The 72,089-nt window shown below is 38.3% G+C and overlaps 3 protein-coding genes and 1 pseudogene across 3 annotated transcripts; all 4 read right to left on the minus strand.

Annotated features, from left to right (window-relative positions):
- Positions 1-25,381: 25,381 nt before the first annotated feature.
- LOC120612398 (uncharacterized) lies at positions 25,382-25,500 on the minus strand (annotated as a pseudogene).
- A 20,568-nt stretch (positions 25,501-46,068) lies between these two features.
- LOC120612390 (melanoma-associated antigen B5-like) lies at positions 46,069-47,128 on the minus strand. Its single transcript, XM_039874819.1, has one exon. The coding sequence runs from the start codon at positions 47,126-47,128 to the stop codon at positions 46,142-46,144; it is 987 nt and encodes a 328-aa protein (XP_039730753.1). The 3' UTR covers positions 46,069-46,141.
- Positions 47,129-56,005: 8,877 nt separating this feature from the next.
- LOC120612392 (melanoma-associated antigen B3-like) lies at positions 56,006-57,031 on the minus strand. Its single transcript, XM_039874820.1, has one exon. The coding sequence runs from the start codon at positions 57,029-57,031 to the stop codon at positions 56,006-56,008; it is 1,026 nt and encodes a 341-aa protein (XP_039730754.1).
- A 9,681-nt stretch (positions 57,032-66,712) lies between these two features.
- On the minus strand, positions 66,713-67,723 carry LOC120612393 (melanoma-associated antigen B5-like). Its single transcript, XM_039874821.1, has one exon. It carries the CDS (start codon positions 67,721-67,723, stop codon positions 66,713-66,715), a length of 1,011 nt encoding a protein of 336 aa, XP_039730755.1.
- Between the last annotated feature and the right edge of the window lie 4,366 nt (positions 67,724-72,089).

The following is a 72,089-nucleotide window of genomic DNA, read 5'->3' on the forward strand; positions in this document are numbered from 1 at the left end:
TTGGAAAGCTGTGTGGAAATAACCACTCTTATACACTAAGAGCATATGAATTAGTGTGAACCTTTATGTTTCAAAAATAATCCCATGCCCCTTTTACACGGCAATCCCAACTTTAGACAGTAATCCTGCAAGTATATTCCATAGTTTTAGTCCAGATATTTCTTCTATAGACAGCTTGGAAGCTCCCTTTCTACCCCCTGGCCCATCATAGACAAGTGGAAATTGGTTGAGAATAATCGCCAGCTCTTATATATTTTGGAACAATATATTTTAATTATGAATATTCTGGTTTTCTTTATCCTTCACAGAAATATGAAGTATGGTTTAAATTTTTAGCATCTCAGGGTCTGAAGGAATCTCACCTACTGCTGATGTCCTCTCCCCAACATCTCTAGCAAGAGAGCTTGTAGACCATTCTAAAAAAGAAAAAAAAAAACAGTTATGAAATCACTACTTAACTCCTCCGGACAAATTTGCTTCTAAGAGTATTCTCCCTCTGCTGTTTTAACTGTTTTCTTGTGGCTTTAAATCACACATTCCAAATCTCGACTATCTATACAGAGCAAGTGCACTCCTTGAAGAATCTGAAATTCCTTGGAACGCAGTCGTCTTGTGTATCGGACATCCCTGGTTCTTTGAACCACATGTATTTGACGTATACATTTGTTTTAAGTACTAAACAATTGTACACTGCAGTTTTTTAAAATCTGCAACTCATGGAAATGTATAGCGAAATGATTGTGATTTAAAAGGCCAATCACAAGATACTTAATTATAAATACTAAAGAAAATGGAATTCATTGCAATAGCTACTAGGCTGAAAAAGTACAAAAGATTAAAGTGGTTGGCAAAAACACGTCAAAGTAAGCAAGCTACACTGTGGCAGTTCCTTTAAAAAAATCAGAGTTGCTTTATTTTAAGATCAAAATAAAACCCTTGCATCCTGTGAATTTGTGAGCCAAGTTTTATATGGGGAATGATTATTATGTTGAATTATGAATCCCTGAAAATAAAGCTTTACAAAAGAAATGCTGGAACAATCTTAATTGCAGTTCAAAATGTTGACATTTTAATCTGTATACTCTAATTATATCCTCTTTTCTGTGTATGTAAGCTGGTGGAGCTATTTAAAGGCATTGGTATTTATATATTGTAGGTCTGTAGGACCCTTGTCAGAACAAAATCATTCATTTGGGCTGACTAGATGAAAAGCAAGAGCAAATAAATACTGTGATCCAGCTGGTTGTTCCCTCAGCATCATGATTAGATGAGTTTTATAAAGTCCAGTACCAGGGGAAACTAGAAAAGTGCTTTCTAAAACTGCTGGTGTTTGGATAAATTCCCTAGTTCCTCTTCTATGCCTAAAAACACCTTTATCTGCATTTTTTGCTAAAACTTTTACTTAATTCTGTATACATGCATACCACACATTCTCACTGAATTCTGCTTTTATGTCTGCTCTTAATTAAAACAGTAGTTTTGTTTAATCTCTTCCTTCAAAAGGAAATCCAGAGAGTAGAATAACCCAGTGGATTAGCTAGCACTTTGAGCTTTCAGGCATACGTCCATGAAGCCCACTACTAATGTGCTAATGTGTCTTGCTGTCTTGCCTTTGGAGTCAGACATTTGGAAATGTGGGAAAACACACACACACACACACACACACACACACACACACACTTCCAATTTTCCTTGCAATTGAGTGTTGTACAAATAAATTTTCAGGAAACAACAAAAAAATTTTGAGATTATCCAAAAAGTTTACCATCCATAAATTTACAGAATTTAGCTGAAACGGGCATTTCCGATGTTATATGAAGATACTGACTAGCCTGGTAATATTTGAATAATAACCTTAAATAATAATTATGAAAAGCAATACCACAGTATGCACACACTAAACCTTCTAGTTCAGTGTCTGGGGCTTTCTGGGCTTTGTTTCATTGTCTAATGATAATGCTATATATTAGGGTCCCAATTTTTTATAATATCGAGCTCATTTTTTCTTTTACTAAAGGAGTTTCGATCAAAACGTTTTGATTGTGTTTTGGTGTTTTTCAATCTTTTGTATTTTTACATGATTTTACAGTATCTTGAAGCACAGATTACATAGAGTAAAACGCACAAATTGTAAATTTACAGCTCAATGACTTCTTAGTTTTTTAAATCAATGCACTTTATTTTTAGAATAGTTTGAGTTACAGAAAAATTGAGCAGACAGTACAGAGAGTTTTCTCCCCCACACTATCATCTATTATCAAAATTCTGCATTAGCGTGGTATATTTGTTGCAATTAATGAACCAATATTAGTATATTATTAACTAAAGTCTGTAGTTTACATTAAGATTCACTCTTTTGTGCAGTTCTATGGATTCTGACAAAAGCATAATGTCCTGTATCCACTGTTACAGCATCATACAGAATAGTTTCACCATCCTAAAATTCTACTGAGCTTTACCTATTGATCTGTCCTTCCATTTCCCTGAACTCCTGGCAACCACTGATGTTTTTATTGTTTCTTTAGTTTTGCCTTTTTCACAGTGTCATATGGTTGGAATTATATGGTATGTAACCTTTTCTGATTGGCTTCTTTCACTTAAGCAACATGCATATAAGGTTTCTTCAGTTATTCATGGCTTGACAGCTTATTTCTTTTTTAAATCACTAAATAGTATTCCACTGCATGGATGTACCAAAATTTTTTATCCATTCACCTAACGAAAGGATACCTTAGTTGCTTCCAGTGTTTGGCAATTGGGATTAAAGTCACTATAAGCATTCATGTATAGGTTTTTGTGTGGACTTAAGATTTCATCCCAAGTGGGTAAATACCTAAGAGCATTACTGCCGGAGTATGTTATAAGATCATGTTTCATGTCATAGGAAATTACCCAAATGTTTTTTAAAGCAGTTGTACCATTTTGCATTCTCACCAGCACTGAGTGAGATTTCCTATAGCTCAATATCCGTGCCAGCATTTGGTGTTGTCAGTTGTTTAGATCTAAGCCATTTTAATAGATGTAGTGTTTTTGTTTTAATTTGTAGTTCTCTAATGACAAGCGATGTGATGTTAAGCATCTTATGCTTATTTACCATCTAGATATCTTCTTTGGTGAGGTGTCTTGTTAAGATCTTTTACCCATTTTTTAATCGATCTACTCGTTTTCTTATTGTTACGAGTTCTTTGTATATTTTGGGTACAAATTCTCTACCAAATATGAGTTTTACAAATATTTTCTCCCAGCCTCCTGCTTGTATTTTCATTGCCTTAACAGTATCTTTCACAAAGATGTTTTTAACTTCAATAAATTCAATTTTATTTGTTTAATGGGTCATGCTTTCAGTGTTCTATCTAAAGAATTAGAGCCAAATCCAAGGTCACCTAAATTTTCTGCTACATTTTCCTATAGAAGTTTTTTAGCGTGCATTTAACATTTAGGTTTATGATCCACTTTGAGTTAATTTTTGTGAAGAGTGTAAGGTCTATCTATGCATAGATTTTTTTTTTAATATATGGATATCCAGTTTTTCCAGTACCACTTGTTGGGAAGACTATCCTTTGTCCATTGAATTGCTTTTGCTTCTTTAATAAAAATCAATAGAATATTTTTGTGAGTGTATATTTCTGGGTTCTGTATTCTGTTTCATTGCTCTCTTATTGTGTATTATTTTGCCAGTACCACATGATCATAATTATTGTAGCTTTATAATCAGATTTGAGGTCGTGTTGTGTCAATCTTCCAACTGTCGTCTTTTACAATATTGTGTTAGCTATTCTAGGCATTTCGCCTTTCTATATAAATATTGCAATCAGTTTGTTGATATCTACAAAATAACTTGGTGGGATTTTGACGGAGATTGAATTGAATGAATCCATAGATTGAATTGGGAAGAGTTTATGTCTTAACAACATTGAGTCTTCATATCCATAAACATGAAATATCTCTCCATTTACTTAGATCTTCTTTGATTTGTCCATCAGAGTTTGGTAGATTTCCTCAGATAAATCTTCTATATATTTTCATAGATTTATACCTAAACATTTTATTTTTTTTGTTGCAAACATAAATGGCAATTACCGGATTTAAACAGTAGTTCCATGTTTAATTTTATAAGAAAATGCAAACTGTTTTCAAGAGGTTTATTTTCACTTATTTTTTGAGATCTGTCCAGATTTATATGCATAAATCTAACCTTTTTTTTCATAGCTCCTTAATTTTCCATAGTACGGACATACCATAATTGATTTTACCATTCAGATTGTCTAAAAAAAATTTTAACCACTGCCACTCTTGTTGTGACAGACATTCTTTGACAGAGATTCTTACATGTTGGTGGCTTTATTTTCATGGAGTAGATTTCAGATTTGGTCATTGGAATAGATACTGCATATTACCATCCAAAAGTTGTAGCAACTCCCACTCCTACAAGCAGTGTATGAGAGTGGCCATTGCCCCACCTCCTTGGTAGCCTGAAAATTATCAGCTTCTCATATTTTATTTATTACGGTTAGAAATTTAAATTCATTTGGAACTTACTCTGGAAAAAGTAGGAATCTTATTTTTTTTCAGTTCTGTTCCAGTTAGCTAATAATGTATGACAAGCTACCCCAAAACTTAGTGGCCCCAAACACCAATTTATTATTTTTTATCTCACAATTCTGTAGATCAAGAATTCAAACAGGGACAGCAGTGATGATTCATTTCTGCTTTATGATGTCTGGGAATACAGGTAGAATGACTTAAACAGCTGGAGGCTAAAAGAGATGAGAACAGGACAAGCATTTCCCTTTCTCTATTCCCTAGAGCTCTCCACATGCCTAGCATGGACTTCCTCATCATATGGAAGTCCAGATCATTAAAATTCTTATGTGACATCTTTGGGCTTCAAGAGAAAGGAAGTAGATACTGCTGCCCTCTTAAAGGCTCAGCCTGGAAATGGCAGAGCATCATTTCCCCTATGCTCTCTTAGCCACAGCAGTCAAAGTCTCACCTAGATTCAAGGGGAGAGGGCAGAAACTTCGACTCTCAGTAGGAAGTGTATCAACAATTTAGTTTTAATTCAACTTTCTTCTGCTGAGTTTCCACATATCATTTTACAGTACTGCGCTTCAGTTTCTTCATTTGAAAAACTGAAAAGTTCTACCTTGTTTTTCACTAATTAATGAGGTTGTATATCTATATTAGCACAAAATAGAGGCAAGTATGCCAAAATGTTGACAGAAGTTATTTCTGGGTCATAATGAGGGTAATTTATATGTGCTTCTAAATTTTATATATATTTTTATTTTTTCCACCAAATTATGCCTTCTAAGTGATGTCTTCTATATTCTATAAATAAATATAAGTATCCAAATACTTAAGATGTAATAAAATATTGGTGGGATTCCCACAAATTTAGAATATAAATATTTTGGCTAAGAATTATTTAAAACCTACTTTTTATCATATGATAAAAATATTATATTAAAAAATTATCTAACCATATTTTAAGGTAAATGTGTATCTATCTAAAATTAGAATATATTTAAAAATTGAAAGCCCGCCCATGGTTGATTTGAGATCATTTAGTCTTAATAGTAAACTCATTTTTATGTATTAAATGTATTAAGACATTTTCATGGCAGCATTGTTATATCCTTTCCAGTACCATAGCGTTAGTGAAATTTAAAATGGTGATTTATTGCTACATAAACATATCCTTTCCTTACATCAGACTGGATATTTCCTGTCATCCAGAGGACTAAACTTTATTAAGGAGCATTTAAATGTCCTAAGCAAGTGAAAAGATAAAGCAGGCGTCTTCAAAACACCTTAATATTATTTTTCAAAAGGATAGATAAATCCTACTAAGAGCAGTCATAAGTGACTTTCTGCATGTTCGGAGAAATTAGCACTTCAGTTGGAGATACAGACAGCCCAAATAAATTATTAGCTCTTCCTTAAAGTTTTCAAATCTTGTGTCATGTGATCTAGGCTCGTGGATTTCAAATGAAAGTGGCATTCCAGAAAGCTTCTGGGATAGTACCAATTTGCAGCTCTTTTCAGCCTAAGTAAAAGTCATCTCCTATGCCTTGTAGTGACTAATCTAAACTAAACTACCTGACATTTCCACTCAGTCCAAAGAACAAACTGAAAATGCTGAATTGTCAGCAAAGCTTTGATGTAAATCAGTAGTCACAGGAGATGGCAAAGAAGAACATAATGTAACCGTCAGCTTATCAAGCGGAAGCTTTCTTCTTTTAAAGAAAAGAAATTTGACATTCTTCCTTTGAATTAAAGAATCATTTGGCCTCATTATTTTAAGATACAGTTTTCTCCCTAATAAATATCAAGATAATTAACACTGAAAAGCAATTATTATTATTATTTTTTTTTGCAATGATCCAACAGAATTAAAAAATACAAATCAGAAACAAGCTATTTGGCATGCAAGACTGTCTTTTTAAAAAATTTAAAGAATGTTTAAACTCAATTATCTCCCATGGATCAAAGTAAAAGAAAATTAAGAAAGAAAGAAATGAGCACAGTTTTTAAAGCATTTTCTTGGAAAAATAAACAGCTCATGTTTTTACTCTTCTAAATAAAGCTACTTCCAGTCGACTCCATGTCTCCATCTTTTCATCACAAAACATAGACTTCACACTAAGCAACACTGTTGTCACTCTGAAGCTCATTAGAAAACGCAGATTCTCAGGCCTCACCTCTGAGTAACTGAATCGGAATCTGCATTTTGACAAGATTCTCATATGATTTTATATGCATATTAAAGATCGAGACATACTATTCTTCATGATAACAACTCAAAATTTTCAGAAATAACAATCTGTTGTACTCTAGTATTTTGTTCAAATCATTTGAGACCAAAGAATGGGCAACCAGCAATCTGTGAACCAGGTTTACTTTGCATGTGATCTTTCTACTCAATAGAATTATGTTCCAGGTATCTTAGTCTGCAAGAAATATATAGGTTTTTCTAGTTGGAAGGGAAAAGAAATGTAAAGATGGTCCAGTCCAACTCTTCACACGAGGCCAGATACTTTTCTACATTATAGATATCGTGTCAGGTAAGGTACATTCAGTTGCAAATAATGAAGAACTCAATAAGAAGGGCTTACACAAGAGGAAATTTACTATATTAAGGAAACAACATTCTGCATTAGGGAGATCATATTTGGCAAATTCTGTGACTCACTATCATAATTAAGAAGCCAAACTCTTCTGATAAACACGAAACATCGACTTTGTCTTTAAACTAACTCCCTTGACGGTCACAAAATGGCTTCCACAGTCCTAAATAGGACTGAACCATGAGAAAAAGTCACATTGCAGAGCTCTCCATGTTGGCTTCCCCTTATGTCTCATTGACCCAATTAGAGTTACATGTCCATTCCTGAGACAATCAGTGATAAGGTAAAGGAATTGTCATGATTGATCTCAGACTAATCAGGATTTATGCTTGAATCCCATGGGGGAAGAGGAGTGTGGCGGGAAGCTTCTAAGGTGGTTCTCAATAATTCCTACTCCTGGTATTCATACCTTTTTGTGACCCTGACCTCATCCTCCCACTTGAGTGTTAGCTAGACTTAGTCATTTGCTACTAACAAATAGAATGTGGTGAAAGTAATGGGAATTCACTTGCAAGATTGAATTACAAAAAGAAGGCAGTTTCTGTCTTGCTTGTTTTTCTCTTTCTCTTGTTCCCTTGAATGCACTCCATCTGTCCTATTGCTAGTATGCCCACTTGGAGCCTCTAGGAGCTGAGGGTGACCTCCATCCAGCAATCACCACCAAGCCACCATGCTTTAGTCCTTCAACCACAAGGAAATGAGTTCTGCCCCAAATCCGAGTGAACCTGCAAGTGGGTCCTTCCCTAATTAAACCTCCAGATGAGAATGAAGTGTGGCCTACACTTTGCTTACAGCCTATGAGACTGTAAGCAGAGGACCTAGTTAGCCAAACCTAGACTCTTAACCCATAAAAACCATGTGCTGTTTTAAAAACAAACACTGTGTGCGATCATAAATGTGTGCTGTTGTTAGCTCTGTGTTTGTCTTAGTTTGTTACACTGCACTAAAAAGCTAATACAGGTAGGTAAATGAACAGTGTATTCTACAGACACAGATATCTGCATCCAGAGACTGAGAGCCCTCTACCCCTTAATTTCCACCATTTTGTAGTTGTATTGTTTGATTTACTAGAAAATTATTTCAAATGATGAGTTAATTATGCCAACCAAGTAGAAACAAGAAGTCGAACCATATGAAATTGCCATTTTTTACAGATCAAGAATCATTGAAATTGGTGATTTCATATGGCTCAACCTATACATGAAATTATTTTGAGATTTGTATTCAATATTTCTAATTTTCAAACTGAGACTTTGATTTTAAGTGCCCCTTAATAAGATCAGGCATTTCTCCTTTGGTTAGAAACCAAAGTTTTCCTTAAGTAAATGCAGAATTATTTCAATTATCAGATTCTATAAATGACCTCTTAGTCCTCAAATATATTTGCACATTTTTCAAAATGTCATGTAGCAGTTTAATCTTATGTGTCTATTTTATACTTTTGTTAAAATGCATTTTTTTTTTTTGGTAGAAAGATAATCTAAGCAGATATCAGTTTTCTGTATTTCCACGTGAAAGAATTTTTTGGACCTTTCTTGAGCAATTTGATTACTTTCTGGAGGTTCAATAGGAAATGCACTTTCTGTTATAAAACTTAACTTGAACCTTTGTTTACTGATATAATGGCGAATCTCAAAATTTAATGATCTTGCTTAAAATGTTAATGTATGATATATATTTAATACACTCCAATATAACCTCTAAATGTCACTTGCAGGTTATGAAAATAAAAACTTTTAAATTACTCAAGTATGTTCTCTAAGCAGGGCATCCTTGCTGGAAATGATACTACTTACCTTTAAATAAGTGGGACATTCTAATAATTGTTTTAGCATATACACTAAGTATTTTTTAATAGGTTCTTGTTTTTTCCTCATAATAGATAATAAAACCACAACTTCTGTATGAATCTCTTGAGCATTACTGCAATAATGATATTATCCTTATAGTCATTAAAATTTCTGTAGAATTTAGAGGGCTATTTACTTGAAAACAATATTTCCCAACTGGCATCCAGGGACTCATTTGAACCCAGATGTGGAAATAGATCTTAAGGAAATCAACAAAGCCCTACGACCAAGAGAATTGACTTAGTTCTCTGTGGACATACATTTACTCTAGTTTCTTCTCACCAGCACATCCAGTGTAGACTTGATGACTATTAAGTAATATAACAGAGCAAAAGAAATTCCCCAAAGTATTTTTAAGAATTAACATAAGCTTTAAAAGTTTGCACTAATGTAGTAGTTTGTGATTTATAAAGATGTTAAGTGGCAAAACTAACTCTAGGCAACAAGGAAAATGGGGAAGGATTTCCTACAGCACTTTCCACCATGTCATCCTGGGGTTCTTAAATTTAAGAGTAAATTTTCTGTTTTTAACTCCCATCTCTGCCCTGTCTCCCACAAGTTATACAATATGCTCTCATACCCCATAACACAACTTCCTCTAAAAATGACCAATGCGTTTGCTACTTTTGCATTTTTTTTCATAGTCCAAGCATTTAAGTTAAGGAAATGGTATACGAATATTAGATTTTCAAGGATAAGAAAATAGATTGCAAGCTGGAAATGGGTTGATCTTTCCTGGGGCTTGTCTCTAAATCATAATTTGAAAAGGATAATAATTTGACTCTCTTGTTTCTAAATCATAATTGGAAAGGGATAATTTGACCCCTTTATCTTAAATCTAGTTCGTTAGGTAGATCCTAAAGTGTTGGGTATGTCAGCAGTGTTCTAGATCATTATAAAAATGGTCTTCGGCCTCCTTCAGAATGAAACTTATACAGAGGAGCAACATGCCAAGCATAGAAATATGGGACATCTCTGAAGCAGAAATAGGTAGAGTCCCAGGACAAAGTACTTAGCTATTCCATGCCTCCACTCCCTTTCCCCCAAATTAGTCCTAGGAAGCAAGGAATAGTTGCTTTTAATTGATATAAAATTTTAGATAAATTAAATGTACAGTTTTTAAGTAAGCAATTCAATACATTTTGAAAAAAATATTTGTACCACCACAATCAAGATTAGACTATTTTATCACTGGAGAAAATACCCTGATTCTCCCTTCTGGTCAATCCTCTATTCAAAAGGCACATGTGTTCTGATTTCTATGAACATAATTATCTTTGCTTGTTTCTGAACTTAAATACGTGGAATATACTTGCTTATCTCAGCATAATGGTTTTTAAATTGACTTATATTGTGTTGTGGATCAGTAATCTATTTCGCATTATTTCTGAGTAGTAGCTCGATTTATGGCTATACCACAATTGGTTCATCAGTTCATTTGTTCAGGGATATTTGAGTTGTTTCCAGTTTTAGGCTATTGTGAATATTACAAATATTTGTGTGGAAATATGTTTTTCTTTCTCTTGGGTAAATATCTAAAAGTAGAATTGCTGAGTTCTATGATGAGTATGTTTAATCTCCTAAGAACATGTCATTTATATAATATTCTAGAAAATACAAACTAATATATAGTGACAGAAAGCAAATCAGTGGTTACCTGTGGAAGGAGGGAGGTACCATGGGGGGGGGTGTTGTTACCAAGGGGCAAGAAGAACCATTTGAGGATGATGAAGATGTTCATTATCTTAATTATGGTGATGGTTTCACAAGCATATGCATATCAAAACTTACCAAATTGTATACTTTAAATATGTGCAGGTTATTTTATGTGAACTTTATGTCAATAAAGCTGTTGAAAAATTAAAATGACTCAGTAACACGAATAATTCCTGATTTCTGAGGTATTTTATTTCTGTTTGCAATAGCATAGTCTAAATTAAAGGTCAGATGTAGATCAAGAAGAAAAATTATTTTATCTAATGCCCATCAGAGAAAATATCACTAAAAATGATCTCTACAGTTTTCCAAAGAATTTATCACAATTAGATTTCCTTCATCATTTAATTTAATTCTTATTCCTCCAGAATTTGAATCATTATTCTGCTATCTTAACCTCATCTGCTTCTGGTCTACAAGAAGTACTGGGAAACTTGTCTTTCATTCTTAGTACAGTTTCACCATTCTATTAACAGTGTCAGCTCAGAAACCTGTATCCATGATTAATTTATTTAATTTTCAATAGTTAAGAGCACCTGGTAGAGTCTGTTTCTATTTTATTTGTTCATTTATTTTGTTCTTTAGATTCCACATACAAATGAGATCATACGGTATTTGTCTTTCTCTGTCTGACTTAATTCACTTAGCATAATACTCTCTAGGTCCATCCATCTTGTTGTAAATAGTAAGATTTCATTTGCTTTATGGCCAAGTAATATTCCATTGTGTGTGTGTGTGTGTGTGTGTGTGTGTGTGTGTGTGTACACACACACATACGCATACCACTTCTTCTTTACCCAATCATCTATTGATGGGCACTTAGGTTTCCTCCAACAATCTTGGCTATTGTAAATAGTGCTACGGTGAATATGGGGGTGCATATATCTTTTTGAACTAGTGTTTTGGGCTTCTTCAGGTAAATACCCAGAAGTGAAATGGTGAATGGATTAAGAAGTACAAATTGGTAGTTACAAAATAGTCATGGGGATATGAAGTACAGCATAGGGAATATAATCAATAATATGTAATAATTATGTACAGTGCCAGGTGGATACTAGACTAATTGAAGGATCACTTCTTAAATCATGTAAATCTTTAACCACTATTTGGAGTTTGTCTGAAACTAATATAAAATAATATTGAATGTCAATTGTAATTGAAAAAAAAATAAAGAGCACCTGGTAGAGTATTTCTCACCAGACCGCCATCCTTTGTTGATGACATGATATTTAGCCTGTAGCTTATAGCAGATCCTTCAAATAAGCAGGAGATTGAAGTAGAAACCACATGCTTATAATGTAAGACTGACACTGGTTAATTTATTACATCAACAGTAAAAAATATAAAAATTAAAAAGATAGAAATTCTATATCAGGGTGTAGAACATAACTATGTAATAAGAATTTAATCCCTGTTTCCCTGACATTAAAAATGTCCATTTTGCAGGAATCTCCATGTGTTTCTACTCCATTCTGTAAAGTGTGCAATTTTTATAACATTTATACTAACAATATTTTATCTGTGTAAAATTAACTTAAAGAAAATTGAGCTTCTAAAAATTCTTCCCCTGAAATTCTTTCAGTAGTGCTGAACTATTTAAGAGAGATGGAGCATTTCAAACAAACTTTATTATTTTAGTGGTCTCTTTTCATAGGGGGAAACAACAATCATTGTAGTTGATCAGGGAACTTTTAAGGAACCCCAAAGATATTATTAATGTCATCTTGAAATGTTCATTATTCTGAATTTAGGATCTTAACTTGGAAAGTCAAAATCAAAAGAATTTTCAGAGGTAATTTATTCAGTTTATTTAAAATACAGGCATAGATATTTGAGACCAAGAAACAGATTGAGTTTAGCTACCTATTAATTGAAGACAAACTCCAAATGTTTAAAAATAAGATAGTAGAAGATGGCATATTTGTGAGGAAACCAAGTTCTTTCCGAAGAGAGAAACTCTTTGCTACTGTAATTGTTTTGTTTCAATAGTCAGGAACATAAAAATCAGCATGAAGTGTAGAATACTTCTGTTGAGACACAAATCTCCATTATCTGGACAGATTAAACAAGTAAAAAATAACTTTTACTTTCTGTTGTTCATAGCAGACTTCAAGACTTGTGTGCTATTTGACAGGAAGTAAACCAAATTCTAATCTTTTATTAACAGGATATCTGACAGTAATTATCACCCCTTTGTTTTTCTTATAAATATGCCCACCAAACTTTTACAAAATTTCAGTATATTTTATGGCTTTTGTTGAGAGGCATTATTTGCAGATATTATAAACAAGGAAATAAAGTACAACTTCGGCAAACTTTCTAAAACATTTTATATCCATTTAAGTTTTGTCCTTCCATGTCATCTTTCTCATTATGGAAAACCAAATGCTTCATTCCAACAGAAAAATACTTTTTTCCTTGAGTTGGAAGGAATATTACTGTGTATGTAATAGTTATATTTCTTTGCTCTTCTTTTTCCTTGCTTAGTCTCAAACACATATTTAATAAAATGTTTAAATAAAGTTGCTAAATCCTTTTTTCACAGAGAAAACTGGAAACCAGGCAATTTAGAAATGCCAGTTATAACTATAGCAGGCCCACTATATTCACCAATATACATCTCTACGGATTAGTATGTCTCTATTTCTTTTTCTCTATCTATCTATTCATCCTGCCGTCTACAGCCACAAACATCATTGTTACTTTTTGTTAAATTGGCCATAATTATCATGTTTGTTAACAGAACCCAAAGGTATAGCCATTCTATAACATAAAAAATGAGAAACACGCACACACAAACATACAATCCTTGCTGACTATTCTTTTAGAACTCTATATTACTTAGAAATAATCTAAGCATACGAAGTTTGTCTTATTCTGTTTAATATTATCTCAAGATCTTAAAGGTAAATATAGTAGAAATAATGTTTAAGCTGTCATACCACTGACTCATTTATTGTTAATATAAAAAACATTTGTCACAATGATGATTCAACTTAGTTGAACACATAACTTAAAATTTTTCATAATCTTATATGTTATGTGACAGTAGTAGCATATATGACCTTTAAATGAGTATAAAATGTCTAAGAAGTTTAGATAAACTGTTTTATTTAAAAAACAAACAAATGGTATAAAAATAAAATTTATGTATGGTTTTATTATAAGCCTCACTTATATAATTAGGAAAATGAAGTGTAACTGTTTTAAAACCCAAAATATCAAGTCCGACATATCAGTCTTTTCCTTGATTATGTGAACTTAATTTTTGAAAGAAAAATGCTTTTGAGCTAACCATTTCTATGGAAACATTTTGTTAAAAGAATAGCACATTTAATATTGTTATTTTTCTGATAATTCTGTGACTATTAAATTTATACACATACTTAGTCTTTTTAAACAAAAACAGAGCTCTTTTTAGAGAGGCTTTATAATCTAATCTATTAATAATACCTCAAAAGTAGGAAGATATTTTATACTCACAAAATGAGACTTTTATCGATTAATTGCTAATACACAGACAAAGAAATAAGTAACAACTACTCAAGAATGGGCCAGAGTAACCAAGTACACAAAAACGTGACATTTCTTATTTTACATAAATGTTCTTTTTTTCCTAATGGAAGTGAGATATAATCTTGTAAAAATAGAAGGAAAAAAACAAAAACCCTGACAAATCGAATTCTCTTTTTCCTCTTATGCAAAAGAATATAGATTCCCCATCTCTACCTGATTATCTCAGAGATTATCAAGTGGTCAGACAATAAAATCAAATTGACAATTTTTCTTCTCATCAATAGGACGTTAACTTAGTGACCATTTGCAAAACAGATAAAGAACCAAGCTTGGCCAAACCAACAAATACCTACAAAAGTACAGAATCAGGAAAAAAATGAACCCCAAGTCACTGACAGTTAAGTGCTTTTATCACTTGAGATTCACTCTAGGAGCTAAGAAAGATGTGTCTAGGTTTGCAGAACCCATGTGGGACACTTCTCATGCGAGTCTGTTTAATTGCCCTTAATTGCCCATTTAGACATCTTGGTGGAATTTCCAAAACTGTCAAAGTATAATTTTCAAAGTTAAAAGCATGACTCTCAAAGAAATATAATAAAGTTAGGGTATGTCAAATATTTAATTAGCACATTAATGTAGGAACTGGCAAAATGGTAAGGGTAGTTTTATACTTAATTTTTATATGCTTACTCTGTATCTTATGCCTTTGCTAAAATAGGTAGATAGGTAGGCCTATTAATTGTTTTGTTGATTCAAGATTGCTAGTTATCATAATTAAAAAATAATTATGACAATCTAATTACTTGTAATATAATTGTGATAATGTAAATTATTACAGTGTATTTAAATTAAGGTAGTTTTCCTTCTTCCTTTCAATCCAAGTTACTTTTTCTTGCCACGTGCTCTGACTATAACCTTCTATACAGTGTCAAATAGCAGTAATAACATTCTTGCCACGTTCCTAATCTTAAAAGAAAGACGTTACACATAGCACCACTGAATGAGATGTTAGCTGTATAAATATTTTTGTAGATATTCTTTATCAGACTGAGAAAGTTTGCCCAGAGCTTTTATCATGAAAGGGTGTTGAATTGTTGAATACTTTTTCTGTATCTGCTGAGATGATCATAAGCTTTTTCTTTCATTCCGTTAATATTGATTGAATTCCAAATAGTAACCCAACTTTGCATTCCTTGGATAAACCTAGGAGGTTATAATGAATTTTCTGTATTATATACTGATGCTTTATTTTGCTAATACTTCATTAAGGAAGTATATCATGAGAGATAGTAGTCCGTAATTTTCTTTTTATATCTTAGGTGTTGGTATAAGGGATTTCATAATCCATTAAATAAAATGAGAATCTATCCCTCATTTTCTATTTCTGAAATATATTTTTTCCTTAAATGTTTACTTAAATTTTCCTGTAAAACTATCTGGGTCTGGTGTTCTTTACATGGACATACTTATGATAATGAATTCAGCTTAAATAAACGATGTTCATATATTCTAATCTTTTTTTATATATATATTTTTTGCTAAATTTGTTTTTTTAAAGAATTTATCCACTTTATTTGAGCTCTTAAGTATATTGGAATAGTTGTTCAAAATAGCTCTTATTTTCTGTTGATTTGCTTTACACAATGATTTTATAATTTATAAAATGTTATCTACCTTCTCTTCTACACTTTGACATGTGGCTGCTCTCTGGCCCTTTTCAGATGTCAGTTATTACTGTTTAACCATGTCTACTCATCTATCTTGCCAAATAGTCACATGCTTATTCACCTGTTTAAAATCTGCTTTTTATCTATGTCTGAGGACTCAAAACTGGTAGAGACTTTAAAGATACAATCTCTGTTATCAATTCTAATAAACTACTTAACATTTTAACTTTCAAACAATAGGATGACTGAATGGGCTTTACTTCACTAAGATAAAGTAGTTGATAGTGTACTTCCTTTTTGGTGGACACAAACTTGTCACCTAGGTGAAAAATATGAGCACATACTGAGAATCAAAATAAGTTTACTATACAGGATAACTTCCATATAGCCATCCAGATTTTCTATCCATCCTTCTCTAGTCTGCTCTGTGCTTGAAAGGCTGAGCTATGCAGACTACATCAACAGGCCCCTTATCTTCTGCCTTGCAGTTGTGTGTACTCTAACCCTCAATGGCATGTCATATTGTCAGTTAGTCCTCACCACGTGACTTCTTGGTTGTCATAACAGCTTCCTACTCTTGTCTCTTCTCTTCACCTCTTTAAGCCTCAGAATAATGGTACCCAAATATTAATAGTCACAAGAAACTTCACTATCCCTTCCCTCTATACCTTTTCCATATCTTTTTTACATACTTCTTTTATAAAACTCTTTCTGAGTGAACAAAAGTTAAGAGTCATCTCTTTCCTGCAAGGACTCCCATAGGTAAGATAGAAACAAAACAAAACAAAAAAACACAGTAACAAAATAAGGATGACCAGAAAAATTATAAAAATAATAATGGAGCCCTAAAACTATATGATAGGAAAATTACTTCAAAGCTAAATCATTAAAAACAGTGTAGCTCTGTTCCATAAATAGACAAATCTAGATCACTGCACATGTATATAAAAATAAATTTTTATACATATAGAATTTCCATATAATATGAGGTTTTCTTACTAAAACAGTAAGAAAAATGTATTTTAAAAAGTCGGAAATTTACATCGTGCTCTACACTAGAATAAACTTCAAAAGAATCAAAGATGTAATGTAAAAAAAGAAACAATAAAATATTTTAAAAAAAACAATAAGATGTGAGTTTTTCCCATTCTGGAAAAAGTCTAAGTATAACACAAATTCCAGAATGTATAAAAAAGAAAAAAAGTGTTACATTTCACCACATAAAATCTGAATACATATCTGTAGTGAGAAAAGCCTTTCTCATGCTGATATGCAGCCAAAATATGGACCTAGCAGGGAAATAGACACCAAAACTGTGGTTCCCCCATTCGTTGGAGCTCCACTCTGAGGACGATGGCAGGTGGAGTGGATCTGGCCTCCCTAGCTTGCTGGACACAGCTCCAATATATAGCAGCTGCAACAGTCTACAGAAAGGTTTTGGTACACCATTGCTGCTGTCATCAGGACCTGGGTCCTAAGGCCGCATTTCCCCTTGGCAAGAGTCCAGAGCTCCTGAATTTGTCCCTCGGGAATCTTCAAGATTGTCTGCACCTCCACGGCTTTCACCTGCAGACCAGCCAGCACCAGCTAAACATCCCCGTTTGGGGTATTCCCCCACAGATAGCGCTTCGTCTTCGCATTTTTCTGTTTGCTTGTGCTTTGGAAAGATCCTCAGAGCCCACACCTCAAATGCTCCCTTGTGAATGCCACAAACTTAATTCAGTTCACACACGCTGTTTTGGATTCTCACACTCCTACTGGTTTTTCCTTTGTCCCTCTTAAACCATGAAATTTTTTTGGTGAATGTCACTGTGTACGTCAAATGAGGCAGACCAAACAACGGAAATTCCGGTTTCTGTGAATAGGAATAATGACTGAAAAGCAACTGAAGTTACTTTAGTTTACTATCAAACCATCAATAGGTTGGCTTGTGACATTATCTCTCATAACAGCTAATTTGGGCAGAAATCTAGATTCAGGAACATGAAAGAAGACAGTGCACCTGTACTGGAGAGAATAAAAGGAAATACTGGAATAGAAGAAAATAGAAACCTAACAAACAACTTCATGTGACTTTAAGGCCTTACTAAATACTGATTTAATTCTGAGTGAGACAGGAGTATAGCTGGATGATTTTGATGGAATCACTATTGTATGTAAAATAGATTGTTAAGGAGAAAAAGTGGTAGAAGTAAAACCAGTGAAGGGACTATTAAAATAATTCAGATGAAAGATGATGGTTACTTGAAATAGGGTTTTAACAATGGAAATGACAAGAGATGGTCAGATTTGAGATATGATTTAAAAGTATAGCTGACAGGAGTTTTGGCTGGATTTGGACGTGTATGAGAGAAAGAGAGAAGAGTCAAGATTGACAGTAAAGTATTTGGCATGAGGAAATAGAGCAACAGAATTTCCGTTTATTGGGAACAGTGAAAGAAATACAGGTTTGAGGGGCAGGAGACTGATAGTTGGCTATATAGGTCTGGATTATGAGAGGTATTTCTGATAGAAATACACATCTCTTTTTTTCTCAATTAAAAAAATGAAAGCAATTAGAAAATTCAGGGGAAAAAAACATTGTTACAAGCCAGCCATGGTCCAAATATATAGAAAATTTTTAAAAATTTATATATATTCTCGATTAATATTTCACTTCAAATAACAGGGTATCTATATTATATTCAAAAGGAAGTATTATTTTTTTTGACATTCAAAATTATTGTATCTTAGTTTCAGATGTACAGCAAAGTGGGTAGACATTTATATAATTTACAAAGTGATCCCCCTAATAAGTCTAGCACCCACGTGGCACTATATATAGTTATTACAATATTATGGATTTTATTCCTTATGCTATATTTGACATCCCCACGACTATTTTGTAACTACCAATTTGTACTTCTTAATCCCCTCCCCCTTTTCACCCAGCCCTCCAACCCCGCTCCCATCTGGCAACCATCAGTTTGTTCTTTGTATCTGTGAGTCTGTTTCTGTTTTGTTTGTTTGTTTATTTTGTTCTTTAGATTCCAGATATAAGTGAGATCATACAGTATTTGTCTTCCTCTGTCTGACTTATTTTACTTATTGAGCATAATACCCTCCCGATCCATCCATGTTGTCGCAAGTACTAAGATTTCATCCTTAGACAGTGTTGTAATTTTGACGCTCTGCTTGTTTGGTCAATAAACTCTATACAGTTATAGTATTTGCACTGTATTTAATTTGCAGTAAATTTATTTTTAAGTTGTGTGAATTTACAGGCAAGGCAAGAAAGTTATGATTATGGTTGAAGAAGGAAATGTAGGATTTAACAACCTTGACAAGTGTAAAAGTAAATCTGTAGGTGACAGATGGTGGGAGATGAGAGAGGAAAAGAATGAGGAGAATTTATGGAGGCACTGATATCTTCATCCTACACAGAAGGGAGTCAAAATACTTAAGTAAATTTTATAGAACAAGAAATCGAGACATGAAGATATTGCTTAACATTATAAAGTCTCCCAATACAAGAGTTAGTTACGGCCATCAACTATTTGGATATAGGTGAGTGTAGGCAATGGAATGAGTTAAGCCTGTAAGTTTCCGGTTGAGGAGTTAATAGATTTTTTTTCTAAAACTAATCAAGAGATGGGATTTTAACCATATGTATAAATATATAGAGAAAATTTGAAAATGACTTCGAGAAAAGTTATATTGGGAGTCAAGTGTGGGCTAGGGACAAGTGATGGAAATTTTCTAAATATTTTCAGAATAAGCTCTGCTGTATTATTTAATTTTTAATACTGGTATAAAATGTTTAAAAATTGATTAGAAAGATATTTACATTCTAAAATAATCTATAAGCCTTTATTAAACACTAGGAAAAATAAAGTAGGGTTAAAAAGAGAAGAAATTTTAAATATTTCATTTTACAAAATACGAAATTTTAATTCTTTCCATATCTAAATATTTCCTAGGACTGTCAAGATTTGTACTGTTTCACATCCATTTAATAATCTAGACAAGAAGCACTAGTGCACTGAGCCATCAGGAATTAGAGGCTGTAAACTTTGACCAAATGTCATTATAAAATTGTAAAGTAATATTGTGCTTGATATAAAGCTTTGTAAAAATAGAAATAATCTTACGGCCCTAAATACTCGAAAAATGTTAAATGCTGTACTGAAATTGTCCTTCTTAGCATGAGAAGGAAGACAAGGTTGTATAATGTTTATACTCCTGTAATCACAGACAAAGGGCAGTGTTCCTAGTACCCTTTTGGGGCTGTCTCAAGCAAGATAGTTATTGTATTTAAAATTCCTCTCCCTATGGTTAATTTTGTTAAAGGAAAGGTTTCTGAGAAAACTCATTTACAATCTTTTAACCACAGGATTTATAAGGGTTTAAACACTTAGATAATAAAAACAAAAATATGGAATGACTAACCTCAAGTAATTAAATTTCTCCATACAAATACTGAATGACTTCTTCGTTGAACAGGCAACATTGCGTTCTCTTTAGTCTGACCCTCGTTCTACTGCTGCAAGAATTATGTCAATTGGAGCTTCCTCTGGCAGTTCTGGTTCAAACTAAAATGAAATTTAATTTCCTCCATAACTTCGTGAAGATCTTGGCCTGGATTTTTGCTCCCCAGTTCATAAACTACCTCCATATAGATGGTTTCTTCTTATGTACCATCAACATGGATGCTGGCTTCTCGGACAGTTTTTTCCTTTTACGTCCAACACATGAAATGAGAAATGTGAATCCTTCCATTAGGGGCCCCACAAATAATACTTACAACTTTTTCTGTGGGTGGTATCATGGTGGTTCAGGTAATAAATTACCTCACTCTTCTGTTTAGATTCTCCAGCATAAAGAGAAATACGTGGTCCAACAGTATAAAAAACCCTAAAACTTACAATAACCGTAATACTCAGTCAAAAAGGTAGAAATGTTTTACTAGATTTTGTGTACACTGTGAGGTTACTAGTGCCAATCATACCTTTAAAGAAAATATTCCTGCTCTCTTAAAAGCACTTTTAATCATGTTTAGTTCAATTTGAATACCTACCTTGTATTCTAGTACTGATTTTAAGTAGGATCTTCCAAGTCAGAATCAATTAAGATTTCCATTTTTAAGGTGAAATTCCTTCTCCATATAACTATATGCTGAACAAATGGATCAACCGTCCTTGTTCTCAACACATGAATTCCTTGACCTCCTTTTTCTCTCCTAGTGTACAATTTCAATCAAGCTTTTTCTTCTAGTGATTTGTATATTTGAATTCTTCCTTTCACATCTTTCTCTCTTGGACCTAGCTCACCTGTTCTGCTAGAACCCAATCCATTTGGTAAACAACTGTTGCACAACACAAATTTGTAAGCAGCTGCATTTGTAAATCATTTTCTTTAGAGTTGCTGAGTTGGGTTTTTACTGCACTGTGGAAAAGCTCAGCAAAATTGACAAAGAGATAACCAAATTGAGTCAGATCTTTTTAAAAAAGAACTTACCATGAACATGAGTGCAGATATCTCTTTAAGATATGGATTTCATCTCCTTTGGATATATACCCAGGAGTGGGATTGCTGAGTCATATGGTAGTTCTAGTTCTATTTTTAATTTTTCGAGAAACAGCCATACCGTTTTCCATAATGGCTGTACAAATTTACATTCCTACCAAAAGTGTATGAGTTCTCTTTTTGCCACATCCACACAAACATCTGTTGTCACTTTGCTAATAGCCATTCTGACAGGTGTGAGGTGATGTCTCATTGTGATTTTGATTTGCATTTCTCTAATGATTAGTGATATTGAACACCTTTCCATATACTTATTGGCTAATGTAAGCCTTCTTTGGAAAAATGTCTGTTGTGGTTTTTTGTCCATTTTTTAAATTAGATTGTTTGCTTTTTTGCTATTGAGTGGTCCGAGTTCTTTATATTTTTTGGATATAACCCCTTATCAGGTAGGTGATTTGCAAGTATTTTTCCCATTTGCTTTGCAGAAGCTCTTTAGTTTTGTGTAGTCCCACTTGTTTATTTTAGCTTTTATTATCTGTTCTTTCAGTGTCTTATCCAAGAAATCCTGGCCAAAACAATGTCAAGGAGCTTTTTTCCTATGTTTTCTTCTAGGAGTTTATGGTTTTAGGCCTTATATTTTAGTCCTTAATTCATTTGTGTTAATTTTTGTGAGCGTTATTGAGATAGAGTTCCAGTTTCGTTCTTTTACATGTGCTTATCCAGTTTTCCTACACCATGTATTGAAAAGTTTATTGTGTGTTCTCTGTTGATTACAGCGTTATTCATAATAGCCAAGATATAGAAACAATCTAAATGTTCTTCAACTGATGGATAAAGAAAATGTGATCATATATATAATGGAATATTATTCAGCCGTAACAAAAAAAGAAATCCTGCCATTTGTGACAACAAGGATGAGATTGAAGGGCAATATGCTAAGTGAAATAAGTCCAACAAGGAAAGACGAATACTACATGGTATCACCTATATGTGGAATCTTTTTATAAAAAAAAAAAAAAAAAAAAAGCCAATTTCATAGAAACAAGGAATAAGTATGGTGGTTCCCAGGAGCTGGGGAGATGTAGGTCAAAAGGCACAAACTTTCAGTTATAAGAAGAGTAAGTCTAATGTATAGCTTAATGACTATAGCTAATAGTATGGTATTGTATATTTGAAAGTTGCTGAAAGTAGATCTTAAGATTTTTCACCACAAAACAAAAGGGAGAGTTAACTATGTGAAATGATGGATGTGTTAATTATCTTCATCTTGGTAATCATTTCACAACGTATATGGATATCAAATCATCATGTTTTAAACTTTAATATATACAATTTTATTTGTTAATTATTCCTCAGTGAAACCAGGCAAAAAGAAAATTTTCAGGTAGTATAGAAAATAATCTTGTTTTTTGGAGGAGGCATACATCGGTATTTTTGATAGCTCCTTAATTGAAATATGGTTGTATATAGATGTGGAATTGGTGCATGCTGCTTTTTCTATGATAACTCATCTTAACACCATCATTTAGGTTCAGATGTTTTGAATATGTTAAAGATATTACAGAAGCATTTTAAACAATCAAATTTGAAAATTAATGTCGCCCCTTCAAGAAAACTGAGTTAGAGTAACAAAACATGATACAAATTCTGAATTCAGCCACTTAATATGCCCTCGGTTCTGGGTTACTGGAATTGTATATGAATCTCTATTTTCATTTTAGTATATTAACATAGTAAAAATTAAACCCCAAAATGCCACTTCAAAGGGGAATTTTAATTATATTCCATGTCTCCTCATCATCAAGACAGGTCTTAGTTTCCCCAAAAGGGTTGAAGGGAAACCAAGCCGCTATTTTCAAAAATGCTTAATACTCTCTGTTGATTCATTCAGTCATTTTAGACACCTCTTTGCTCCTAAAGGACTAATTGGAAATTATATATCCTTTTTGAAATTCCCTTAGTGTCCTATTTCTTTTTCTAGGACATATGCCACCTTCTACATTATTAAGAAGTTACATTTTATAATCATCACTTTTTTTTTTTTTTGCTGTGGATTTAAAAGTTACTCAAGAATAGATATTCTTTATTGTCTTCATTCATGTATCCCAATCACCAGTAGAACAAAATCTACAGCAAAATGAAAGTTAAACTTGCACTTTCCTTCTCAACTTTATTAAGATACTTATGCATTTTATGGGTAGCTTAACTAATGTTTCAGCTTATACCAAATTTTTTTTTTTTTTTTTTTTTTTAGTATTATCTATGATTAGTGTAATTCTTTGACTCACCCAATAAAAATTACAGGCTGACCAAGAAATTAGCTTAGGTCAGTCTATTATTTCTCCTGCAGAATAGCTTTTGAAATAGAATTCTTATTTAACATTCTAGAATGCAGACTCTCAAATTTTATTAGAAACGATAACAAAAAATAAAATCAGATTTTCAAGTAAAGAGTGAAGGACTTAGAATAGATCTAAGAAAGCTTTCCAACGAGTGGTAGTCATTAAATATTATAATTTATTTCCAAATAAAGTTGTCAAATCCTTTTCACATGTCTTTGAAAATAAGATAGAAGTTTCATCTGTTCAGGATGCTTTAATTGTCTCTACATTATGCCAAAACATCTGTTAGTTTCAGTCAATAGTAAAAACTCCATACTGTCAATTCGAAGAATAAAATCAGCTCAATCATTTTTTTGGCATCAAGTAGCTCAAACAAACCTGTTGATTGACGTTTTTATTTTCTTCAAATTATTTTTGCTTAATGGAAACAGTAAACTTATGTAGTTCTAAGTGGCCAATATTACCTAAGTAAAAATTTTAAATGCCTTTGCATTAAACTTTTTAATTTATGGTGTATGAGTATAAAATATATGTTACCTTTTTATCATTTGAATGAAGCATACTTTAAGTATATTTGGAAATATTTAAAGTAATAAAATGTTAATGTCCATATTTGAATTAAAATACAGCTTGCTTAGAATTTAACAAATTGTACTAAAATATTTCAAAATGAGTGCATTTTATTATACTTCCATACTCATCATACATAGTGATATGCAGGGAAAAAGCTGGAAAGAGTATTATTAATACTAGAAGTAGGATAACGAGAAGAGAATTGCATTTTTAAAATTTCTAGGGGAAATAAGAGCTTGGTTAATGCTTAATGAATACCTATTGGATAGATTAATTGGATGCTTTATATGGAGAGACACTGAGCTGAGGTATATATGATAAGAAATGATATACTTAACCTATTAATTCAATATACTTAAAACAGTACTTAATCCTAAATTTTTGGCTAGGAGTTTTCCATGGAGAAGAGGAAATTGAACAACAGTGGTACATGGGGAGGAAAACTGCCACTCATTTCATGCTCTACTTGAGTTTTTACCATATGCTTTTTCTTATTATTTCTAGTGAACAAAATTAATTGACTCCTTTTTATGTGCCATTATATGTGTATAATTAACTGATGTATACATTTTTCACAGTATTTGTAACTTAATTTAATTCAAGTTAATAATAATAGACCTTTATGAGAAGTTTCCTTGTGAACAGAACATTAAGCTAATAAGTGCTTTACATTTCTTTCTTAGGAATTATATCAGCCAAATGGGGCAGATACTCATATTACAGATGAGGTAATGAAGATAAGAAGAGGTCAATGGTTACAAAATTATTAACTAGCCAATACAAGGCTTAGGGGGGAAAAAAGTATCACTAGTACCTGTAAAAGATAAGCATCAAAACTCAGTCTTACAAAAGATTATTTATCATAAATTCGATATGAGTATTCCAAACCTGTGAGTGGTTCTTCTTTAAATAATATTTAGAGACCATGCTCTTTTTGATTTGTGGCTCTATTTTATTTTATTTTTTATTTTTTATTTATTTTATTTTTTAGGCGAGGCAACCCTTGGTTGACCTCACAGATTGCAAAGACCTTGTCAGTTTACAATCCCTAATTTTATATTTTATATTTTTTTTATTTTTTACGCCTATATCACTTAGTCTTCCTAGGTGGTCTCCCATCCAAGTACTAACCAGGCCTGACCCTGCTTAGCTTCCGAGATCAGATAGGATTGGGCTTGTTCAGAGTGGCATGGCCATAGACTGGTTCTTAAAATTAACCAGCCTAAAATAATCCTCATGCCAAAGAGGCATATTTTGTGGTGACAAATTCTGTTACCCTAAAAAACGCAGTGCTTAAAAGAGCACTCTCTTAGCAAGGAGAAGCAGTAAAGTTGGTCCTTGACCTGGTGTGTCTGCATGATAATTCTGGTGCCAGATTTTCAGGGTCTGAGAGTATTCCCTGCTCTGTCATTTAGTCATTTTTTAAAATAATAATGACATTTTCTTGTTTTTGGCTTGTCCTCTTTATAAAAGCTTTAGATATATTAAAGTTTTAATTCTTTGATTGCCATATATGTTGGATATATTTTTGAAGCTCATTTATTTTTTATACATATGTTTTATATACGGTACATTTTTTCATTATCTAGGCAAACTTATTAATTTTTCCTTTTATGTTTCTGTGTCTCTTCTAATTCCAGTAAGTTTCAGCTGTGAATATGATTTTTAAATAATCTATTCTTTCTAACTCACTTGAAAGTCCACCTTTAAAGTGATCTCTATATCTTTATTAGTTTGGGCATATATCTAGACTTCTCATTCTGTTATATCAAATACTTATTTTTTGATGTTTTGAGATATGATAAATGAAGTCACCATTCATCTTTTGCCAAATAAGCTTTAATGTTTCATTTCTTTTCCTACAATGGAAATCTAGTCTCTTATTGAGACAAATTTCCATCCCTCCAAATCATAATAGAAATTTAATTTTGATTAATTTGAGAATAAGTAAAATCATACAAATAACAAAATTTATCTTACAAAAATAGTTTATTTCTTCCTTTTTTTGTGTATTGTTGCATGACCCTCAATATAGAATTTTGCACCTTTCTAAATACAGGCCCTCATATTATGTTTAAAGCGTATTGAGAGTTGCGTTATGTATAAATCAGTGGCTATCTGTCTTAGTCCGTTCAGGCTGCTATAGCAAAATACCACGGACAGGGTGACATATAAACAACAGAAATTTATTTCTCACATTTCTAGAGGCTGGGAGGTCTGAGATCAGGGTGCCAGCATGTTCAGGTGAGGGTCCTCTTCTAGACTATAGACTTTTTGTATGGCTTCACATGGTGGAAGGGGCACGGGACCTCTCTGGGGCCTCTTTTATAGGGTGTTAATCTCATTCAGAGCCCTCATGACCTAATCATCAAAGGTCCCACCAACTAATAGTATCATGTTGGGCATTAAGATTTCAACACGAATCTTGGAGGAACACAAACATTCAGACCATGGCACTATATGAATAGGAAAAAATCTCATTATTTTAATTAAACATTATCAAAGTCCAACCACAATACAATATATAAATATAGTCTCATTAAAACAAAAATCACGAATACAGATAAATTCTTCCTTGAACATTACCAACAAGCCCCTTCTCTTTCCTAGGTTGGTATGTATCAACCAAACCTCTTCCATGGATTCCCAGCTTTATTTGTCTTTACCATAATTCATATAATGTTTTTAAATCTAACTCGTATGTATCACTTTGCATTTACTTTTTTTTATTACTCAACAAGTTACCTTGGTTATATTTACAAATCAAGACACATATATCAATCGCAAACTTACTAATTACTACAGAGTATTCCTTGGTATACTGTAGTTTTTGTCAATACCTTCATGATGGATATTTAGTGGTTTTTTTTCCCATTTGTCATTACTACAAATACCAATGCAAATAAATAAAACATGTGTGAGCACCTCTAGTGTAAATACTCAGAAGTGAAAAAACTGGGTCATAAAATATGTGGTTTTTTTTAATTTTACTGTATTCTATTAATTGCTTCCCAAAGTGGCTTTAGAAATTTACCTTCTAATCAGCAAAATATAAACTCATTTCTTCTTCACACATCAGTCTCTCCCCAATATTATTAAACTTTTAAAAATATTTATTTCTCCATTTTTTCCACAGCAGAAGCCGACATTTATTACTGAGAGTGGACATTAGAAAGTAACGTTATGCCAATTTACAGTTTCAAATGATCTTTTTTTTTCAGTGTTATTACTCAGGGGATATTATCACTTAGAAGGTATTTCACATACCAGCTAGTATACACATTTTATTCTGTATATAAGTAAACCAATATTTTATGCATACCTAGTTAATATAGAAGCGGTTCACAGGTTCTCAATTAATGTTCCTAAAATATAAAGATTTTTAAATAACTTATCCAATTTGAGTAAGTGTCAAACTGAGACAAAAGTCTAAGATTCAGCAATATTGTTTCCAGCCACATGAAAATGACATATGACCTAGGAAAACTATGCACAACTAAAAATTATAGTGTTCTGTGCAATGCAGTGGCAATCTTATTACTTTTGCAGGGCTACTAATTCTGAAAAACTGGAAATAGGTAAGATTATGGAGGCAAACAAGTGGTTCATTCTTATTCATTCTATAATCATGGGGACCAACAGTGTTCTTGCTTAATATTTAAGCAACAATGGTTAAGTTTTTAATTGTCCCTTAAATTGGTATGCTTAATCGATTATTTAATGATGTTTATTTTTTGTTTCTTTGTTTTTATTTAATGATATTTTTATTCTACAAAGTAGCACACACTCACTGTTGATAACAGGAAGTATTCAAAATTATATTTTTAAGTTGTCCTATAAAATTACCATTTAGAGAGCATCACTACTAACGTTTTTATTATTTCTGTATATGGTTGTGTGCATAATATATCTATACATGTACACATATTTTTCAGAATTATATTTTATACTCAATGTGGTTTTCATTCTGCCTTCATATACACTCATATGGATAAACAGATGTAGACACATATACATATATATGCATATACATTTACAAATCTATGCATAGCATACATAGACCAGTACATACATATTTACCTAGAAACATGTACAGGTGTATTACTTTTATATACTTATGTACTTATCCCATATATATGTAGAGACATTTTCCTGCATTATTATACAGCCTTAAATGAAGATAGTAAAGTAGAGAGTTGTTAAGAGCAAAGCATATAAAAGCTTTGGTTTGACTCCCAGCTCTGTCACTTATTGCTTTTGTGACTTTAACAAACTTAACTTCCGTGATGCTGTTTCATGACATCTTATTATCATTGTAGAATGACAGAAAGTCTTAGTTAATTGGGTACAGATCATTATTAAATGGATTAGATATTAAGTTTTTTTCCAACTTCTTCTTGATTCAGTGTGTGCATTCTCCTAAGAAGTGTGCATCTTGCCAAGGTATCAATACTTGGTTAAAGAAAAAAAAGTTGCATTTTTTTTTCAAAGTCATTTTTTGGATTGATGCATCAGGAATTGTCCTTCCATCTTTATTTTTCAAGTATTTAATTGGACATATCTGATTTTATCTCTTTTTTTTCATAGAGATATAATTGGCATGTAACATTATGAGTTTCAGGTATACAAGATAATGATTTGGTATTTGTGTATATTGTGAAATGTTCACCACAGTAAGTCTACTTAACATTCAACACCACACATAGTTACAAGTTTTTTTCCTTATAAGAACTTTTAAGATCTACTCTTTTAGCAACTCTCAAATATACATTACAGTATTATTAACTAGCCAGCATGCTGTACCTTAAATCCCAAGATTTATTTATTTTATAACTAGAAGTTTGTATCTTTTGACCCCTTTCACCCTTTTCACTCACCCCTTACCCCATCTCTGGCAACCACCAATCTGTTTTCAGTATCTGCCAATTTGTTTTGTTTGTTTTTGTTTTTGTTCTTATATTCCACAAATAAGTGAGATCACACAGTATTTTTTCTCCGTCTGACTTTTTTGACCTAGCATAATGCTCTCAAAGCTTACCCATGTTGTCACAAATGACAGAATTGCCTTTTTTGAGGACTACTATATATCCATGTCTTAGGTATGATAAATAATGCTGTGATGAACATGGGAACATCTTTTTAAGTTAATGTTTTTGTTTGCTTCAGATAAATACCCAGAAGTAAGATTGCTGGATCATAGGGAGGTTCTATTTTTAATTTTTTGAGGAATCTCCGTACTGTTTTCCAGAGTGGCTGCACCAGTTTACAATCCCACCAACAGTGCACAAGAGTCCTTTTTTTCCCTCACATCCTCACCAGCACTTGTTATATCTTGTCTCTTTGATAACAGCCATTCTGAGAGGCGTGAGGTGATATCTCATTGTGGTTTTGATTTGCATTTCCCTGATGATTAGTGATGCTGAGCACCTGCTCATGCACCTGTTGGCAATCTGTATGTATGTCCTCTGATTGTATCTCTTTCATGAAATGTTAACTGTTTGAACTACAAAATCAGAGTTTTCTATCTTCTCAGGGAAAGTTTCTTCTCTTGATAGAAATATTTGCTTCTGCTCCAGTTCTTTTGTGATTTTTTTTTTCCTTTAAGACACCTGGGGATATGTAGAGTAAATATTCACTGTTTTTTTATCCAAAAATATCTGTTTCGAGTCATCCTTCCTTGTTTTAATTTTTCTAGTTCTCTTCTACATCAATGGATTTATTCTCTGCCATGTACATGCTGCTATTCGTATCTCTTAGTGAGTTTTCTTTTTACTATTATGATTTTTTTCCTCTGGATTATTTTATTTTCTCTCATTTTTCAACTCTATGTTCATTTATTTCTATTCCATTTTAACTACCAGTTAATAATTGAATGTTCTCCCTTCCCTTCCCTTCTCTTCCCTTCCCTTTTCTTCTTTTCTTTTCTTTTCTTTTCTTTCCTTTTTTCTTTTCCACCTACAGCACCTGGTCTTCCTAGGTGGTCTCCTATCCAAGTACTAACCAGACCTGACCCTGCTTAGCTTCTGAGATCAGAAGGGTATATAATCGAATGGTTTTAATTTGAAGGACAGGGCAAATTTCTGAGTTGGGGCGCAGTGGGGGAATCTCAAGCCCTGCATGGAGAGAGAGTTCTTGGCTGAGTGCAAGAAAGAATTCAAACACACCCCAAAGTTAAAGAAAAAAAGGAAAGTTCATTAGAGAAGTGGCAGACAGAGGGTGATCTCCTTTCAGAGGCGGAGATTGAGAGAGACCCAGAGAGTCTCAGAGGGACAGACAGAGAGAGACAGAGACAATGACAGGGACAGAGAAAAAGACACTGAGAGGGACCCTGAGTGTTCAGGGACTTCAGTTTATATATCATTCTTAGTTTCAGCGAATTACAGTTTAGAGACTTTGTTTATCCATTTTCCTTTGATGGTATGGACATACAGTGAAAAAAGATAAGAGTATGCTGCATGAAAAGGTAAAAACATGCAGTGTGAAAGGCCTGCTGGCAGTTCCCAGCCTTTGATCCACAGGTTCCCCCATGGTTTTAGCTATAGGGAATGAATGCTTTTATTTTGTGTAGGACTTGACTTAAAGACTCTGTTTTTATGGTTGTCCCCCTCCCCCCACCCCGCTTCATGGTGTGGGGAAATGGTTTATTAGCAATCCCAGCAGAAATCTTCATTTGTTCTGCAAGTGTCCAGTGGTCTGGCTATAGGGCTGATCAGCATATTTCAGGCTCTGAATATAGCTTGCTTTAACATTTAAAATGTTCTCTCTTGCCTCTTTGCTACCTTATAACTGTAGGTACATTTTAAAATTACAATATATCAGAGAAAATAAATGGAATATTTATTTATTTATTTATTTATTTATTTATTTATTTATAGAGAAGAGGGTTTTTTAAAATTTAATTTTATTATTAGTTTCAAGTATATAGTACATTGGCTAGACATTTATATAGCTTATAGAGTGATACCCCTAATTCCTCCCTCCCTTCCCTGGCCCTCCACCTAGCCATCATATTAATGCTAACTGCATTCTCTATGCCATGCTCCCCATCCCCCTGACCATCTATCAACTATTAATTTGCCCTTCTATAATCCTTCACCTCTTTTTCCCAGCCCCCCAACCCCACTCCCCTCTGGCCATCACCAGATCATCTTCTATGTTTGTGAGTCTGTTTTTGATTAGTTTGTTCTTTTTGTTCCTTAGATTCTGCTTATAAGTGAAATCATATAGTATTTGTTTTTTCTCTTAAACAGGATACTTTTTAAATTGTGGGAAATGTCCAACTAAAGGGCAATATAATATCAAAAATATAAATTATTGCCTATAAACAATGGTGAATTTAAGGAATTATTTTAACGTTTGTGATTTATGAAAATTGGGCATTTTCTTGATCAGTAAATATGATCTAACTTAATGGGACATCTGAAATATAATAAAGACATTAAAATGACCAAATTCTAAAAAAAATAAATTTTAGCACTTTCTGTTAAAAATATATATAACATGCCTGTTTTGCTTTGGAAACTGTTATGTGTTTGGGATATTCCCTGTAGAACCCAAAGCAGGTGCTCATCATGAAGTCAGGGGCTTCTGAGAATCTAATATACACAGATCAATGCTGATGAAATTTGGCCACCCCTGATAGTTTCATGACAGGAGATATATGCTTCAAACATAATTCCTCAACCCAGAAGATTTTAGGTGCTGGTAAAGCCATCTGGCAACTTTATGTATTTATTGGTTAAAGAGCAGATTTTTTTCTTTTTATTTTATATAATTTTGACATTTATATTAGGGAGAATGTGAAAGAACAGAAGGTGCTGTTTACACTTTGGATTTAGAGAATATCCTAAACTAAAAGTAGAACTGTGTCAAATAAAATCTAATCTACAGTGACCACAACTGGCTGACAGTGACAAGGAAGCAGATACTTGAGTGGGAAGAGGTTAATTGGGAATAAAGCCAAAATACGTGGTGCTTGCTGTAAAAACAAAAACAAAATAACCAGAATGAAAATATAAACACTAATCACAATTTGTGCCTTGGTCCCTTCTACATGATTAATGAAATCATATGAATAAGAACTGAGGAATTGCTTTTAGAAAATGTTTAAGAGAAGAGATCAAGATTTTTCTTATTGAATATTTAAAAATGCTTAAGGTAAATATATATTTTGATCTGTTAAACTAATAGTTATATTTTGGATAAGCCTTCAGTGGTATATAACAAAAATACCAAATATTATAATGAAGGTTATTTTACTTGTAACAGTAAGGATAAAGAAAAACAGTGATAAAAAATAATTAAGTAATCAAATATGAGAAATGAAACATAATAAGGCCAAGCAACAACAGCAACAAAAATGTACTTATATTTTCCTTTAATATATATTAAAGAGAAATGAGGTTTTTAACATAACAATATTAATCTACATTAATTACATTAATTGCATTAATTAGATTAATCTACATTATCTTTGAAGATACTAAAGAACATAACAGAACACAGAGTCATAAAACCATTTTTCTTGATATGGACAGTCCATTTCTATATCAGGAAGTGAGAAGATCTTGGTAATTTCCTTCCAGGTTTATAATCCTATAATTTATGTATTTAAACCTGTACCTATATAAAAATCTTACAGAAGTTGAAATAGTTTGCCTTTAAGCCAAATATAAACAAATAAAAAAATCTTGGCCTTTCTTGAAGGCTTTAGGCAAAGGAGAAGAGTAAATCAGTTTCTTTTTTTCTTTATTTTTCTTTCTTTATTTTTCTTTTTTAATTTTTAAAATTTTTGTTTCTATTTTTAAATTAAAATTTTTTTTAAATTTTGAATTGTTAAACTTATTTTTTAATTATAGTTGACATACAATACTATATTAGTTTCAGGTGTGCAGCATAGTGATTAGACATCTATATATACCTTATGAAGTGATTACCACTGCGAGTCTAATACCCATCTGACACTGTGTATAGTCATTACAATATTATTGACTACACTCTCTGCGCTATACTTTATAATTTGTACTTCTTAATCCCTTTCATCTTTTCTGCTCATCCCTTCAATATTTTTCCCAAAATCACATTTTCTTTGACCTTTAATTACTTTTGTTTCTGGCTGGAAGAATTCTAGTCTGAAGAAGAAAGTTCCATGATGAAGCATTTACAATCGCTATTCTGATTTCTATAATATCAGAGAGAAGGGATAAGAGACATCAAAGAATTATCCAATCATCAGAGTGGCAGCTTTAGCATTCTCATTGGAGATGTGGATAAACTATTATATATTCCCTCAGCATAAGGGACTGAAAAGAAATTGAGAGTGTGTAATAATAAGCTTTGGAGAAAATAAATACCTGTCACTCCAAATTATTCGCTATAATCAAGGGAGAACAAGAAGAATTTCCATGGGAGGTTTTTTTTTTCCCAGTTTTTATTTTTCTTAATACAATGAACTCGAGGACATATGGCTAGTAAAGTGATGTCATGAAAGTCGGTGACATTTTTTATAAAACATCTGGCCTCATAGAGTTGCTATGGTAATTAAATTAGAAGAATGCCTACCTAGATCGATGTCTGAAAAGAGTAAGCATGGCATGTCAATTTGTATTGAATGCATACTTTTAGAAGTCAGTCAGCAATGGAATTTTACTCAGCCATAAAAAAAAAGAAAATCCTGCCATTTGCAACAACATAGATGAAAATCGAGGGCATTGTATTAAGTGAAATAAGTCTGACAGAGAAAGACAAATACTATATGATCTCACTTATATGTGGAATCTAAAGAACCCCCCAAAAAATGAAAAAACAAAACAGGAAAAAGAAATAAATGTATTTGTAACAAAATCTGCCACGTATGACTTTATTAAAATTAAATCAATTTTTTGGATTCATACGAATGGGTATATTAAAAAATATACCAACAGTACTGTCTGGGAGGGGAAAATTTCCTCTTTCCCCTCTTAGTTCTTCTGGCTGGTTGAATAATAATAATGACATGACAAATTAATAGAAGAAAATAATCAAATTTAAGTATGTTCTGGGTTTCCATAAAAATATGAGACTAGAGAATATTTGGGCAGTTAAGGCATATATGCCAATTTGACCTAGGAGAAGGGTTGAGGGGGTAGTGGTTTGGGATTTGAAAGGCAAGAAAGGCAATTCGCAGGGAGATATAAAAGCAAGTGTTTAGTAAACAAATGTTTGCTCAGCCATTTTTAACAATGGGACACAAAGAGGATTTTGATCAAATGGGCCTTGCCAGATTCCTTCCTGTCTATCACACCTAGTTCATATTAAACTATTATCTAGGATGATAGCTCCCTCCCTGGAGCAGGTCCTCTATCCAAATTCCTTTAGGCAGTTAGGAGAAAGTCAAAGGTTTTTCCTGAGTCTTCTGTTTCTTAAAAATAACCATCTTAAAATAATAAATATCCCAATGACGCATATTCGAGGGTGGCAAATTCTGCTCCTCTTTGGTACAAGCTTTAATTTTAATAGGAAGGCACTTGGATTCCCCCCTAAATTCCTTCCTTCATTCATTTTAATGGATTTAACACAAAATGAACATTGCCGTTTTAACTGATAGCAATGATATCAACTTTCCATTTTTAATATTTTCTAAAATACAAAAAGATTTTTAAAATCAATAAATGATACAGAATCATATATAGACATGACAAATATAAAAATGTTACGCAAATAGCTAAAATTTGGAACATATTCATATGAAATAAATTAAAGGATGTATTTTTTTCTTCTTTGAACAAAACTAGATTCAACAATATTGATAAATAATTGAACAAAACCAGTTTTCCTATATTTAGTTTTCAGTTCTTACACAAGAATATTTTACTCAAATAATCAAAATCAAATTTCAACTGAGTTCCACAAATATTTACACAGAAATTATAGCACTGACTTCTAAAGACGTATTTGAATTCTGTGAAAATTGCACCTCTTAAAGTGAAATAACTGAAGGTTAAGCTGACCAATAGATCACCAGTTCTATCTTTGCTGAATCCAATAAAATCACTTGAAAAAGTTAATTACATTTGATCCCAGCCAAAGGGTTAAATATATAATATATACTCAAATAAAACTGACTTAGCAATAAGTGATTACACATTAGAGTGAAATCACGCTGACAATTCTCTTTTTATTCAGAGATAAACCTGCTAAAACTAAATCCTAAAATGCTATTTGAAAACTAGCTTTAAAAGTGGGCACCTGCCTTAACAGATACGTGTAAGAAACAAGACAGCCCATTTCCAGAACATCCTAAATATATTTTCAAAATCCCAGACCAGTGTTAGAAGGAATAAAAATCATTTTATATTCATCATTGATACCTAAGAACTGAGTATCAATTTTTGAATCTATGATTTATCAAGTGTATTACATAAAAAGGTAAATATTATGGTTATCAATTTGAGGTTTTTATCGATAGGTTATTCACCATGAAGCTAATTTAAATATTTACCTATAGGGGCCAAAACTCCTTTCAGACGAGTTAGAAAGAAATGTATTTGTTCTGGATTTCATTTCTAAGTTACAAATTATTTTAGCAGCCAGTAACTTTTGGCCATGATATTGTAAAAAAATCACTTCTCAAAAGTTTATAACAGTGAAAGAGTTAATAGAAGGAACTAGGTTGTGATTATATGAAATAGAATTTAAGAGGAATCACTCTCTTTCTTTGAGTCAAAGAAGTCATAAAATAAAATTGATTCCAAGGAAAAATTTTCCAAAAAATGTGCATAAAGTTTAGAGGGTTGGTCTCTAAACTTCAGGTCCCCATGAAGAGTGGGAAAGAATCGAGTTTGCTTCCATCCTTCTTCACTCCTCACAAAATAAATTATTTATCATGATAAACATTTATTTTTTAATCAAGTAAAATTTGTTATTTGGAATGACTTCACTATAACATTGAATAATAAGATGCCCTTATTATAGCTGGGCTATTTTCTAAAACTCTACTGTTTTCTTTCAGAAAGGAAAATAACTGACTGAGTTAGAGAAAAAGGGAAGAAGGGAGGGAGGAAGGAAGGAAGGAAAGGGAAGGACTTGTCATTACAGTTACCTAAAATCATTGCATTCCAATCAATCTGGCATTGCTTTATAGAGAGGGAAATATCTAAAAGTATCCAGCCAGCTGAGTATATCCCTTTTAACTCGGGAAAAAAATAAGATGTTTTCCATAAGTGCCATAGAGAGGTCCTCCATTTATGCTATATGGCCAGACCCAGGTTACATAGTCACCACTACAATAATCAGTTGCCCAACAAAGATGATTATTACTGGCATAGTTAATCTTCCACTGGGTTTAGGGTGGTCTTTTCTATTCCTTGAGTTTGAATACCTTTTTCTTTGCTTCTTTAATGAATTGGGTATCTCTTAACATGAGTTGAAATGGATTTTAGGTATTAGATCATGTTTTTCACAATGTAGACGAAGTGGAACAGGGCAACAAGATAGAGAATAGGAAAATATATACTAATATTATTTAAGAGCATGATACATAGCAAAGCAGATAGTTCAATTCAGTGGAAGAAAAAGGATGGATATTAAATAGTGGAGATATAATCTGCAAAACATTTGGAAAAAAATAAAAGTGGGCCTCCTTCTTATAAGTTAACATTAATTCCAGATGGGTTATGTATGAGTTATATAAATGTAAAAATAAAACAATAAAAATCTTTAAGGAAATCTTGAAAACTTCATGTAAGAAGCAAGAGCAATGAAGACTTTGATCATAACTAAAAGCCAAAAACCCATAAAAGATAGAAGTATTTTTTTTTTAATTTAAGTGCAATTAAATATAAAACATGTCAATCCTTAAGTAGTAGACCTAAAAACAAAAAGTAATACAATCAACAAACGGTTAATTTCTATAAAATAGTAAATACGAATTGATGAAAAATTCATGTGGTCCAATAGAAAAAAAAATGTAAATGTACATTTCACAAAGTTACAAATCCAAAGAGACAACAGACATATAAAAAGAAGCTCAAATTCACAAGCAGTCAGGAAAATGCCAATTAGAATAACAGTGAAACACCATTCTACTTAATAGAAAGGCTAACATTAAAAAGAGCTATAATGTCTATTGTTGATGGTGACTAAGGAAAAAAGATACTCTCATAATAGTGAAATTCTGATGCATTAAAGGCTTTTTGAAAGCAAATTGGCAACATATATTAAAATTAAAAATACATATACCCACTCCTGGGAATCCATCCCATAGAAATAAAAGCACATAAAGACATATGCATGCAAAAGTTTATTGCTGCAAAATTTGTTTCAAAAACACACACAAAAAAGTGGAAACAAAGTGAATCTCTGTCATTAGGAAGATGTCAAGACAAATTGTGGTACATCTGATGTGGGACAGGGCAAATTTACACCAAGTAGGGGAGACCAAGGTCTGCACTGAGAGAAGAAGAGGGTTCTTGGTGGAGAGTGTAGAAAGAATTCAACACACATGCCGAAATTAGAATCAAAAGGAAAGTTTATTGGAGAAGGGGTAACACTCTGTAGACAGAGTGTGGTCTCCTCTCAGAGGCAGAGAGAGAGCTTGAGAGAGACTCGAAGGGACAGAGACAATAGAGACAAGGACAGTGAGGGAGACAGATTAAAGGCACTGAGAACGAAGGCCCTGAGAGGGACAGAGTAAAGAGAGCGAGAGGGACTCTGAGTGTTCTAGGAATTCAGTTTATGTATCGTTCTTTAGTTCCTGTGAGTTATAGTTTAAAGAGTTTGTTTACTGGTTTCCTTCGATATGGACGTACCAGAGGAAGGGGAAGGAGAAGAGTATGTAGCTTGAAAGGCCTGCTGGCAGTTCCAGGCCTTTAAACCATAGGGAATGAACAATTTTATTTGTGTAGGACACCACTAAAAGACTCTGTTTTTCCTGTTTCCCCCTCATAGGTATGGGAAATGGGTTGTTGGCAATCTCAACAGAAATATTCCTTTGTTCTGCAGATGTCCTCCTGGCCTGGCTGCAGGGCTGATCAGCATATGGCAGTCTCTGAATGTGAATTAACATTTTAAATTCTCTTGCCTCTTCCCTATATTATATCCATACCATTAGTTATTATATTACTGTTTTAAAAAATGAATGATAACTTTACTAATTGAGTTGAATGTTTTCATTAGTTATTATTGAGTGAGAAAAGCAAGTTGCATACACATGTATGCGACAGAGAAGGGGACATATAGTGAGCCAAGCAAAGTAGACATGTAAAAAAGGCTGCACTAAAAATAAACCATCTATATTCATTTTAAGCATATATTTAAAATTGTGCATATCTATCTTCATATAATATATTTAATAAAATTAAAAATACAAAAGTACAAAGATATTTGAATATCATTAACACAAGGAAGTCAATTCTTATAAGGTTATTCTAATTTGTTCTTAGCTGTATAATAACCTTCAAAATATAAGCTTACGTATTTCAATATTGTTATGGCGTGAACGATTCTAAGACCCATGGAGCCAATTGAGATTAATTATGAGCCTTTATTAGCCGGCCGGCGACTGACTCTCTACCGCGCAGGGTTAGAGGAGATCAGCCCCAAGCTTCCAGAGGAGGCAGCTTATAAAGCCTCCAACTATATCCTTGAATAAGCAGATTACAAGAAGCAGAAGTTAGCCGTTAACGTTTTGTACAAAGATAAATGTATCCGGGGGACTCTCAGATCAAACAGGGCCTAGTAAACAGTTTATCATCTGCACCTTGGAATGTTGTGCTTCTCCTGGGGCTGGCGCCTGGAGATATCACCTCCCTGTAACTGAGTTACTGCTCTCCCTGGGGGCTGGTGCCTAGAGATACCACCTCCCTGAAACTGGATAATTTCCACTTTTACAATATTGTATTACATTTTTGGTTGTTTATAACCACTCACTGCCAAAAATGGACCAGTCACTCAGCTATCTAAGACAGCTGATTTAGGTTGGCATAGGTTTTCATTTTATAATATTCTTTTATCATTAATTTCCTCAATACTCCTTATTATGCTTCTTAAACTGTCTATTGCATTCATTCTAAAATGCCTCTTCCTTTCTCTGATCATTTGAATTATCCTAATGATTCTTTCCTCAGTTCTGCCATCTTAATTTTCATCTGATCCTGTTGTCTTTCCTGTCACCACTTTCCTGCTTTATTGTATTTCTGTCTTGGGTCTTTGGTCAGAGAGCTGAATGCTTGGTTGTATTTTCTTAAACATTCATTGCAAAATATTTGGTCACATTTTGCTTCTGCTCTGTGGCAGTATGTTTCCAGTGGGTGTTCTTTATGTTAATTATTAGCAATACTCTTGATTTAAGAGTATTAGTCTTAGTTTGCTTTTTAAATAATTTCCGATTAACATTGTTATCCCAGAAATCAGCAATAATATAAGGAGTCATATTTTTACTTAGTTTTACTTGATCTTTTTGTTTCGGTAGTCAAAAAAATCTTGGAATTTCGATAGTTTTTATCTTACAGTCTTTTAATTGGCAAAGTGTGGACACAGCAGTTTGCAAACTTACTTTGTGCACTTTTTAGATTTTAATGTCTTCATTTAGTATTTAGTGTTTAAGATGTCATAGATGTCTATTTAACTGCCTGGGTAATTTGGAGAATAATTAGTAATTAAATACTATTTCCAACAACAGTAATAAAGCTTGTAAAGCTGTAAAACAAAATGAGCAAAATGAGATATCTGATGAAATGTATATTTTAACAAATACATTTTTGTGTAGGGTAAGAAAAATAATTTTATCTCTACCCTTCTAGGTACTTGGCTGAGAACCCCCCACCCACCACCTTAATAAAAGACAGATTAACAGGAGAAAAATCAAATTAAACAGAAGTTTAATGACATGCATACCTCCTGTACACATAGGAGAGACCCAGGAAAACCAAGTAACTCTCCAAAATGGCCCAAGCCACTACCTTAAATGCCATCTTCCGCTAAAGACAGAATGGGTTATGAGATAAGGCACAGTAAATAAGGGTAAGGTTGTTATGCAGTTTTAAGTCCTTGCCTTCTCCATTGGTAGAGAGAGGGAAACACCCTTACAAATGTAGATTTCCTTTATAAATGTCTCTTAAAAAGGGTAAATTTTACATGGTTTTCAGAGTTTGTCCTTTGTCTGCAGTTCTGAAAAATAATCAGCTCAAAATAATTCTTATGCCAAAGAGACATATTTGGGATTGGCAAATTCTGCTTCCTTTCACTTTAAGAGAGTAAAAGAAAGTATCATCCATTATCAGAAATTTATTTGGCACTTCAGGACTAATTACTCCAAACCGAGAAGTAGAATTGGTATAACTAACCATTACTTTTGTCTCACATTGAGAGAAAGTTTAACTCAATTTTGGTAACGTGACCACTGACCTTACAGCCAAGAGCTGTAATTTCTAAATGATTTTATTCTTTAGTTTTTTGAATGGGTTTTTGTCATTTCCCATACAACCTTATTTTACAAAATACAAGTCAAGGAGGGAATTTGAAATGGAATCACTTTTTAGTACTTCGATGGTCCTTTTCACATCTCATTTTATGGACCTCTATTGTGAAATTTTAAAGGTATTCATTTGCTCTACATAGTATTTTTTTCTATTATCTGGGTTGATATTAAGTTGATATTCTGGTTAAAACAATTAACATAAATTTCATACAGGAATAACCAATTTCTAGGAGAATGTGATTCAATACAATAATGCCAACTATAATTGAATGTATAATGCTGCTAATCAATTGACTTGCTTATTTCAAACATTTATTGAGCATTGAGAATATGCTCGATGCTATTATGCTAAATACTTAGAATAGAGATATCCTTCAAAAGGAAATTTATAATTCTTCGTTCATATTAAGTATCAGTATGTTAATGTCTGTTAGGACTATTGTCCATTATTGTTAAAAATAATTTATTGGTGTTCTAATTTGTGGTATTTCTGTTGGTTTCGCAATTAGCAAAGCCAATACAAAATAAAAGATCAGAAATCGCTTTCTTTATTACTTTAGCCATTTAATGCTTTTTACTTTCACGCTAAATAATCAGATGGAAACTTTAACTCAATTACAGGTAAGTATAATCATTTCAATTTAGATAAATAAAATTTATACTCTATGTTTTGGTCAGACAAAAATAATAAATTATACAATAAACAACCTGTATCATACGATACTTTCACCTTGTAAAGAATAGTGTGGTATATTATTTTAAAGATTTTATTGAGTTAAGAAATTTACTTTTTCTTAGTTTGCAGCAATTAAAGAATTCCTCCCTTGTTGCATATAAGAATTTATTATGTTAGAGAAACTGCAAATCAGAAAATGAACTTCCTTTATTTGCAAATGAGTAACTGCCCATTTGCAAAAGCTAAAAAAAAGTATTCTGAGGATTTAAAAGACTATGTAATAAGGATGATCACATAAATGGCGGGCAAAGGAGGAAATCTGAGCTTCTGTTTTATGCATTGGTCCTAAAACATTCTTTGTTTCTCTAGGAGAAATGTTATATACCAGTAGACTGTATCATGAACTAGTCCTCTTTAATTTTTTTTAAAAAATCTTACCACAGTGTGTACTATCCCTGCAATATTTATATTTGAAACTTTTAAATTTCCAAATAATGCTTTAAGAGCAGTATTGTATTCATGGATAGCAGGTGGCTTGGACCCGTGCAGTATTTTAGCATTGTGGCTTAAATTTCAATTTTCGCAAACTGCTTTCATGTAGTGAAAACAATTGTACATGTTAATTCTCATAGAACTCTAGGAAAGCAAAATTTGTAAACCCAGAAATGTGTCTCTCTGGCATGAGAATTATTTTATTTTTAAGAAACGAAAGGTCAAAGGTTCTTCTTCCCCTAGTCAAAGAACTATCATCCCAGATAACCATTTGATCAAAGCCCAGCAAATGCTTGTTTACTAAACAGTAACTCTTCATCTCCCTGTAAACTACCTTAGTTCCCTTTGGAGTCCCAAACCCTTACTTCCTTAGTCCGGAATGACATATATACTCATTTTGTCTTACTGTATTTGGAATTTTCAGGTATATGTGATTTTCCTATTAAAACTTGGTTTCCTCCTGTTAATCTGCCTTATGTCATTTTAATTATTCAACCAGTTAAAGAACTAAGAGGGGAAGTGCGGGACTTTGCCCTCCCTCACAGAACTCCTGTCAGTATTCACTATATGCAGTCTTTGTAAAATGGGTATTAGTATTTTATTATTTGGCACGCATTCATATAAGCCTAACATGCCAAAATAGTTTATATAGTTCTGTTTTTTGAAATCAAGATTTGAAATATTTTGATTTTCTAATAATTACGTGTAAGTGAGCATATTACCTAATTTATTAACATTTAATTTATCCTCAATTCTTAAGAAAATTAAGGAAATCCAAGTATGTGTCATTTAATTTTACTGAACCACAAAAAATGTAGGAGAGATAGGAATTAACAATCTTTATTTGGCACTATCTCTTTTTTTTAAATAAAATTTTTAATTTAGTTTCAAGTATACAGTATATTGTTTAGACATCTATATCGTTTATAAAACAATCCCCTCAGTTGCTCCCTCCCTCCCCTGGCCCTCCACTTAGCCATCACATTAATGCTAACTGCATTCCCTGTGCGATGCTCCCCATCCTTGTGCCCAACTACTAATTTGTGCTTATTTAATCCTTCACCCCCTATTCTCCCCAGCCCCCCAAACCCCTCCCCTCTGTCACCAAATTGTCCCTATATTTGTGGGTCTGTTTTTGATTAGTTCGTCCTTTTTGTTCCTTAGATTCCACATATAAGTGAAATCATATGGTATTTATCTTTCTGTCTGACTTATTTCACTCAGCATAATAACTTTCTATTTTGCACTATCTCTTGATCTCAACCATTTTGCTATCGAGATTTTTCACATTTTCAAAGTAATACCTATTTGAATGCTATTTATCCTTTTTTTGGATAAAAAATAAGAGAGAAGGCTTCCCAATTTGATTCACGAAATATAAAAACTCTACTATAAACTTGATACACAGCAAAAAATGTATAAACAAAGTGATTTATAAACTTATATTCAGAAGCTATTTAACTAATCTATTAAAAGGAACAACACTTGAAAAACAATGGAGGGATGGAGGAAGGAAGAAGGAAGGAAGGAAGGAAGGAAGAGAGAGAGAGAGAGAAGAGAGAGAAAGAAAGAGAGAGAATATATATCTCCAAATTACCACATAAACAGTAATAGAAAGATGATGTAGATCCAAAGAAGTGACTGCCAGGGAACTGGGATGCCCTGTCGGGAGAGCAGGTGATATGAGCTGTCTGCTCCACTGTGAGCAGCGTACACCCTCAGAGGAGGCTGCAGTGAAGAGCTGGTCCGCAGGTCATGTTCCATGGAAGGAGGACATTCTGGGGAAATCTTGAGGGGAGGGAGCTATGATGATGGAAAAAGCTGGAGCTGGACAAAAATACCAGCTTCTGGGCAGTTAGCTCTCAGTGGGATCCTGGGAAAATGAAACCCAAGGACAATCCCCAAATTTTGATTCATTGTCATATTTACCTTCCCCTTCAATAGGCCTATTGTCAGTACTGTGGCTAAGGTGCCTTTTTATTGCCTGAGAACCATTTTAGAATAGTGAGGACAGAAAAGAATTAAGGGACAGGTCTGCTTCCGGTTTGGGAGAAGTGCAACAATGTGGCCTCTAGACAATTTCAGACCAGAGGCCTAGTCCCAGTTCTGCTACTAACCAGTCTTGTGATCTTGAGCAAATTGCAGGTTCTTCGTCTTCTAAGTGAGTTTGGTAAGCCCTATCTTATAGGACTGTTGAAATGTATGTACTATATATAAACCACATGGCAAAATGACTAGCAAATATTGCTGAATATTTGAAGAATGGCAGTTAATATTATTATTTTGATCCCAGATGATACCACCCACCTCTCTTGGATTTTTTTTTTTTTAAATCTAGGAGATGTCAGAGAATATGCAGTATTCTCAAAGAACACTTAATCAACCAAAACTTCTCCCTCACTAGCAAAACTAAGTAAAATTTCCCCATTAGAACACTTATCATTTGAGGTGTGGTGTTGCCTTCCCCAGCTGGATGCAACTCAAGCTCCCAGAATTGGTGTCAAGGTACAAGTCTTTCCATCCCTCCCAGTTACCCTTCCCTCCAAACCACCTCTACTTATATTCATTATACCCTCACAAAAGTTAGCCCTCTCTTAAGAGTTTGCCAAATTACACTCAAGATAACCTAATTTAAATTCCATTTTAATGAAGTAGGGTCTGGCTCTTCCAAACTGGGGCAAAAAGTGTTAGCACAGTGGCTTCTTGGCATCTCACCTCTAGGGAATATCACCCTTATTTCTCAGAAACTTCCTGGAGATGATGCACATAGAACACCTAGTTTGCATACTGTGTTCATCTGCACCTTCCTTTCCTGCCCCAAGCAGAGATTTTTTTCTGGTTTACCCATAGTCCCAAAGTAACTCATAGCAGCAGTTTTCCATTATAGACTCAGCGTTTCTATCATATGTTAAAATTCTAACCCCCAGTGTGATCTTATTTAGAGACGGGGTCTTTGAAAGGTTTTCTTTTTTCTAATTAGGTTTTCTTTTTTCTCTTTTAAATTTTATTTTTATTCATTCATTCATTCATTCATTCATTCATTCATTTATTATTTCTATGATGACATTGGTTAATGAAATCCAGTAAGTTTCAGCCGTACACTTTAACAGTAAGGCATATATATGTTTACACTGTGTTCACCTCCCATAGTTAGATTTCTTTCTGTCACCACGTATTTGATCCTCTTTACCCTGTCTACCTCTCCCCTCCTCCCTCCTCCCTCCCCTCTGATAACCACTAGTCTATTGTCTCTGTTTGTCTCTTATGAGTCTTTGTTCATTTGTCCTGTTCATTTGTTGCTTTTAGGTTTATATTAGGTTTAGATGAGGTCATGAGGATGGGGTGGCCATGATGCAGTTAGTGTTCTTATAATAAGGACAAGAGAGACAAGAACTCTCTCTCTGTCATGTGAGGACAGAGGGAGAAGGTGGTCGTCTGTAAGCCAGGAAGAGAGCTCTCACCAGGAACCGAATCTGCTGACTTTTAATTGTTAAAATGTCTAAGCCACCCAGTCTGTGGTATTTTGTTTAGCAGCCCAAACAGACTAACACACACTATTGTCTCTCAACTATGCAGCATGTCAGCGGAGGGCCTCACCATTTCCACAACCAGCCTACCATATAGCGTAAATGAAAATTACATCCCCATGAGGACTTAAAGATTCCTCAAGTCCCAAACTGCTTGCACAGGAAATTTCCACTTAACTGCTCCCATAAAGAACACTCTCTTCCTTACTCATTCTTTTAATTTTACCTATAGGTCATAATGAGTATTTTGACATCTTGCTCACATGGGTGCAACTCATAGGCTCTAAAATCATATGAGTAGAGGCTGGATTTTCTTTAGCATCCCCACCTAACACTGAGTCTTCCAAAGAGCACATACTCAATGTGTGGTGGATAAAAAGAGCCAGCAAACACAAAGTCTAATTTATTAAGATTTTAATGTCTCATGTTTCTTAATAAGCTAAGAACATCAGAGAATATAACTCAATTAATTTTGCAAAACCGAAGACTAAAAGGGACAAGGAAAACTAATACTGATCTTTTTTTTTTTCTATTCTCTCAACTAACTATTTTACTATGGGATTCTTTTACATTTCCAAGACTATAATTCCCATTATGATGTTATATATTCTTGTCTAGAGGACAAGAAGCCTCAAACTTCTCTAGGAATGGAAAGACATCGTTGGTCATGGCCCTGGAAGGTGCACCGACTTCAGCAGTAGTGGCAGCCCTTGCTGCATCCAGTGGCCCGTGTTCTCTCTTCTTCATCTTGCAAAGCCTCTTTGTAACAGATTGGGAAAGCAGTGGGGACGGTATCGTTGACCTTCGCCAAAAACTGCAGGACTTTCATCTTGCTGGTTTCAAGATGTGCTTTCGGACCCCACAGGAACTCGTAGCGTGGAGGATCACTGCCGGTCACCTGGCGGTACTCCAGGTACTTTAGCCTCACTAAATCTTTGGTGATGAGCTTCTTGGGCTCCCCATAGATGAAGTGCTTCCTTCCAGCATATACTCGCATCAGACCCAGGAGTCGCCAGATCTCTTCCTCAGTGGCACGGTTGCCTTTAATGAAGATCATGCCCAGGATATTCATCAGGAGACCCGTCTTGGGTAAGCCTCTGCCAGCACGCACCCTCCCATTGTTGGGGAGTTTCAGCTTGCTGACAAGGTCATATAACTGTCTAGTTGAGTCGACTTCCCTCACATCTAACGCAAAGACGGCCTCAATGTGCTCAGAGGCCTTCTTGAGGATCTCAGGAAATCGGTCTTGGTAATATATGCCGACAAGCCTCAGCATTTCTTCCTTCAGAGTGCGTTGTTTCATTTTATACTTGTACAGAAGGAATCGCTCCAAAAACACGACAATTTTGGCTAAATTATCTATGTCTGAGCTCTCAGTGGAAGGCAGGGCCTCAGAGGCTTCTGCCGTATCCTCATCTTGGCTGTTGGAAGCTTCGTCAGATCCAGGGCAAGAAATGACTGCAGTAGTGGTGACTGGTGTGCTTTGAGGCCCCTGGGAAGTGCTGCATAACTCAGCAGCAGGCTGACTCTGGGTATTACCTTCACACTGAGGCGAGGAGGAGGAAGTGGACTCCTCCTCAGCTACTGCAGTGGCCTTAGCACCTTCACCCTGAGTCTCACCTCGGGCCCGGCAGCGTTTCTCGTAGGCCTGATGCTTACTCTTGTGACTCCGAGGCATGATGACACTATGGTCAGGAACAGCAGGCAGGAGTATGGATAGAAGGTCAGGAGACGTGGATACCTGGAGAAAGGAGAATGAGAATGAACAGGACCCCCTCAGGGCTCCTGTTCTCATCAGCCCCGAGAGCCCTGTGGAGTAAGGGGAACCAGGCTGCAGCCTGTCAGCCATGCCTGGGGTGTACTGGTGGGTGGTGTGGGGGGAGGGGCTGCCAGTGGGGAGCCTCTGCTCTAGTGTCTGGGGTATTCTCAGTTCACAATTAGGAACATCATGTCAAGTATTGGCAGTTCCCGGGCACCCTCTATTCTGCTTGCTATGAAGTTGATACCTCAGACCAAAGCCAGCACCTCCCTGACACCCCAGAGAAGACAGCGAAAAGGTTCTTTAGCCCCTATCTCTATCAGGGGGCACCGAATTGAGAGTTATTTGGAGCCTTCTCTTTTATGAGCTGCTTAGATCTTCACTTCTTATTCAGGGCACTCACCTGGTCTACAGGTAGTACCTGGTATAAAACCCTTCTGCTGACTGGTGGCTGTACCCTCTCAGTAAAGATCTCTTCTCTCTTAGATTTGCTGTAAATCAGTGATGGTGAGCCTTAACCTGCCAGCCCTGCCATGAGCCTTTAAATTCTGAATGGAAAGGTGGGGCTCAGATTTGTTATCTATTCGATAATGGCTGGTCCCCTCAATCTGTCCTGTGACTCCTGACATAGCCTGGGAGTCCTCTCTCCTGCCAACATTTCCTGAGAACCCTTCCCCTCCCCGGAAGGATGAGGGTCACCCCATGTGCCCACCGTCCTCAAGGCTGAGAAGAGGGGTGCTCTTGCACTCTCGTTATGGGTTTTCCCTCAGACATCATGGTCTGGGGCGGGGGGGGCAGGGGGTGGGGCTTAGACCCTTAACTCCTGAAAAGATCTGAAATCTGCCTACTGTGAGGGTAAACCATCCATTTTAAACAAAATATCTCACTCCCCACCCCACCTCCTATCACACCATAGGAGAAAATGAGTGTCAGTCATCATATCACCAAATGCACAGGAATCTCAGGCTACCAACATGGCGGGAAGTCCCTCTGTCCTCATATAGGTTCCTTACTCTGATTCCTAGCCGTGCCTGGGATGCTTTACTTTGCTAACTTGAGGCCCCTCCCCTCAGACCAAGGCCCTCATAATTGTTGCGGAAGAAGCCTGATAGCCTTGCACCGGGCTCTTTCCGGGGTTGATGGCAGAGGCGAGTTCTGTGCCACCTCACCGTTCTGGGGCTGATGGTTCCCCAGGACCTCACTCAGAGTTCTGATTGATTTCCTGCAGGGCATAGTACCCGCCCCGTCAGGTCAAGGCCCTCCACTTCCTGATTCATCATGCAGGAAAGGAAGGCTCGATCTACCCGACTGCCATGTTGGGTCCGACGAGAGTTGCAACAGGGTCTTGGCAAAAATTTCTGCCCATGTTTCCTCACCTTGACACTTACTAATGTCTTTTATCTCCTCCCTCTCCTGAACTGAGGCTGCCCACTTATACCAAGGCTCTGAGCTTTCTACGACCCTCCGGCTGGAAATCTCACTCAGCCCGACGGCCACGCCCAGGGTTCCCTAGGCCTGAAAACAGGGGCAAGTCTTTAGGGGGAGCGGCAGAGGTTTGCCTCTGGGGGTTCCCTCATTCTTCATTTGGACTCCTCACCTTGACTCTTGCTGCAGCCTGGACCTCCTCAGTCGCCTGTCCTGAGGCCACTGCCTGAGGCAAAGTCTCTCACGTCTGGAGACCGCTAGGAGGAAGTGAGCACTGCCTTTCACTTCACCGATGACCCGGCTTTTCAAGGCTGACAGACTCGGTGGGATCTCCAGCGCCCCCTCTGTTCTGGCGTGGATGGTACTCCGCAGTTTCCCAGAGGATTCTGATTATACTCCTCTCAGAACCTTAGACACTTCCCTCTCCCCACCCCCGACCCCTTACAACAAGGTCCTTACCTCTGAGATTGTCCGTGCCAAAGTCAGCCTGACAGCGTAGGTCCCAGAGCAAGTGAAGGGAAGTCTCTGCATGAACCTACATATGATTGAGTCATCAATCTGGGTCCTTATCTTGGCTCCCACCTCTTCAATGAAAAGCTTTTTTCCAGAAATGCCACATCTCTGCAAACTCTTGAGTATATTCCTATTTTAAATTTTGCAGAGAATGGGTCTGTGTCTCATGAGTGATGTGAGATGGGAAGCTAAAGAACAAACCAGAGAACTCAGGATTGGCGGTGGACTATCAGAGGGAAAAAAAAAAAACAAAAAACCAAACAAATACTCTTCTGTTCCTTCTCTTTATGACCCACATTTGGCCTTTTAATGTAACTTCAGTTGTAATAGATTTACTTACTTAGTATACGAAATGAGCTGAACCAGATAATTTTGTAACACCCAATCTTTTGAGGTTAACTGACACTGCATATGTAGATGATCATATTATTACCCGATATTATATCCTTTCATTATTCATACTGCTCATTTATTTTGGTATTCTTACTGCTCTGGTTATGTATTCCAATCCAATACTTTGAGCAAAAAAATTATTTTTTTGAATAGCCTGAGATACATTTTGGAGTAGTGAGAAAAAAAGTGAATAAAGATACACAAGATCTGCTTCAGGGTGGGAGTGAAGGAACAGTTTGTGCCGTAGAAGAATTCAGACCATGGGTTTTGTCTAGTTCTGTCACTTACCCACTTGTGAATGTGAGAATATATTGCAAGTCTTCATCTGACAACTGAATTCGAAAAAGCCTATCTTATAAGACTATGGGAATGTATGTATTGTATGTAAAGTGTCTGTCAGGATCACTGGCAAATATTGGTTATATAATAAATAGCAGTTATGATTTTTGCCTAGACAGTATCATCCTAAGAATGTTTTTTTTTTATTAAAATCAAGGATGTGTCACAGAAATTACAATGCTCTCAGACAAAAGAACACCGAATCAGCCAAAAATTCACTTTTGTATGTAAAATTAAATAGTTTCCTCATTACAGCATTTATTATTTAATATTGGTGTGTTTTTTTCCTACAGCCTTGATGAAACTCAGAGCTCCTAGAATTTTGTCAAAGACCAACTTTTCCAGTCCTTTCCAGCTGTCCTTCCATCCAAACCACCTCCATATTCTATTGTTTCTTCTCCACCAAAATCTAGCCCTCACTTAGAATTTGCCAAATTACACTCAAGATAACCTAATTAAAATGCTCGTGTGTGTGTGTGTGTGTGTGTGTGTGTGTGTGTTTAATGAAATGTATTGGGGTGACATTGGGTTAATAAAATTATATAGGTTTCAAGTGTACAATTCAATAATTTCATATGGATATTGTATTGTGTGTTCACCACCCAAAGTCAAATCTTCTATCACCATATATTTGACCCCTTTACCCTTTTCTACCTCCCTCCCTCCCTCCCCACTTCCCCTTGGGTAACCACCATACTGTTGTCTGTGTCTATGACTTTTTGTTTGTTGTTGCTTTCAGTTTTATATCCCACATATGAGTGAAATCATATAGTTCTCATCTTCTTCCATATATCTTATATCACTTAGCATTATATTCTCATGTTATATATACATATATGCTTCCTTGTTCTTTTTTCTTAGGAGTGCTTTGGCTATTCAGGGTCTTTTGTGGTTCCATACAAATATGATAATTTTTTTTTGTTCTATTTCTTTAATAAATGCCTTTGGGATTTTGATGAGGATAGCATTGAATCTGTATATTGCTTTGGGTAATATGGTCATTTTTCATATGTCAATTATTCCAGTCCATAAACACGGAATATCTTTTTATTTCTTTGTGTCTTTTTCAATTTCTTTTAATAATGCCTTGTATTTTTCAGTGTATAAGTCATTCACATCCTTTGTTCAGTTCATTTCTTAGTATTTTATTCTTTTTGTTGCAATTCCAAAAGGAATTATTTTTTTCATTTCTTTTTCTGAAATTGCATTGTTAGTATATAGGAACATAATGGATTTTTGTACATTGATTTTGTATCCTGAAATTTTATTGTATAAAATACTCTTTTAATGCAGTGGAATCTGGCTCTACCCATTCAAAGTAAAAAGTGTCAACACAGTGGCTTCTATGCATCTCACCTTAGGGACTTCCCCCTTATTTCTCAGAAACTCTCTGGATAAAATGTGCAAAGGACACTTATGTGTGCACTATATTCTCCTGCTTTCAGATAAGAGTAAAGACACCTTTCATCCTGCCTTTTAGGGGCTAAATTGTGTCTCCACCCAAATTCTTGTTGAAGTCACAACACCCAGTACCTCAGAATGTGACTGTAGTTGCAGTTAAGGTCTTTAAAAAGAAGGTTAAGTCAAAATGAGGCCATTAGGCTAAGCTATAATCCAGTCTGAACGGTGTCCTTGTAAGGAGAGATTAGGACACATAAGGAGAGACCAGGGATGCATTCACACAAGGAGACAGACAAGTGAAGAAGGCAGCCATCTGCAAGCCAAGGAGAGAGGCCTCGGAGGTAACTAATCCTGCCAGCTCCTTGATCTTGGGCTTCCAGCCTCCAGAACAATGAGAAAATAAATTTTGGATGTTTAAGCCACCCAGTCTGTGGTATTTTGTTATGACAGCCTGAGATAACTAATATACTTCCCCAGGTAAAGATTTCTTTTTGGATTATCTACCATCCCAAAGGAATTCATAAGAGCTTGTCTTAATGGCCTTCTATTTTACCCCATAAGGTGAGGAAGTAATTTCCACACTATGGTTATGTGGCGTCCAAACAACACTAGACACAGAAACAGCCATTTATTAATCGTGTATACTCAGGAGTGGAGACGAAGACACCACATGCCCCTCAGTGCCACATGAAGGCTGCACTCAGGAGCAGAATGAATAAGCAGGGTCTATGGAAGGCATGGTTTGTGGTACAAGAGGATGAGGTGACCCCTAGTTCCCATAGCAGCATGTAATCAGTTTGTCTGCAAAATTCCTCAGGCTGGTACGGAACGAAAAACTGCTACTTAGGAATAAACAAGATCTATACCTTGTACACTTCATAAAGATGGCTGTTTAGGAGGGGAATTGATCTGCAAGTGAAGAGTATGGAGGCGAACTTGCAGTTGGGCGATTTGAGGCCCTGCTGGTTTCACCAAATGTCCACGCAGTGCATAACATTGGGCCTTAATTTTACACCTTACACCACGCTGCATTTACCATTCAAATATATTCTCTCTCAACTCAAAATACCTCATCTGAGGGTCCGTCCTATGCTCACCAGTTCCATAGCCTCATCTAGTCCACCATGAAGCTTAATTTGAAATGACATTGCAGGGACTGACTTGCACCTTCCAAAACTTAAACTGCCTTACCTCAGAGAATTTATACTTTACTGCTTTCTTGTGTAACACCTCCCATCTCATTCATTCTTTTTACGTTCCTATAAGTTATAGAGCATATCTCAGCATCTTCCTTACATAACTGAAGCTCTTACCTTCCAGGGTTGAGAGCAGAGGCAAGATCTTTATTAGCATTCTCAATACTAGAACAAAGCACAGCCTATATCAGTTATAATGTTCTTTCTTCATATGCTTCAGAAACCAAGAGGGACACCTCTCTCTCTCTCTCTCTCTCTCTCTCTCTCTCACTCACTCACTCACTGTCTTTTATTTCTTGTAGTAGGAAAAAAGAGCTGTGCCCAACAGTGACTTTGGTTTCCATTTTACGGGCATTATAAATAAATAACATCATATTTTTATCTCTTTTCTGCATTGGATGGTAGAAAGCATAAGACCAAATTGGGAAAAGAAAAAACCAAAGAGCTATACATCAAGCATGTTGAATACTACCTTCTTATTGAGTTCTACTTAATATTTCTACTCTCATTTTAAAAAACTCATTTTAATCATTTGCATTTTAGGTTGCTGTGTATATAATGATACACACACACAGTTGACCCTTGAACAACACGGGTTTGAACTGCTCAGCCCACATGAATTGTTTTTAATAAATATACAGTGGGCCCTCCGAATGCCTTGCTTTCTCATTCCTGGATTCAACCAACCATGGATGGAATGTATATTAGATCCATGACTGGGAGTCCTCAGAAGCAGAGGACCACTTTACAAATTGTTTTACACCATTTACATAAGGGACTTGAGCATCCACAGATTTTGGTATCTTCAGGGACTCCTGGAACCAATTTCCTTTGGATACCAAGGGACAACTGTGTTAAGATTTTGGGGACCACAAAGTTATATGCCAATTTTCGACTGTGCATGGAATCAGTGCCCCCACACTGGCATCGATCAAGGAATAACCGTATATAATTTCTGCTTATAATACATAACAGAAAAGTTTTTCCTGAGGGAGTCCTGTAAGTTGTTTACATGGGCCTAGCCTAATACTGAGTTGTAGATTTTTCCTGTGGTTATAAAAGGAGTAAGTAAGACAGAGAATGTGTGTTTATCTTTGGTCATCTGATGGTTAAATTTATATGTCCATTTGGGCTGTGGGACACCATGGCCAAACATTATTCCGGGGGTTTCTGGGAGGATGTTTTCGATGAGATTAACATCTAAAATGGTACACTGGAGGAAGCAGACCAACCCCCTCAGTGTGGGTACACCCCTACAATCAGGGAGGCCTGAATAGAACGGGTCTGACTCTCTCCTGAGTGAGGAAGAATTCCTCCTGCCTAGTCGCCTCTGAGATGAGACACTGGCTTTTCCCTGTCTTCAGGCTCTGATGAAAACATCAGCTTGTCCTGGGCCTTAGCCTACTGCCTTCAGCGTGGAACTGTGCCATCAGCTCTCCTGGGTCTCCTGCTTGTCCACTGACCCTGCAGATCGTGGGACTTGTCAGCCTCCATAATCACGTGAGCCAATGACTTATAATATATAAACAAATATAACTCGATTCTATTGATTCGTTATCGGGACAACCCTGACAAATGCGTTTCTGAATCCTATTTTGAATAGTGTAGGGTTCATTCAAACGTAGCCCCTCCACATCTACAGAAGACAAAGTGGAAGGCTGGGTCAGCAGCTTCAAGGAGGACAGTGGACAGAGTTTGCCGGGCTGCGCTTGTCCCCAAGGACACTTCCCGCTGCTCCCGTGGGCACTGTCTGCAATTTTGCCTGTTCCCATGGACATTATCTGCCTGTTCCGCCTGAGGACATGGCCAGCCAAACCTCCCCTGCACTAGCTAGCAGCACGGCCTGTTCTCATCCGCGGGGATGAGCCTTGTCCCCCAGGATGAGGCGATCCCTCTCCCCTCTGCTCCCATATGGACCAAGGCCTAGTCTTGGCTGGACGCCTTTTCCTACAGCTCGAACTCACCCAGTGCTGAGGCCTCCCTGTTTTGTGAATAATAAATGGGGTGTCTCAATCCACTGCTCCCTCTAGTGGATTTTTGGAACGTGCAAGGCCCAGGTGCAGGTTCCTGGCCTGGTGCTTCTACGTTACAAATAGTAATTTATAATCATGACGGGAACTCATGCGTTTCATCAGTTTTGTAAAAATGGAAAGCATAAATAATATAATTAAATAATTTTGTTCTTTCCACAAGCAGAGAGGGACCTATTTATATTTTGCTCTGCAGGTTTATACTTTACTTTCTGTATGTAAATGTCTCTCTCTCTCACACATATACATATATATATATATATATATACACACACACACACACACACACACATATATGTGTGTATATATATATATACACACTTATGCACATTTGTGTGTATATATATTGATATACATAGTTATACATATGCAAAAATACATACACATACACATGTATATGGGTGTTGAGTGTCACACAGTCTATCAGTGTTTTTGTTCTACTGTTGTCTATTACATTGGCAGCAGGGGAGATCCATACGAGAATGGCCAGGGAAGAACTGGCTAGCAGGTCAGGATCCAGCGTTGGCTAGCCGATTATACTAGGAATGACCCAGTGGAAGGACGCTGCATTTCAGGACAGCGCTGGGAATGAACAACAGCCAGCACCTGAGTAGAGTCAGCTGTCAAGGACCCTTGGGGCAAGGGACAGTAAACGAAGCTCATAGACATTCCCCAAACTGTGCATTGTCGTCATGTGCACCTCACCTTTCTTCCTGGGCCTGCTTTTAACGTTCGGCACGAACCAGTTAGTCTATGCGCTCTGTTCACCACACTGGGACAGGAATTCAGGACCCCTTCAGTTACTGCCCCAGGAATCCCACCCACGATCCCAAAGTGGCTATTAAGAGCAGTTTTTGTTCCAGTATTCAGTCTCTAAACTTTCAGACACCCGGTCTGAGTGTGCGCTTTCCTCCTGAGTCTTTGAGTCTCCCCCAGCCCACCATTCTGCCTTACTTGAAATGACCTCCCTCTGGAGGACTTGCCCTGTCTGGCCCCAAACCGCCTTGCCTCGGGCAACCTTCACTTGACTGCTCTCATGGGGAACCTCTTCTCTTCTTCACCCTTTCCTATCAGTTGAGCTTTCTGAATTACAGGGAATCTGTCTGTCTTCCTTTCATGGTAGCTGGTTCCAGCCTCACGATTCTATGGGCAGCGGCCCTGCCTTCTTTTTCTTACCAGGCCCCATACCACCATGGCCCTTCCCAAGAGCAGATGCTCACATAAGTTTGGGGAATAGAAGAGAAATTGAGTCAGAGGACTAACTTGTTAAGAGTTACTATCTCTGACTTTCTTCAATAAGCTAAGTATATTGAGGTATAAATCAATTTACAAAAGGAAAGACTGAGAACAATAAGGCAAATCAAGGTTGATGACGTTTTATTTATTTATTTATTTTATATTCCATTTTCCCAAACTTTAACTGTGGAATTCTTCAACACTTCCACGAAAAACTCTGCTGTGATTCGATCTTTTTTGTCTTGAAGACAAAAAAAAGATCCTCAGTGTGCACTACGGGTGGAAGAAGACGGGGCCATGGAATCAGGCCTTGCTGTGGCACTAGTGCCAGCCCTCCTTGCACTTCTGGTGCGTGCCCTTTCTTCTCGTAAGGCCTCTTCATACTGTGAGAAGGCACTAGGCACCGTGGCTCCGGCTTTGGCCAAAAAGTGGAGGACTTTCATCTTGCTGGTCTCAGCATGAGCTCTAGGGCCCCACAGGTACTCATGGCGAGGTGGATCACTGCCAGGCACCTGGCGGTACTCCAGGTACTTCAGATTCACCAGATCTTTACTGATGAGTTTTCTCGGCTCTCCATAGATGATGTGTTTCTTCCCAGGATATATTTGGAACAATTTCAGAAACACCCAGAGGTCTTCCTCAGTGGCGCAGTTGCCCTTCATGAAGATGAAGCCCAGGATATTCATCAGAAGGCCGGTCTTGGGCCAGCCCCTGCCTGCACGCAGCCTCCCATTATTGGGGATGTTCAGTTTGCTGATAAACTTGTACATGTTTGAGTCGACTTCCTTCAGATCAATCGCGAAGACAACTTCAATGCGCTCGGCGGCCTTCTTGAGGATCTCAGCGTATTTGTCCTGGTGTTCCTCTCCCAGGATCTTCTCGATGTCTTTCTTCAAAATGGGTTGGTTCACTTTGAACTTGTGCAGGAGGAACTGCTCCACCGAATCCACCTTCACAGTGGGAGACGTACGGCCTGACCTGTGAGCAGATGAAGCAAGGGAATAAGAAACTGCTTCATCTTGGCTTTCCTCGCCATCATCAGAGCTTGTCTTATCTGCGCCTGGAGAGGTGGTGGTGGTGGCGGTGGCTGAGGCCCCTCCCGACGCCTGGAAACTGCTATCTGACTCGGTCGGTGACGTGCTCTGGGAAGGAGCTTCCAGGGCAGAGGAGCTGGAGGGAAGCTCTTCCTCCATGGCTGTAGCTTCATCAGACCTCTGAGCATGGGCCTTATTGCGAGCCTGGTGGCGTTGCTCACGAGCACGGAGCTTACTCTTCTGACCCCGAGGCATGATGTCACTGGTCAGGGACAGCAGGCAACGCCGCAGGCAGAAGAGTAGAGGAAGCGGGTACCTGGAGGAGGGAGAATGACATGGTATGTGTCCCCTCGGCGGGAAGGTTCCACCTCGGCTTTGCCCAAGGCTGCCTATGCAGGGTCTGAGAGCAGTGCTCTAGGAACTCTCAGGACCCTGCTCTCATCAGCCATTCCCCTGAGAGCCATGCAGAAAATGTCAGTGTGTCCCTGGGACACAGCCATTCAGCCCTCCCTAGGTGTTACTGGGTGACAGCAGGGGCTAGCAAGGGGGACCCTGTGTCCTGGGTTTGGGAAGTGTTCTCAGTTCACTGTCAGGATCTTTATGTTAATTATTGTCCCGACCAGGTTCCCCAGTCCCCGTCGCTGCCCTGAAGCTGACACTTCAAACATCCCTGCCGTCATAAGGAAGATAATGGTGCTTCTGGCGGAGAGCACGCGGATCCAGCGCATCCCTGGGCCCTGTCTGTCCTGGCCGGTTGGAGGTATGTTCTTTCTGAATGCAACATGGCATATAGGTAGGTCCTGAGCCCCCCTTTCAGCTGACTGTTGGCTTTACCTTCCCCATGCATTCAGGGTGAGTGGGTGGCCCCTCGGTCTGCACTCAGTTTCCTTTTGGCACTGCGAGGGCCAGGGTCCCCTGTCTCCCTTTGCTTGAAGCCTGTCTCATAGTGAGGTCAGCACCTACCCCGGAGCCACCAAGAGCAGAGAGTGTGGCCTGCTCTGCCTGCACTTGCCTGGCTTCTCCCAAGTGCAAGATGCACCGGGCAAGCTGAAGTTCCCTCAGCAATGCTCCCGACACGTCTCACTGAAACCCCATTTGAACTTCTGGATATATCTAAGACTCTTCCCTCTACTGAACTGTGACCACACCGCTCAGGCAAAAGGCTCACGTCTCTGTGACCTTAGGAGGAATTCAGGGGCGATTCTGTTTGACAGAAGCCTGGGCCTCCTTGAGTGACAGTGGCATGCATTCCGAGGTGTCCTCTCTATTATGAGACTCGTGGTACGCGCAGTGACCGTGCCCCTCACCCTGACTCTACCCATGACCTGGAAATCCTCCCTCTGCTGCCCCGCTTCCAGCCCCTTAACCAGGGCCCCACCTCCCCGACTGTCCTGAGGACCAAGTGAGGAAGCACCTCCTTCTCCATCCCTCCCGGATCCTCCCAGGATGAAGTCAGGAGTGGGGTCTGAGTGGGCCCCGATGTGGGGAATGGGGTCCTGTATTCCGCACGAGGGTTCTCCCTCACTCTGTGGGGCCTGGACATTCTCCCTCTGCTCCGCTCAGCCGAAGTCCACCCGCCTCGGGCCGAAGCCTTTATTCCCCGACAACGCTACGCGGCAGCCACTGGACTTGGGGCCTAAGAGCCATGATGGGGCCTCCCGGGCAGAGAGCAGGGGCGGGGTGGGGCAGGGCGTGACCACCTGTCTTCAGGGAAAAGGGGGATTGGGGTGGTAGGGCCTGGCCCACACTTCTGGATCAGGGCACTTCACATCTCGACAGAGACAGGCCACGGGGCTTCTGCTCACCCAAGGCGGCAGCTCACACGAGGCCTCACGCTCCGCAGCTTGGCTCACAGGAGGTGCGATGGGGCCACTTCCGGTCACCTGAGTCCAGGCCTTCCGGGCAGGGGGCTGTGCGGGTGACTGACGTGCTGGGGACGCGTTTGGGGCGTGTCCAGGAGGACCTTCTCCCGCGGGCCTTTCACTGACCCTCAGCAGGGCCTGGGCCTTCTCTCTCTCTGCTGAGCCAGTCACCTGGACTCACACCAAGGCCCTGGTTTCCCTCTGAACCCCAGGTGGAAATGTTTGGGGGCCTGAGACTAGCGGCCATGCCCGGTGCCTCCCAAGACTGACAGTAATGGGTGCTCCCCGCAGTCCTCCTTCCGCACCATCCCTGGACTCCTTGTGGGTGCTGGGCTGCTTCCACTCTACGACCTGGGGCACCCCTCACGTCCAACACCTCCAACACCTCCACTTTCGGAGACTCCTGATAACACCATGTGCAGGTGCACGACCTCTGGCCACTGCTGCCTGAGGCTAGAGATGATGCAGGGTCGGAGAATCCTGTGGGCTTCAGTGTTCTGGGCTCAGAAGTCTGCGCTGTGCTCTAGGCGGCCTGGAATTTTTCCCTTTCCTAACTAAAATCTTGCCTTTTCTGACCAAGTATCTCAAGATCCGCATGGCGAAAGTGGGGTGCTCCTAGGCTTGCCAGCTCAGCCTGGGGCCTGTGGTGGCTGACATGTGTGTCATTGTTGAAAGCTTTTGGAATGGATTTCTGTCCTTAGTTGCCATTACTGTGCTGCATACTATTCTATTTCATTAGTCGTATTTATATTTTTGACAAATAAAAGTTATATATGAGGTACAATGTGAGGTTTTGAAATATACATACACTGTGTCATCATTACTACACTTGAATTACATAACATCATCTTTTATTTGTCAAAAATATAAATACGACTTTTTTGAGCATGTGTGGTGAGAAATCCTGCCTTTTCAACAATGTGAATGAACCTAGGTGGATATTATGATGAGTGAACTAGGGCAGATTCAGAAATTCAAATACCACATGATCTCTTTTACGTAGAATCTATTACAAAGCAAACTTGTAGTAGCAGAGAGTAGCATGGTAGTTCCTTGAGATTTAGGAGCCAGAGAAGAGGGCAATTGAAAAAAGGAGACAAACTTTCAGTTGCAATATGAATAAGTTCTGAAACCTACTGCACAGCATGGTGACTGTAGTTAATAATAATGTATTAATATACTTGAAATTTGCCAAGACAGTAGATATCAAGTGTTCTGGCTGTTCTATTTTCATTCATGCTTACATTTTATCAAGAGGACTACAAGTAAAAAAGAACCCAGTCCTGACTCACAAAATAAGTTTCAGGTGGTTATGAGGACAGTCTCTGGACTCATATATACTACCTCAACCAGCCCAAACTTTGCTGCTGTCCTGTTATTCCTCCATGGTCCTGGCCGGTGAGCCCTGAGGTGCTGCGTCGGGTTTCCTCAGCCAAACAGTAGGGATTCATTGTCCCAGCGCAGCCTGGAAGAAACAAGGGCTGAACTTCAAAACCTTTCCTCCAGGCATTCCTGTCTCCTACAGACCTGTCTCGCCTTCAGTGCATGCCCCCACCTCCCCCCAGAGAAGTACTAGTTCTGTCCAGGCTTACTGCTTTCCCGGAGTTTCTCATTATTATTTCTGTTATTGTTGACATTGTTCTGCTTATTCCTTCTTCACCTTTTCCTCAGTGGATTTGGGGCCCAAGAAACAGCATGTTAAGTTTGTCTGTCATCTTGGAAGCTACGGGTAAGGCCCTATGTTTGTAAAACTATACAAACTGACATATTTACAATATTCTGTTCCCTTGAGGAAACATATTATACTATTCTATTTGGGACTTTCTTTCTCTAACTCTATCAGTAAAGTTTTATCTGTGCCTCCATAAAGATCTTGTAGTTTAGCCAGTTTTCATTTTATGTACATTTTAATTATTGCTGGTGTCATGTTATATTTTCCATTATTTATTGTTTACTGATCGATTATGTGTGACTAGCCTTCTGATTTCACTACAGCGATTTTCTATATAGTAGCATCTTGATGTTTCTTGTATATGTGAATATTCTGTTATCTATTAGACATTTAAGTTATAGGATCATATTAGTACTATTACTATCTATTTCTTGATTTTATTCTTGTATGTGGCTGTATCCTGCTGTCCCTTCATATCCATGTCTATGGTGACGTACTTCTGTGTTTTTTACCCGACTTTATTGAGAATGCATGTAATATGTCACATTTACATGTATTTGCTGATGATTTTATGACATGGAAATTTCATTCTGATAAGGTTCCTCAAAGTTATTACCATGAATTCGTGTGGATTTTTATCCAAAGCTTTTTCTTTGCTTTTCAGATATTGTTGCTGTTGTGACGGTTATGTCTTTCATCACGTGTTGTAATTGGTGTTCGAGTATGTGTGACCTGGCTTCTGATTTTGGTCAATGATTTTCTGTATACCAGCTTTTTGATGTTCCTTCTGTATTTGAATATTTTGTTTGCCTATTACTTTAGATATTTAAAGTATAGATTATTTTGGTGCCATTATTATCAGTGTCTTTTAAAATGTTTTTTCACTTTTTTATTCCTTATTTTTTTAATTTAAAACTATGAGACATTTATACAATCCTTGAAGTGACCCCTTCGAGTACTGTAGCACCCATATGGCACTCCACACAACCATTACAATAATATCGACTATATACCGTATACTGTACTCTATAACCCTGTGACTGTTTTGTAACTACTAGTTTGCATTTCTTTATCGCTTTACCTTTTTTGCCCAGCCACCCTAACCCTCCCATTCTGTGTTATTGATTATGTGATCAGACTTCTGATTTTGCTACAGCAATTTTCTATATACTACGTTTTCGATGTTTATTATATATTTGAATATACTTTTGTCTATTACTGTAAACATTTAAATATAGGATCATGTTGGTACTATTACTATTTGTTTCTTTTCATTATTCATACCTCATCTTTATTTTATTACTGTCGTATGTGGCTGTGTTCTGCAATCCATTCACATCCATATCTGTGGTATCATACTTCTGTGTGTTTATCCCAACTTTATTGGGAATGCTTCGGATATATCACTTTTCGTGTACTTGCTAATGATTTTTGACATGGAATTTCCATTCTGATAAGTTTGCTAAAAGTTATTACCATGAATTTGTGTGAACTTATATCAACAGCTTTTTCTTTACTCTGGCACACGATCAAATGCTTTTTCTCTCCTGTTACTGTAGTAAATTTCTGTCCTGATGTGCAAATACTGTGATCCTTGCTAGTCTGCTTTACTCCATGTGATATTCTATTATGACGGTCATGTAAAAAGCCTCGTTCTCATCCACTAGCAAAGTTGCAGGTTGGTGTTGTAGTCTCTGGACTCATGTGGCCACGAACACTCCTCACTTTCATCCCTTATTACCCCGTGGTCCTGGCACGCGGGCTATGTGCTGCCTCAGGTTTCTTCGATGAAGCAGTGAAACTTCATTGTCCCAGGGCACCCCAGAGGGATCCCAGGGTGAACTTTAAAATCCTCCCTCTGACCGATCCTCTCAATCCAACTCTATGGCCTGCTGCAGGGCAGTCTCTACCTCCGAGCACTCGCCTGGCTGCCCGCACACAGGTTCCAGTCCTGTAGCTCCAATACACCAAGTACTGAGGCCTCGCAGATTTGTGACCAATAAATGGGATGCCTCACTCCGCTGGTCCCCCTGCTGGTTTTTTTGGTAACATCCCAGGCCTAGGTACATATTCCGGGCCTGGTGCTCCTGTGTTACAAATATTTGTAGCATTTTATAATCATAATGGAAACATCTGTGTTTCATTAACTTTAGGAAATATGGAAAGCAAACATAGTAAAATTATGTAATTTTGTAGCTTTCCACAAGCAGGAGAGGGACCTATTTGCATTTTGCTCTGAGGGTTTATACTTTCCTTCCTGTATGTAAATGTCTCTGTCTCTCATATATATATCTACATGTTCCCACTGGGGTGACGTGAAATCCAGCGTCGGCCCCTGAGTCATGGGGTGTTGTGGTATGGTGTCCCTCGGTTCTTCCCCGCAGACGCAGTTAAGAATTACGGGTCAGTTGATTTAGAAGAAGTAAGTCTTGTTGAAAGTACATTTTAGAAGGAGACAGGCCACGCTTAGGAAGGCTGCAGCCCTGTGGAATTTGGGAGGTGAAGAGATAAGGCATAGTGCTCTCCAAGGGAGGAGTGGGTTTTCAGCAGAGAGCTATAACTACCCAGAAGTGGGAAGATCTCTTTCTATTTGGGCCAAGATGAGAGGTCTGATCGGATGCGTATGTGAAGTACCTGACTGACAGTTGGCTGCAATATAAGACCTTGCCTACTGCGCATGTGCTTACCCAGAATTCAGCCTGTTATAATTAGATGCATGAATTTCTAGGCATAGTCATGATGTTATAATGATGGTATAATGAGGCTGAGGTTATAGGCAGGTTAGGGTGGTACTTTCTGCTCATGCCTTTGTGGCTGGTTTAGCCAGCAGGTTTTATGGCCTTTTTGCTTTAGGATTTGCAGTAATTTAAAGCCCTAAGAGGGAAGTGTTTCTGGGAGGTCCTTAAGGAAGGTCTTCAAGGGAGGTTTCTACATTACAGACCAGGGCCATCACTCCTGTCCCTCATGCCTGACTGACTACCTAATATGAGTGCACACACACTACACACACGCACACACACATTTATATATACACAAATATACATACACACACATTCACAAGTGTTTGCGTGTTGTGTGTACCAAAGTGTTTCGATCGAGGTTTTTGTTCTAAAACACTTCACATGGTGGCGGCTTACAGTTTAGGGTTACTATTATGTCATAAAAATTTAGGTTTTACATTTAGATTATATGACATATATTTCAGGGGAAGAAAGAATAACAGAAAATGAATGTAGCTACTTGGATGATACCGCTAAGAAAACTGAAGAAAAACATGTGACAACCACTTTCAATACACTGCACATCCAGCAAGAGAAGACCGTGCTCCTGAGGGACTGAAAACAAACGAGGCGACTCGAGAAGTGCCCCAGCTTAATGCCTGCAGCTCGCAGCACAGGGTCAGGTGCACAGGTAAAACCTGGTTGTCTTATGGAGCTGAGGAGATGAAGCTGAGGGTCAGAGGAGGACCAGGGGCCAGAATTCACAGGTCAAAGGACCAGCGGGAGAGAGCTCCCCAGAGAGAGAATTCCAGCGTCCACACGGGGGTCTTCCTGCTCCCACCAGTCAGACGGGAAGAGCGTACCGTGCCCGGAACATCAGAAAGCATACTAAGGAGATTTTGTTTCTGTGCGGATGCAAGGTCACTCCCAGATGTATGCCGCTTTGCACCCACTTAACAAACTTTACTAGCAAAATCAGAAAGATCATACTGTTTCTCAGAATTTTACCTGAGACGCAGAACAGAGCTGAATAGTACGTATGTATAAACCAGTCACTAGCACCCTTGTGTTGGATAAATGTGAACAAGGCCAGATTCACAGTTCAGCATGCAATCAACAACGGCCAAGCATGCAAAGAAGCCAGAAAATATATCCACAAGAGAAACAAAACTAATTGATCAAAACTGATCTAGAAATGGTACAGATGATAGAATAAGTAGGCAATGGCACCAACAGTGTTATTGTAAGTATGCTCCATATGTCCAATTGACATGGAAAAAATGAAACATGTTAAATAGAGACATATAAGAAATACGGAAACAAACGAATAAGTCCTGGGGCAAAATAATCACAGAAGCAGCTTCAAACAGGACCCACCACATGCTAATTCTCATCACCAATGTGGAGACTTGAAGTTTCTAGGAATGCGATAAAGGAGGCAATTGTGATTTCTTGGTGATGTCTGAATTACTTTGCTGTGCAAATACAAGTACCATTGTCTTTGTAATAAAAAGATTTCAATAAGCTCAAAAACAGAAATTGCAGTGGTGCATTTGATCAAGTAACTGTTAGATGATGCGACAGACATGACCTGAAACCTGAACAAGTTCACACAATGAAAGGTCACTTTTCCATGTCGGTTGGCAGGTGCTGTGTTCTACGAGGGGACACAAGTCATCAGGCTGCTTGTATCATGTGTTCCTATCTTCTGAACATGAGATCTGTTTGGGTTATAGAATGGAAGAAGAAAGGATGTGGATCGAATACCGCCGCTCTAAAGCCTCGGCCCGGAAATAAATAATATCGCTACCAGTTACATTTCAGTGGCGAGGGATGTCACATCCCCCTTCCCCACTGCCAGCATACTGGCAATAGAGTCGACCAGTGTGCCAGAGGAGGCAGGCAAGACACCATGTAGATGAGCACTTTCTGTCTCTCCATCAACTTACAAATTAGGTGTGCAATAAAAGAGCAACTATTGGAACTTGTCATGAAAGCAACCCCTCCCATTCCCGGTGGAGTTTCTCAGAAGGCTAAATCTGCCTTGCAATTCCACAGCTTTTGGAGAGCCTACCATGGGACACGTGCTTCAAAATACAGAGGACGTCAATTTTCAAGAGGACCCTGTCAAACTTCAGCAGGGAGGGTATGCCTCTTCCTGGACTGTCCTTTGCAGTAATATCTAGGGTCTCAACGGATGCGAAGGTTCTTCCAGTGAAGCACGGTCAACACCTCACCTTGTGAGTCCCGGCAACCTGAAGCATGACTGAGTGCGCGGGGCACTGTTACAGGTGTCATCGGGCACAAGGAAAAGCCACAACCTTCCTTGGAGCCAGTACTGAGTAAGAGGCGGCAAAAGAATGCTGAATTATTTTAATCTTTGCCGTTCAAAGATAGCATGGCTGATGAGGTACAATTTTTCCTCCCTAAGAAGGACTCTGCGGAGTCAAGGAATTCAGCTTCCATAAATGTTTGCTAGAAAGTGACGGACATGGCCTTACCGCACCTCCAACTTACGAGCAAGGCTTTGGTTATCGAGCACATTAAGTGAGCTCCTTCGTCAAATGCACAGGCCAGTCTTAAATAGGACCCATCATTAAACTGCTATCACACATGATCCCCATGAAGAAAATGATGGCAAGGGAGTTGGAAAGCTCAGACGCGGGAGGAGGGCAGCTGATTGTGGGCTGTCTATTACATTGGCAGCAAGGGACATCCCTCAGAGGAGGGGAAAGGGAAGAACTGGCCAGCAGGTCAGGTTTTAGCATTGGCCTGCCGGTCATACTGGGAATGACCCAGTGGAAGGACGCTGCATTTCAGGACAGTGCTGGGAATGAAATACAGCCAGCACCTGAGTAGAGTCAGCTGTAAAAGACCCTTGGGGCAAGGGACAGTAAACGAAGCTCACAGACATTCCCCAAACTGTGCATTGTCCTCATGTGCACCTCACCTTTCTTCTGTGAGCCTGCTTTAAACGTTCGGCACGAACCAGCTAGTCCATGCGCTCTGTTCACCACACTGGGACAGGAGTTGGGGACCTCTTCCGTTACAGCCCCAGGAATCCCACCCACAAGCCCAAAGTGGCTGTTAAGAGCAGTTTTTGTTCCAGCATTCAGTCTCTAAACTTTCAGACACCCGGTCTGAGTGTGCGCTTTCCTCCTGAGTCTTTGAGTCTCTCCCAGCCCACCATTCTGCCTTACTTGAAATGACCTCCCTCTGGAGGACTTGCCCTGTCTGGCCCCAAACCGCCTTGCCTCGGGCAACCTTCACTTGACTGCTCTCATGGGGAACCTCTTCTCTTCTTCGCCCTTTCCTATCAGTTGAGCTTTCTGAATTACAGGGAATCTGTCTTCCTTTCATGGTAGCTGGTTCCAGACTCACGATTCTATGGGCAGTGGCTCCACCTTCTTTTTCTTACCAGGCCCCATACCACCATGGACCTTCCCAAGAGCAGATGCTCACATAAGTTTGGGGAATAGAAGAGAAATTGAGTCAGAGGACTAACTTGTTAAATATTGAGGTATAAATCTATTTTCCAAAAGAAAAGACTGAGAAGAGTAAGCTAAATCAAGGTTGAAATTATTTTATTTAATCTATTCCAAGATTTTTTTGTGGGATTCCTTGACACTTCCACAAAAATCACTGCTGAGATTTGTTTTTTTTCATGTTGATGAAAAAATCCTCAGTGTGCACTATAGGAGGCAAAAGGGGCCATGGAATCAGGCCTTGCTGTGGCACTAGTGCCAGCCCTCCCTGCACCTGTGGCGCGTGCCCTTTCTTCTCGTAAAGCCTCTTCATATTGTAAGGGGAAGGCTCTTGGAGTTGTGTCAGCAACTTTGGCCAAAAAGTGGAGGACTTTCATCTTGCTGGTCTCAGCGTGAGCTCTTGGGCCCCACAGGTACTCATAGAGAGGCGGGTCACTGCCGGGCACCTGGCGGTACTCCAGGTACTTCAGCTTCACCAGATCGTTATTGACGAACTTTCTCGGCTCTCCATAAATGAAATGCCTCCTGCCGGCGTATACCTTCAACACTTTCAGAAATTGCCAGACGTCTTTCTCGGCGGCACAATTGCCCTTCATAAGGATGAAGCCCAGGATATTCATCACTAGGCCGGTCCTGGGCCAGCCCCTGCCTGCTCGCATCCTCCCATTATTGGGGAGTTTCAGTTTGCTGACCAGCTCGTACACGTGTTTGGTTGAGTCGACTTCCTTCAAATCAATGGCAAAGACAAGCTCAAGGTGCTCAGCGGCCTTCTCCAGGATCGCAGCGTATTCGCCCTGGTGTCTCTCTCCCAGGATCTTCTCTATGTCTTCCTTCAAGATTGTTTGGTTCATTCTGTACTTGTGCAGGAGGAACTGCTCCACCAAATCCACATTCACAGTGGGAGACGTACTGTCTGAGAAATCCTCAGGGGAATAAGAAACGTCTTCATCTTGGCTTTCCTCGTCGTTCTCAGACCTTGTGTCAACCGCGCCTGGAGAGGCGATGGTGGCCGAGTCTTGTCCCCATGCCTGGGAAGGGCTACTGGTCTGGGTCTGTGACACACTCTGGGAAGGAGCCTCCAGGGCAGAGGAGCAGGAGGGAAGCTCTTCCAAGGCTATAGTTTCATCAGACCTCTGAGTCTTAGAATCGTCAGGGACCTGGCGGTGTTGCTCACGAGCACGGAACTTGTTCTTCTTACGCCGAGGCATGACGACACGGGTCTGTGGTTGAGGACACCTGCAGGGGGAAGGAAGGGAGGGTGTGTGTAGCTTTCATCACGGAAGTGCCACCTCGGTTATACGGAAGGCTACCTTTTCCGGTTTTGTCAAGGGCACAGCTCTGAAAACCCACTGGGCTCCTAGGGTCACCAGCCCGTCCCCCGGGAACGCTGGTGCTGCTCCCTGCCTGCCCGCCTCAGGCAAACTGAGGAGACAGCAGAGGCTGGCGGTTTTTGAGCTTGAGGAGGCTCTTACTGCCCATTCAAGAGCACCGGTCACTTGGTGGCGGGTCAGGGCGCCCACGAGGAGAAAGGGAAGGGGTCCTCAGCTTAGCCCTGTCCGGGAACGCAGTGCGGCCTGCCCAGTGGGGAGTTTCCTGTGCTGGTCTCCTTGGGGCTTCGGTCCTCATTAAAGTTCCTCCTTTGGGCTCCATGTAGGGCCTGGTCTCCCCACCCCTCTAGCTGAACGGTGGCTACACCTTCAAAATAAGGATTCAGCTCCCATAGATGTAACAGAAATAAGTGTTGGGGAGCTTCAGCTGGGTAGGCCTGTGCTGGGTCTTCAAGCGCTGAAGCCAGGGGCGGGGCCCAGTTCTATGTCATCCCTACTGTTAGGGGTGGAGGGTCCCTCGGTCCTAGCTGTGGCCCCCGTCCTGGCCTAGAATGCCTCCGCGCCCCCTGGAACTGCCCCCCGTCCTGGAGCCAACACCTCCCTGAGACCCCAGGAGGAGGTGCGGGCGTCCTCCTCTGTCCACACCTGCGCCGCTGTCCTGAGACCAGGTACGGAAGGAGTTCTATGTGGTTTGCACTGGGCTGGGTGTGTGGTTCCCGTCGTCCTTGGAGTCGCACGTCGGCCTCCGGGAGCCAAGAAATCCTCCCACTGCTGGCCCTAGACCATACACCTGAGACTAAGTCCCTCACCCCATTGTGACACCACAGGAGTCAGTGCGTATGTCATAGCATGGCAACGACGCCCAGGTGTCCCAGGGCAACCAGCAAGGGCGGGGTTCTGGGTGGTCCTCTCGGTTCTATGGGTGGAAAGTTCCCTCAGGCCCCACTCAGGGGCGTCACCTTGACGCCCGGCAGGGCCTGGAACTCCATCCTCGGCTGACCTGAGTCCCTACACCCCCCTCACCCCTTCCTCAGAGCAAGGCCCTCAAACCCCTGACAGCTTCCTGCAGCGTCAGGCTGACAGGCCTGCCCGAGGCATCTCAGGGTTGCCGGCTGGGGCTGTCTCTGTGTCTGTTCACTGTTCCGGGACTTGTGGTAGCCTCAGTTTTCACTCAGGGTTCTGCCCTTGATTCCTGCCAGGCCCACAATGCCTGCCTTTATTGTCCTAGGTCTCAGAGCCACAGACCACGGCCCTCGCGCCCTGAGATGCGAAGGAAGGAAAATCAGGGAATGCCACACGAGGCTCTCCTGCCTGTGCCATTCCAGGCATGACATCGGGACCAGGTCCTTGGGGCCTCTCTGCTCAGAGTAGGGGCTGCCCTCAGTCCTCACTCAGGATCCTCACCTTGACGCCCGGCAGGGCCTGGCTCTCCTCTCTCTTTCCACGTAGGGTCACCCACGTAGACCAAAGCTCTCATGTCCCGGAGACACTGAAAACAAGTGAGGGGATGCTCGGTCTGTTGGCCCTGCCTCGGCCTTCTCGGTATGAGCCGTCGCCGGCCGGTCTCTCTGTGCCTGCGAGAGTTACTACGTGGCGTTCTGTCCTCCGTCCTCATTCATCAGTCTTCCTCTTGACCCCTACCTCCTCTGTGAAAGGCTTGCTGGGAAATGCCGCGGCCTGGAAAACTAGGGTTTTCTCCCTACTGCAGACCCAGCAGAGAACGGCGCGGGTCCCAGGGGTGGTGTGAGATGGGGAACCTGCAGCAAAGGCAGAGGAGGGCCCCGGCCGGGAGCTGTGCTATCCCAGAGAACACGCTGATCTCTTCCTCCTCTTCACCCGTCAGATCGAGCCTCTCATCTAACTCCCCTTCTAATAGATTGACTTTCTGCAAGGCAGGGACGAGCCAGATATTTTTGTGAGACCCCGATCTTTTGAGGTTTCTTAATATTTTCTTTGAGATTATGATATTGTCAGTAAACACCATCTTTTTCTTCCTTTATTTGTATCTCGTGTCTATTTTGGTACGATTTTTGCTTATTCCTCGGGCTCTGTAATCCAGACAGTGCAGCAGGTGTAAGGTCCTGCTTTTGAACTCTTGAGATAGGTTTTGGAGTAGGAGGCCAAAAGATGACATGTGGTGTCCCACTGTCCCTTGGAGGAGTGGCTTGTAGTGGGCTCTTGGGGAATTCAGAGCCTGGTTCTAGTCCAGCTCTGTTGTCTCTTACTCACCTGGAATTTGAAGACATTCCACCTTCTTTATCTGCCAAGGGAGTCCCACAGTGTATGCTGTAGGGCTCTCGACATACGTATGTGATGACCGTAAATCACCTGGAACCGAGTTAGCAACGTTTGGTGCTTGCAATGAATGGCAGACATTACTGAGATGATTTTGACCCCAGATGAAAACAGCTTCCCTCAAGAATTTTAACTTCAGCTTCCCTTAACTATGCAACTGTAAACAATATAGAAATCTCCAGCAGCCGACTTGCTTCCGAGCTAGTAGAACTAAACAGCACTTTCCGATAAGAGCATCTGTTACTTAATGTGGATGTGGGGTTGTCTTCTCCAGGTGGCTGCAACTCAGAGTCTGTTTGTCTCAAGGACCAACAACTTCTCTCCCAGGTGCCTTTTCATCCCAACCACTCCCATTTTTATTCGTTTCATCGCCACCCAAAATAGAGCCCTCCGTCAGATTTCGCCAAGTGACACTCGAATCACGGATGAACATGCTCTTTTAATGGAGCGGCTCTGACCATCCCTGCCCGTGAAAAGAGAGACGGTCCAGGGGCTTCTTGGCATCTGACCTCAAGGGAGAATGACCCTTACTTGTGAGAAACTGTCTGCACACCCTGGGCCTAACTCGCCTGGCTCGTGCAACGTGTCCCCTGCCCTGGGGTGAGCACACAGTCCCCTCCAGTCGGGCCCGGGGTACAGGTCTCTCTCTGGTTCTCTCACACCCCTGAGTAACTGTTCAGCTCTGTTCCTCATTCCAGGCTTAGTGTCTCGACTCGAGACCCATCATCTGAGGGTCTGGCCACTGCCCCCCACACCGACAGCTTCATGCGGCCCACCCCGCAGCCTGGCTTCAAATGGGGGAGCTCTCCACCCCCACTCCTGCCCCTTCTCGGGCACTGGCATTTGCCCAAGGGCCAGCACTGCCGTGGACACATGGCTGACCGTAGCCCGTTCTCATCTGCAACCTCCTCTTCCACACCCCTTCTTCGTCCTTTTTGAGAAAATTTACTATTTCTCAGAGTGTATGTCACCGTCTTCCTTATATGACCAATGCTGCTCCTAGACTCTAAAATTCTATGTTCAGTGGCTCAACCTTCTTTTTCTTAGCATCACGAAGACTAGCAGAGGACCTTCCGAAGAGCAGAGGGTCGATTAACGCTAGAGGGAAAAGGGGACATGAGCAAGAAGTCTACTTCATTATGATTTAATTGCTCCTAGAGTTTGAAGGCGCTCATAAATCCAGGTACATACTATTCCATTTTAATGGCAAAGAGCACAAAAATAAGGCCAACTAAGAGTGAAGCAGCCTTTGCTTGTGTATCACCATTTTGTGATCCCAAATGTTTTCCTGTGGGGTTTTCTGAAATGTCCACAGAAATTTCAAATCCCATCTCACGTTACCCTACTGAGTAGCAAAAATCAGATAATTCTATAGATACATGATAGGCAGATAGATAGATGATAAATAGGCTTACTATGCTAACAAATACCAAAAACTTCATTTTAAATATGAACGGTAACGAATGAGATATCCAGGACATTGATAAACTTAGATTCTGAAGCGACCGGAACTTTCAATTCAAAGGAACGACATTGGAAAAAATGGTACACCTAGCGCCGTCTCATCTACCACGGGAAACCGAATACGTGTCTCTTTCACTTCGCGTACACCGCTCGCCAGCACTTAGGCCGCTGACCGCTGTCGTCAAACACACAGTGAAAGCCTGTCCCCAGCTCACGGCACGTGGGAGGAGCGGCGCGACCTGGCCCTGCAGCGCGCATGGTCCTTGGCACTGATGGCGGCCCTGGCGGCGGTGCCGTGCCCTGCCGTCCCCTCCCCGTCTGTCAGCGCCTCCTCAGGCAGGTTTGGGAAGGCGCTGCGGTTGGTATCCTGGATCGTGGCCAGGACCTCGAGCACCCTCATCCCGCTGGTCTCAGCGTGGGCTCTCGGGCCCCACAGGACCTGAAAGCGCGGAGGTTCCCCGCCCGGCTCCTGGTGGCGCTGCAGGTT

This window comes from Pteropus medius, unplaced genomic scaffold (assembly GCF_902729225.1).
Source record: "Pteropus medius unplaced genomic scaffold, Ma_sr-lr_union100, whole genome shotgun sequence".
Lineage (NCBI taxonomy): Eukaryota > Metazoa > Chordata > Mammalia > Chiroptera > Pteropodidae > Pteropus > Pteropus medius.

Bases quoted from the DNA above. Each gene is read 5' to 3' on its own strand.
- LOC120612390 (XM_039874819.1), bottom strand. From the start codon at position 47,128: ATGCCTCGGAGTCACAAGAGTAAGCATCAGGCCTACGAGAAACGCTGC.
- LOC120612392 (XM_039874820.1), bottom strand. From the start codon at position 57,031: ATGCCTCGGGGTCAGAAGAGTAAGCTCCGTGCTCGTGAGCAACGCCAC.
- LOC120612393 (XM_039874821.1), bottom strand. From the start codon at position 67,723: ATGCCTCGGCGTAAGAAGAACAAGTTCCGTGCTCGTGAGCAACACCGC.